Source organism: Tetrao urogallus, assembly GCF_951394365.1.
Source record: "Tetrao urogallus genome assembly, chromosome: 2".
Classification (NCBI taxonomy): Eukaryota; Metazoa; Chordata; class Aves; order Galliformes; family Phasianidae; genus Tetrao; species Tetrao urogallus.
The window spans coordinates 21,415,301-21,487,389 of NC_136814.1; the positions used below are offsets into that span (position 1 = coordinate 21,415,301).

The 72,089-nt window shown below is 41.4% G+C and overlaps 2 protein-coding genes across 3 annotated transcripts in view; one reads left to right on the plus strand and one right to left on the minus strand.

Annotated features, from left to right (window-relative positions):
- PACC1 (proton activated chloride channel 1) overlaps positions 1 to 3,313 on the plus strand; it is a gene marked incomplete at both ends in the record, with an annotated part of 18,657 nt that extends 15,344 nt beyond the window's left edge. For both annotated transcript variants that reach the window (XM_079532721.1, XM_079532722.1), the window contains 2 exons: positions 1,928 to 2,032; positions 3,152 to 3,313. In XM_079532721.1, the coding sequence (XP_079388847.1) occupies positions 1,928 to 2,032; positions 3,152 to 3,313 (267 nt within the window). The remainder of the gene's footprint in view (positions 1 to 1,927; positions 2,033 to 3,151) is intronic.
- Positions 3,314 to 5,619: 2,306 nt separating this feature from the next.
- PPP2R5A (protein phosphatase 2 regulatory subunit B'alpha) lies at positions 5,620 to 44,088 on the minus strand (the record flags this gene model as incomplete). Its single annotated transcript, XM_079550441.1, has 13 exons — positions 5,620 to 5,752; positions 6,369 to 6,470; positions 8,183 to 8,310; positions 8,403 to 8,522; positions 9,411 to 9,461; positions 12,138 to 12,191; positions 13,980 to 14,088; positions 15,213 to 15,272; positions 15,462 to 15,592; positions 17,431 to 17,523; positions 21,578 to 21,679; positions 26,491 to 26,687; positions 43,938 to 44,088. The coding sequence occupies 13 exons, from the start codon at positions 44,086 to 44,088 to the stop codon at positions 5,620 to 5,622; spliced, it is 1,431 nt and encodes a 476-aa protein (XP_079406567.1).
- Positions 44,089 to 72,089: the final 28,001 nt, after the last annotated feature.

Consider the following 72,089-nt stretch of genomic DNA (forward strand, 5'->3'; position numbering starts at 1 on the left):
TGGCCTGTCAGATGTAAAACTGGGAGGCAGCACACCAGAAAGCTGGATACAAATACTGGGTCAAATAGCATAGCCAGTCAGTCTGCTGAGTAATGCAGTAGTCATTACTCGGTCTTTTCTGCCTTTCCCATTGCTTTTAGTCAGCTTTGTGACCTGGTTTCCCATTGTGCAGTTTTCCTGAATGAGTGTAGCTGAAGTATTGTATGCTGCAATAAGTAAATGAGCTACAGAAGCATTGGGTGAATGTGCAGCAAAGAGGTTTGACTAGAAAACATAAGGCTGTTAAGATTCCAAGTGCTTGGAATGGGTGCATACAGTGCTCTGCTTCCTGCTTCTGTTTGCTCACAGCATAACATCAGGGGTGGCTCCCTGGGAGGAGACTGATAGAAAGCTGAAGGTATTGATAAAGAAACTAAGCCATGGTGGAGAGGTAGGAGGTCGTTCCCCATACACTGCTGAATCCATTCTTATATCTGTAGCTCCCGGAATGAAGTAACTGTACTGATTCATTACCTCAAGTACAGAATTAACTTCTCTAGGAAGATCACAAGTGCTGCTTTGTGGACACACCAAGGTGTAACCTTTCTTCTGAGGTCTGGAGAAGGGCCAAGTCCTCCCATCACTGCAGTGCAGCTGGTGCCTGGCTCCTGTGTGCTTTGTGCTGTCCTCCAGGGACAGGAGGCTTACAGCAAACTTACTGCTGCTGCATGTGGTTCCCCATATTGCTCCTTCTGGGCTCAGGTGTCTGTATTGGACATACAGACAAGATGGATGTTTTTCTGAGGCCTGGTGGTCATGCTTTCCCAGTTGTCACTCTTTAGCAGCCAGTTCCGTGTGGCTGCAACATCTCTCTGGTACGCTGAGCAGTACGTGCGTCACAGCTGCTGGGAAGTGTCACACAGCTCTGCACCAGGCAGTGATCATTTCAAACAGCAGCTCAGCCAAAGGGCAGTACTGGGAGGTAGGGTTTGATCAGCAGTGTGTAGGCTGCTTTCCCCTTTTCATTCTGTAGTTTCTGGTATCCAGCTTGTTCTACACCTGGTTCTTTTAAAAAAAAAAAAAACAACCACCCAGCCTCCCAGCCTATTCCTGCCACCATCGTGTAGTTCTGTGGTAAATAAAAGTAAGTCAGCACTCATGAATGACAGCTTCCCGAATGCTCTACTGGCCCCAATAAATGATTTTGGTAAATGAACTCTCTGCGCTTTGAAGGGGGAAAAACTTTATTTTGACAAAGGTGATGGATAGGGGCATTTCCAAAGCAGGTAGTGAGGCGTGCAGTGGGCTGAAACTGGCCACTGCTGGAGCAGAGTGCTTTCAATAAGCTGCTTGTGCGGCCATGCTCCAGGTGAAGGCTTTCATCTGCTATCTCTCACTCCTCCTTGAATGTTACCACACCTCCTTCTGCCCTCCTGCAGACAGGAATAAATGAATAAAGCAGTCAGGCCCTGCTTCTGTTTTGCCACTTTGATTTTTAAAGAGAATATGGACCTGTAAGCACAAGGGGACAAAAGTGATCACTGACACCACGGGTGAATGGAGTGAGACTTCCCGTGCTGGTATATATGGCTAAGAGCTGTGCTGCTGCAGCGTGTGCTGTGGTTGTAGCTCTGTTGTGCTGTGTCAGCAAGCACTGGGGCATCAAGTAGGAACAGTGAAGCACTGCTATATGTCACAGAAGCCTTGGCTGCCAGTCTGAAATGGTACAGTGTTTAATTAGGTGAGAAATAGGAAGTGAACGTGATCATGAAACAGATGGAGGAAACTGATGTTCTGTATTCTGAAAGCCTGACATTCCAGGTGGAGGAAGGCTGAACAGCCTGCTCTTTTCACCTTATAAGCCTTTTCTGATGCACTGAAGGCTGGATTGTACGACTGAAGAAAGTCATCTGCACCTTCTTCACCTTTTTCTTTTCTCCCTCCCCAGACTAGTGTGGTTAACTACATTGACCGGAGGACTAAGCTGAGAAGTGACCAGCTGTTTTTTGTGGTGTTTGAATGGAAAGACCCTTTTATACAGACTGTTCAAGATGTAAGTAAACAGCCTTGCATCTTATTTTCTTGCCTCACACGCTCGTGGTGTGTATTTGTGTGCGTGTGTGCCTCAGAGCTTCTGTGTGAACTGAGGGAACAGGAAGAGTGAAGTTAGTTTTGAAATCTTGCTCTGCGGGGTTTGGTTGTTATTTTTATACCTTCAGTAACAAATAGCCACTGGGGCTCAAGACCAACTGATGTCTTTCCCTGGCTCAGTGACACAGCATCATCTTTGCAGCTGAGGTGCATGTAGCTCAGAGAAACCACGCTGTGGTCTGTATGATGGGCCACCATCATACATAGGATGCCCCCGCCTCCTTCCAGCCGGGAGCGCCCCGTGCTGCGGTGAAGGGTGGTGCTTATTTCCTCTTGCTGATGCTACGGCAGCCTGTGGTGCTGTGTTTGGGCAGATCTATAATAGGGGCAGACAGGTTGCAAACCTTGTGGCTCAGCATGTGACCCAGAGCCATCGCCTTTGTGCTGTCAGTGTCTGGTACCCCACAGCAAATCTGAAAGCTGTGTTACTTTGTTGCTGCCTAAACCTAAATCTGCTTGCTTCATCTTGAGGTCCTGGAAGTCACCATCATTCCGAGGGGTACAAGAAGAATTGCAAACTGTAAATAAAATTAACTACTCCTAAGCCAAACGTAGTTAAAAACAGAAACTGAGATACTTGCTGTAGTACTAGAGAAGCAGTTGCTGCTGTCAGAATGTAGTTTATCATTACAGTGCGTCTTCTTAAAGCTTTCCAGTAGTTCTGGCTTTGTTTGGTCTTAATGGAAGAGCCTCTTCTGTATGACTGCTTGTTTTTTTACATCTTTAAGCAATGTAGTAAATTGCTAATTTAACAGTATCTAAAAAGTTAAACAACCCTGAAAGTCAGAAGGAATCTAGCAGGCAGTACAGGCAGCTCCTGGCACGTGTGCTTCCTTTCTCACAAAAGGAATGGGACGAAGCCCAGAACAAGGCACAGGTGTGGCACGGGGCCTCAGCCCTTCTTTGCAGTGTGAAGGCATGTGCTGCCGAACTCTTCTGATAGATACATTGAAATGCTTCTTAATGTACAGGTAGAATATATACGGAGTCAGATGAGAATAATATTTTCAATCTCTTTCAGATAATCACAGCAAATCCTTGGAACACGATCGCCCTTCTCTGTGGTATCTTTTTGGCTCTGTTTAAGGCTGCAGACTTTGCTAAGCTAAGCGTTAAGTGGATGATCAAAATCCGAAAGAGACATCTGAAGAGAAGAAGTCAAGTAATGAACCATATAAGCTGAGATTAAAACTGCCCCGTAAGTATCTGCAACGGAAGGGACAGAGCACAACTGGAATAAGCTTCCACTGGCAATACAGCAAACAGGTATGTTTTCTTCAGGAAAAACACTGCTGGAGGAACAGCCTCGTGAACTGACATCTGAACTCCTGAGAAGAGCTTAACTCTAGGAATGCTAGGACAGCTCTGACAAACTCATGCTTTTCTAGTCCAGATTTAACAAGTTTACCTCGGTATGTGGGGGGGGAGATTTCACTAATGTAGCGGTTAGATTCTTTAAAAACAAACAAAAAAAAAATGAACTGTTTTGAATGCTTCTCAGAACAGGGGGGTGTGAAATGCTGCCTGAGCTCTGAACCTGCATCTGCTACCAGAATGCAGTTATTTCTGTGACCATACTTAGTGGAAGGTAGAACCCAAACAACAAAACAGTCCGGCCTCCCCTCTCCAAAGAATGTTAAAACAAAATACACTGGAATTCTACTACATCATTTTTCATTTAAAGTGTATTGACTTGAATATTAAAAAAAAAATAAAAATAAAATATTGGAGTGAGCTGTCATATCCTTCTCTGAAACTGCCTGCTCTCAGATGCAGCTGGAGTTTTACAGGTCATCCAGACAGGAATATTAATGCAAGATGTTGAAGTTTACTAAATAAGTAGATTTTATTTATGTATTTCTGATCAGTCTAAGTCAAGCAACTTGATAGTTTCAGAGATAGACTTAGGCTGCTGCTCCTCCCTGTTTCTTGCAGTCTTTGCTAAGGTATTAAAGAAGCCTTTCATCAGCCTGCTGCTTAAATGTGATTCTCTGTTATAAAGAGAATGTGCACTAACGAGCCATGCTGGGGTGGTGGAGTCCTTTTCTTCCTTATAAGTCCCTTGCTGGTCAGATGCCTAACAACTCGGAGCTGTGCTGTCTACAAGGCAGTTGTGCACCACTCAGTGCTGTGTGTTTGCTCTGAAAGGTTTGTTGCAAGGAAGGAAGCATACCGCATCATATTTTGCTGCTTCCATCCTCTACTAATGGCTTGTTAATGGAGTGGTAAGTGTACTTCCAATTTTTTTTTTCCTTCTAAGGAAGTGTAGTAACTTTCAGATGATTTCCAGAGCAAAATCGAGGCACTTGCTCAGGTTTAGAAGCCACATTTTAAGTGCCTTGATATTGCCAAAAGTGCTACAGGTTAAGGGTTGTTGGTAAGAGCTGCTCTAACCCTCTGGTCTTTATGAGTACAAAGATGTGATTACAGCACTAAATACAAACATAAAGACTTTATTGAATGCTGCTCAATTCCCCAAAGATCTTTCATTACAAAAGTTTTCCACACAACTGCAATTTAGGAGATTGGAATGGTACTCTGATAAAAGATGTGAAAAATACTTGATCAGGTGACAGACAAGACTTCCATAGTCAACTTTCCACTTTTAAGAAGTGGACTGCATTTTCTTTAAATAAAACAAGGAACTAGTTACTGACAGCCTTTCCTCCTTTCTGAAAGGAAAAATATACCCCTTTTGGTACTGCTCTTCCATCCCCAAGGTGCTAGAAGTAATGCAGAAATGGCCACAATGGATGGGCAGTCTCCAGAAGAACTGTGCTATTCTGCAGCCCTCTGTGGGCTGAGCAGGAGCAAATGTTAAGTATGGCCAGGACCACGAGGCAGTGAGAAGAGTGTAGAGGTACTCACTGCATGTAAGCAAGCATGTGGGCCATCCTGCCCTGTTCAAGCTGACCTTCTCTCCCTATATGTCTCACACTAAGTGACCTTATACAAAAATCTAAATGTGAATTCAGTCAGGAATTCAAGACCATCTGAGAGCTCCTTCCAGCACTGTGAGGGACACACACTGCGTGTCTCACGCTACTGGGAACGGACCGTGGTTTTATTTGAGAAAATACAGCACCGCTAGAAGCCTTCTCTATCATCTTCACCAAGGTATGCAGCGATGTGAAAAGCACATATAAAACAAGGAAAAAATGTACATAGCAAACTATACCACCTATGTGCAACACAATCAAAAATTCAAGTCATAATTCTCACCACTCCCATAATTATTTCACTCATTAAGGATGATAATTCAGTTCTATGAAACGCTGGAAGTGACAGGATATCGATAGACAAATTTACAATATGCTGTGGTACTGACATCACTTAAATGCTGTATTTAAATTCAAATCTTTTCATTTACACTTAGCCAGAGAAAAGTTGGCTGTTCCTACTGTACTGATGAGGTTTATTTTGCAAATTTTTACGTATTTCAAAAGGGTACAAAAAAGTATGTTTGTCGAGTGGAGGTTGTCATTTCTTTTATTTGGCACTTGTATCGTGTGCATTGAGCACATTGTGAGTGCTGTTCTGCTTCTCTGCCATAGCCTTCTTCAGCTTTAGCTCCTCTAGCTTTCTCCACAGCTCTTCACGTTCCAATTCTTTCTTTTTCTCTCTGTGGAAAAGAGTGAAGTATCAATTTCAGATCCGTCTTTAAAAGAGCAGGTACCCAAACAACTGTGGTCTACACCTAGCAATCCGCAGCTTAAGTTAAGGTTTTTTCTCCAAAGCTATCTTCAGAGGCATTCCATTTCCTCTATTAAAAGGTAAGCATGCAAGTTAGTGAAGATGAGCAGTAAAACAGTGACTGTGCCCTGACAGGAGTCTGTCAGATGATTGCTGCAGCGCGGTTTTGCAGAGATGACTGCGGTTCGGAAAAAGGAAAGATACTGAGCGCTTTGGGCCAGGGGAAGCACAGCTGATGAAGGAGCCTTAGCGTGCACATCCAGCTAGCACAGCTCCAGCAGCACTGCTGGCTGGTTGGGGGGATAACAGAGGCGTTTGAGCAGTGAGGTATTTTCCAGCCAAGCTTCTTTCTCCAGCCAACAGCCCTTGAAGCAGAGCCAGCACCAGGCGGCCCCTGTAGCACCTGAGCCCACTTCTACCCCCACCAGGTGCCTCCTGCTGCAGTGCCAGCCACAGCAGCAGTATCCACTGTGTGCTTCTACAGATTTCAGCTAGGTACAGACTCAACATCACCATCCATTTGGACAAACAAACAAACCCATTACCTTTGCCTTTCTGCTTTATATGAGCTGGTAAGCTCATCAAAAAGCTTGCCGTTCATTTCCATCAGTGTTTTCAGCACGTTGTATACCAGTGCCACGATGGTTCTAGAACATAAGGAGCACAACCGTTAGAATTAACGCAAACTTCAGTAAGCAACTGTTTGGTTTCCTTTTTGGACCCTAAACTTTGCATTTAAGGTGCTACTGTAAAGTCCAGTTTTTGAAAGAAAATCTTGTACTGTAGTCCCTCCACAAACAAATGAATATTTAAACTCCCAACACCAGTCAACACATACAAGATATAACTCTTGGTACTGTGATGGTACTGTAAAGCCATTCAGTTATGTTAGTATTTAATAAACTGAATTCTAGCAAGGATTTTTAAGTATTTGAGCAATGAAATAGGAGAGTCCTAAAGGATAAAACTTCTGGTGATAGGCACGAATTTGGCAGTTAATTCAAGAAAGGGAATAGCTCAAGCAGTACTGCTGTGTCTAAGGTAAACTGCAAATCTTGACAGCCACAGATTATTTTCCTTTTTGACTCTATTTGTGAAGATACTCTCATGTCATAAAGTTATCTTAATAATGTTTATCTCCTTTCAGCCCACTCTGAATTATTACACGCACACCTGCAGAAATTGCAGTAAACATGAACAAGGTGCCTATCTTTCAGCTTATCACTAATCAAAAAAGGTAAGCTGTAAGGTAAGCTGTCTCCCCCTAGTTCCCCTCGCTACTGGAGACCTTCACACAGCAGTAAGGTGTGTAAGGCCACAGAGCAGGGGTGCCATGCTCTCACCAGCTTGAAAAATGAGGAAAAGAATAATTTAAGGAAGTAACCAAAGGACCACGTTTGCCTTTTCAGTGCACTCCGTTCACCGTGGCACCTTTGAGATCTCTCTCCTGCTGACCAGAGGCCTCACACTGACCCAAAATGCAGAGTGGCCCTGGCTTGTCCACGCACTGAACGCTGGCTGTCTTGTGGTTTGAAGACAAAAGCCTACTTAGGTTATTGGTTTTCTGAGAGGAAAAGCCTCATCCTAAGTGAATAATTAAGACCACACTAGACAGGTAGATGGATATAAATAAGCTTCTTTGTCTTTCAAATCAGATTAAAACCACAGGGCTGTACTTGCTTCCTGAACTTCCTGCTTTTCCAAGTATACAATTAACTTGTGTCTTCTGTGCCCTTCCTAAAGTAAAGAGCACCTTCTGTCTGCAGCTAGAGGAAGAGGGACACCATTTGGATTTGCTGAGGCCCGCAGGCATTACTAAGGCTCCAAGAATCAGGTCTCCTGTGGTTACACTCAGGCTCAGCGGGTAGGTTTGCACCACCTGGAGACATTCAGAGTAACTTCAGTCTTTATGGGCCCTTAACAGGTGTCTGATCTGCTCAGACTGCAGAATGCTCCTGCCTACCTGGGTTTCTGCCTGTAAAAACTTTCTATGTTCACTGACTCAGTTTTGGGTGCTGAGCACAGCCAAATTTGGCATTTTAAAAAATACTTCAGTGTCATTACTTTGTCTTGCCAACGTAGGAAAAAACAACTAAGGAAATTAAATAACCAGCACCTAAGATCAAATGTCATCAGAACATCGCAACTGCCATCCAGTTCCCTCATTTTTTGAGTAAATTCCAGTTTTCCATCATAATGCAGAACAATGAAAGCACGATATTGCTGAAAATGATGTCCATTTCAGCAGATTTCATCTACGTTAAAATGAAGACGTATTTACAAGGTTATGAGCTCAACTGGAAATAGCAGGCTTAATGCAACGCACTCCCGGTACCTCAGGTAGTTAAACGTTACTTACGGGTTCCAGTGTTCTTTGGAGATCTTGTATAAACTACCAAACATAATTGGTAGAATTTTATCAATGTTCTCCTCAATCAGACTAAGAATATATTCATTATTCCAAAAGTACAAAGCTCTTTCTGCAACCTGAAATGCAAAGGTTAGGAGTCAGCAACCAGAAAACAAATTACTGCAGGTGATTTTTGATGGGTTTTTGTTTTGTGATTTTTTTTTTTTACCTGAAAATGTGAACTTGACACACACTTGGAAATTTGCTTAAATAAAGGCTCTTCTATTTTTTTGAATTGTGTCGGCTCTATTACATCTAAGATTTCTTCAATTTCACCTAAAAACATTACCTGTTGTATAAAAGAGATACATCAACAAGTATGAGAACATTTTATATTGACACTGTGAACAGAAACAAAATGTGGCTTAAACATGAGAACATGCACAGAGCAGTGCAGGTCAATACAGAGCCTCAGGGTCTTCCGTGGTGTGACTGCTCTGGCACCTACATGAGCTGCTTCTGCAGAAAGTTTTTCTTTACAGTTAAAAAAAAAAAAAAAAAGCTGCAACATTTTACTTCCACGGTATCTGCAGAGGTTACCTTTGAGATCTGCAGACTAGCTGCTCCATGGCCAGCAGTTAATAGTTTTAACCAAGAGCCAGCAGAACAGCAGGCGGGTGGCGTGGAAAAATTCAATGCCAAACAACTGAACGGACAGCAGCTCTGAAGGGCTGCAGTGTCAGGCAGCCACAGAGGTGAGCTGGGGGGGTATAAGTCCAACTCCTGACTGTGCTCATTTGGATTACAGAGAAGAAAAGCCAGCCAGAAAAAAACAATTTCCCCAGACCAGTAAGAGTTGTTTTCATCTTGTAGAAAAGTTCTATTCAGCATCTCAGTGGCTGTGTCTGGGCTGTGGTACAGATGACTGCCTCCAACATTGTGTGACCACAGCACAGTGCTTCTCACCTCCAAAACTTTTTCTCTACACAGTATCTTAATTAGAATGAGCCTCTAGCACAGTTTTAACATCGCAAGTGACAACCACAGTGACAACTGGCGTGCCAAAAAACTGCAGTGAGTAGCACGACAAAGATGAGCACTCTTTATAAAGTTTCAAGAGCTGCAAGTTCGTTGCAAGATCTCTTGAGAAGCGCAGCAGAGATGCAGAGCACAACCCTGCCCTGCTGCAATTTGCAGCACAGCAGACAAGAAGCAGAAGAGAGAAGACAAAACCAACCTCTTTCTGACTGCAAGTTTTGGGCCAAAATTTGAGCAGTCCTCTGATTACCTGTATGAGAAACACAAGTTAAACCAGAGCACGTTTCTGTTACATATTTGATAAGATGGAGGAGAAGAAAAATAAGGCAGTTTCTCCCTCTCCAGCACATCAATAAAAGCTGAATAAGGCTAAAAGCAATTGCATGAAAATAAATACTTTGCTTATTTAAATATTTATCTTGCTTTGGTTATCCACTTCCACCGCACTATATACACTAACTGGTAGCACGTTGATATCATCAAAGCATCCCAAAACGAAGCTCATTTACCCGTGGGCAATTTGCAGTACTTCTCCTTGTTCTCTCGTGACCCATACACCACACAGCACTGCACCCGGGGGGGTTTGCAAGCCAAGAGAAAGCAGTGCACAGACGGCACAAATGGCAAACAGGAGGCCTGGCCTCCACCACACCCTTTTTTCTTCTGTGATTTGAAGTGTCAAAGGCTGGAAACTAGAAATGATGAGAACTTACAAACAGAATGGTTTCCAGTGTAGATACTGAAATACATCTCATGTAAGACTGGAAAAACCCCTTGGGAAATGTAATTGGAAAGCACAGCCCCTAAGAGGGGCAGGAGAGGAGGGAAACCACCACCACCAAAAAGAGCAGCAGCCATTCCCCAGAACAGACACCGGGACCAGTGCCAACCTGCAGAACTGACACTGCCTGTAGAAAGCCCAAACTGCGCCTTTCACACACAGAACCTTCAAGCACTGTGAAATTTCATTCTGAGGAAAGACCTCAGCTTTTATGGTATAGCAGCACCTAACAGATCGTACCCAACTGTAGAAGTTAGCCTACCATGTGAATGCCTTCCATATTGCAATTTTCCCATGTTTTTTTGCTCCAATCTTCCCTGTTTGGTTCACAGCTGTGTGCACTGTCACAGTGCTGACACTAAGTTAACGTGTTAGGTGCTCACCAAATTTTATCCCGGGATACGCAAACTAGAAGACTGGCTGTCACTTCAGGTGAAACTCAGCAAATGAGGACTTCATACTTAATATTTTTAAAGAACAAGTTGGAACATGGACAGTCTGCCAGCACCTTCCCTTCCCCCAGACAACACCAGAAAGCCAAAAGAATTTCAGATAGGTTCTAGTAGCTTATCTGTGGAAGATGTACCTAACATACATCTCTGTAACCTGGAGCAAGAATGTACTGATATTGGAGGCACAGAGCTGGTCAGCTCAACAGTCCTGTTTCCAGCAGTGGGCAATGAGTGCTGAATAGACTTCACTACATGGACTCACGTTCTCAACTTGACAAAGCAGCAATGTTCCTACTAGAAAGTGCAAGCCTCTACAAAATGCAATGTTCCTACTAGAAAGTGCAAGCCTCCTGCTTGCTCTCTAGAGTTTGAGTTTCCAGCTTGACCACGCTCTTACTCTGAGAAGCTGATACATGCACATGTAAGTTCAAAGCCTTTTTTTCAAGAACTGCACAAATGTAGATCTGAAGTCATACTGTTCTCACAGCACAAAATACACACGGTTAATATTCCTCCCAGGGCTACAAGGTTCCTATAAAGCTGACTTACACCAGCAGGCACCTGCTAGACAACTTCTGTACAAGGGCTGCACATTCAGCCTGATTCTCATGAAAGGAAATTCCATCCATGTAAAGGCTGTGGCACTCAGCAGGGTTAGGTAATGAGCTCCTGTCAGCTCTGCAAACATCAAGACCGACCTAAGGCAGACTACCATAGCTACATGAGCTCGGAACACACGTCCTCTGCATTGACCCCGAGAGACAATTCCTGCCAGAAAAATAACAGGGAGGTACTCATGAAGCCTTCTGATGGACTTCTTAAAATACTACTTCACCTACAGCTAAACAGAAATCCGTATGCTATTTCTGTTATCAGTTGCTCTATTGAGTTTTGACATTTACATTTTGAGCACTTCACGTTTCTTACATCTTCACTTACTACCATATATTAACTTTTACTCTTCCTTTATAAAGGCAATTTTACTGTAAGTTTACATTAATAGCCAAAGTATTTAAATTTCCAACATCTCCTTAATGGGAGGATTTCCAATTGCTGACCAAACTGTTGCAGAGCCGCTCTGTTTCCCCAGGAGCTGCAGCAGTGCCTGCACTCTGTACGGGCACAGCCAGACTGCCTGCAGGAAGCACTGCCATTCCCTTTGGGGCTGGGCAGGCTGTGTGTGCCGCAGGAGATGCAGTCTGGCAGAAGCCACTGATGCCCAAAGCACCTCTGCTGCAGCTGCCAAGAGCTGTCCCAGGAACAAAAAAGACAAACGTCACATTTGGAATGTCAGCGTCCTTTCTGTCTAAATAAAGTGTAGTTACTCTTTCTCACTTCCATTTTGGGACAGTGTATTCCCTTGAAATATTTCTGATTTATGCTAGGCACGAGCCATCACACCACTATTACTGAAATTCCAGCTCTTAGCAGGAAGGAACTCGTGTTTTCATATGAGGTGATTTATGTGATCTCAGCGGCTCAAACTGTTATTTCAATTTCATCTTGGATGCACGCTAAGAGATAACTGCACTTTCAAACTCAGGACTTTCTCCTACTCTTTTTTCCCTCCTAAATAACACCTGTGGATCATAATCAAGATACCAGATAGCACTACTCTGCAATTCCAGTGAACTGCACTGAAATACCAAGTTGAAATTAAAGCCAGAAAAACATGTAACTGAAAAACACTTACAGGCTCTGTTAAAGTTGTATCTTTCTCCAGGAACTGTACAACACAATAGGCGAGCTAGAATATAAGTCACAGAATTATTTAAACAGACACTGGTTAGACACTGCAGCATAACTAAGTAGCACAGCTTATAATGGGAGCACTTCTGAGCATGAAGAAAGAAAATGAGAAAGGATAAAACTCCCAACACTGTGTTCTCCCCCACCTCACTGATCGCTGCCCAAGGGCCTGAGGAGTGATCCTGTACGCTCTATATTCACTTATTTACATACTGTTTAGTTACTCAGCACACAGTTGAGTGACAAAACAGCCATGGCTCCGCCATGTTCAGAAGCCACGCGATGACAGTTACAGTTCTAAATTCCATGCAGACTGATTTTGAGGAATCATAGCATGCTTCATTTCACAATATGACTCAGACACAACATTATTCCTGTGCATTACATGTGCATTGCCAAACCTGAACTCAAGAATTACCTTTTTTTTTTAATCTGTTATCCTAAAACAGGTCATTACCACAAGCCTAACTTACGGCTGCTACACCTAAGGATAAAGATGTGCGTGTGTGTTGTGTTTGTGTGTGTGTATTCAAAAAGCAGTCTGGCACACAGACTTCACAAATTCCCATTAAGGCATTACTGTGCCATTTATCCACTGTTCAAAGACACAGAGGCTCAAACTTAAGCCAGCTTTAAGTCTTCATCTTTTAAGGTCAGGCTCCTTGTGCTGCAGAAGCAGAGCGATGGGACTGCTCCCTCATTTCCAAGTGCTGTTTTGGAACATAGCTCTAGAGCTTTGTGACAGAATAGGCAAGTAGCCTGCTCAACAAACCAAACGCTGCTTCTCAGTATCTATCCAGTACAGCTGAGTTTAGAGCATGCTTTCAGGTACCAATGGATGTGATTAAACATATCACAGAAGAAAGGCAGCTTGCTGCACTGATCTATCTAGAATACTCTTGGCATGTGATAGGTTCCTTTATTTCACGTGGCAGCCTATCGCACAGTAATAAACCACAAAGACAAGTGATCTAATTAATTCCTAATTCTCAAATACAGTTTTAACTGAGCTCTCAATCCTGTGTGTAGTCTATATAGTCATAATGATTTTGCTTTAATTAGAAACTCATTTCCTTGTTTTGTCTATAAAGGAACTCTATTAGCTGGCGGACTAAGTTAACAAAGCTATTTTTTAATTAGCCAAGCTGAATTACTTGTAAGTTCACATCAAATGTATTCAATGCTCAAGTGCCATATGTCTGGCTATAATGCACATTATTCCTCCAATAAGACGATGAACGGCCGCGCTAAGCATAAGAATGGAAGTCAAATGAATAACTGCTGCATTCTGACAGCATGTCATAGATCTACATAATTTCTAGCTGAGCCAGAGAGCTATTATGCGTTTCTGCCATTTCTACCCAGTGCCCTTCCCCCTCTCACAATCACTGGAAGGTTTTAGAAATAAAGAAGCACATCTGAAATAAGCACCCAGCCATACTCGGGGTTCCTTGATACACAGCACGTAGGTTACATTAAGAAAGCGATAAGAGAACACAGCAAGGCCTGGGATTAAATAAAGCTTGGAGTGTGACAGACGGCCAAACCAAAAAGCTTCCCACTTCAGCTGATGCGAGTTCAAATCACTGTTACATCCCTTCACTTTTAATACGCATTAAGCATTATCTCAAAATTAACATTTACGAACAAGATCTGCAGGGTCTTAAAAAGTATGTTTACAAATACCTCAAAACGTTGACATTATAACAAACAGCTTCAAACTTTCATTAGCTTCAAATGCAAATACAAAGAAAAGCACTACTCTTAAAAATAGGTGAGAGCTTACCTGTGCGTGAAACAAAGCTAATCCCTTTGCAGTATGCATGGGAATCAGAACTTTCATAAGGAACTGTTTGTGCTCCGCTTTCAGTGGCAGTGCAAAACCATTGATAATACTGAAAACGTGAACAAGCAGGATTTATTTTTATTAAAAAATCAAAACAAAAGATTTTCCTAGCAAGAAGTAAAGAACTCCTGTACATTCAGCAGACATTCAATTTCTGATTCCCTTTCTAACCCTGGTAATTACGAAGCCATAAAATAACTTCATATATGCACAGCCTCTATAGGTTTGGCATCTAGGCAGGCATATGAGAGAAGCAGAGTGGAAGCCCACTAACGCTCACGAGAGGACTTTCACTCCTCTAGGTAAAATAATCTAAAGTTGCTGGGTAATGACAAAGCTCACACACATCCGGAAGCTGATCCATTTCATGCAGAATCACTTAAACACAGCTTGCAGAGGAACAAAAGAGATGGCATATAATTTTTTAATTATTACAGCAGCGCAGTTTGAAACTGTTTTGAGTTTTCCCCCTAAAAGTAAAGCTTCCAAGTGGTCACTGATTCAATAACCTTGTCCTAAGAGCCAGCCATAGAACAAATGACAGCCTCTCAGGAAGACCTTAGGTTTTGTTTCCTACATTTCAGATAAATCTGAGCAAATGGAATCCCGTTCACTTAGTTTTCATCATGACTGATTCCATGATACTTCACAATCTGTGAAGCCACTTGTGTTTATAGTTTTCTACCATGAATTGTATCTGTGTCAGTTTTGGAAAATTATTAAAAGATACCACAAACGGCTTTCAAAGTGAAAATTAAATTACTGAATTAGTGACAAAAATGGTAATGAAGATATTTTTGAGGCTTTTCTGAACACACTTTAAACAAAATCAGCCTGCTGAAGGTTAAAGCATTGTATTCAACTTGAGAGCTGAAGTTAACACTCATTTTCCAAAGCAGAGAATCAGCACTCTATTGGATACATTCCTCAACAAGCGAGGACTCCTGAGAAATATTTTGCCTGTCATCCTTAAAACACACATTGAAAAAGAAGGATTTAGACTCCATATCCTAATTAGATATTCACATGGTAACCCAGACTGTATTCAATTATATCAGTGGCTGCACTTCATCACTCGTTACTGTCATACTCTCCCCATTCCCAAAGCAGCGAAACTGAAGCAAGCACTGCCCACAATAACATTTTGCATCTTTTCTGTCCCCTCAAACTTACCTTCCTAATATCTCAAGAAGTTCAGCAACACCGTTGAAGTGCTCTGTTTCATATATAAACCTATTAAGAAAAAAGACAAAAATGGAAGCAGGTTCCAAATAAATAACCTTTAGTTAGTTTTAGGTATTTGAAAGGCAATCACAGATCAAACCCAGCTCTTTCAGTGCAAGAACAAATCTCTGCAGTCTCAGACTATGAAGGGGAAACAGCATAGTGCTCAACCCGGACAGACAATCAGACAGAGCATACCTGAGGAAAATGTTATTGATCTGTTTCCTGATGAATGCTCTTAAACCAAGGAATTTGCCATAAATTCGATGAAGAACTGTCTTTAGGAAATCACGTTCTCGTGGGTCCTCACTGTCAAAGAGCTCCAGTAACTTCAAAAATTAAATTGAAATTTATTACTTTCGGAAGACTTACATTTTGGCAGGTTCCTAATGGATTTGAGCTTGATCTTTAACTTACAAAGTCTGCATTAGAAAGAACAGAATCGGTTTGACTTAATGTTTTATTTGGATATCCAATGTTATTTTCAAAACTAGATTTCAAATAAAGCTGATTTAAGTATACCCAACAGTTTCATTTCCTTCTGTATCAAAAAGTCTGCATACAGCAGACATCAACAAAGCCATTGCAACCACTACCCTATCAAAATAACAATGACATTTTAAGAATGATATTATCAAATTCGGGGTAAGTGGTTTTTACTCGGTCTTCAAGAAATTAGAATGAAGCAAATTTATGTCGTACATTTATGATTTCTTAATTAAGATCTTGTTCTACCGATTTCAATACACTACTCATGCCTTCAAGGTTAAACACAAGCATAATCCTCTGCAGAATCATTTTGTAAGACAAGTCTATGATAAGAATCATGCATATTTCCTCAGGGGACAGAGAGGGAGACAGATGTTTAACAGAATGCAAATGCATTAAAAATGAGCTGGGGAAGGGAGGGAAATCAGCAAGTACAAGTTTCTTCATTTCTGTCTGACTCTAATGGTAGCATTTCCCCCACCCGGTTTGGTTTTGTTAATACCTTCTTCCTCCCCACAGTAACTTAGCTCCAGCAATCACTACAGCCTCCTGCTTGGTCCAGATCTGCAAGCTCACAAACATCTACACCAAGCAGCAGCAGGGCCTGGGAACTGCTGTATGAGAGCTTTGCTCATTTCATGTCTATATTCAGAAGGAGTTTCTCAGAGTCACTACTGCATTTTCTCCCCACAAACAGCGTGGTGTGCTTTGCACCATCTTTATTATACTCCAGAGAAAGACCTTGTGAAACATCAGGAGCTGAAATACTGCAACATAGCTCTTAAAAACTGTTGGCCAGTCAGTGAATTGGACAGGCATGGCCAATAGTTCCACAGCAGCTTCAGGTTTGAATTCTGTATGAAAGTCAAACACAATAGAGAAGGCAAGGCAAGAAGGGTAAGCCCAGAGAAGCAGGCACGAAAACAGTCACTGAAGGCAGCAAGTGGAAGCATTCATCTACGTTTTCACTTCTCACTGCTGTACTGTGGCAGCCTATTCACGCTCAAGCTTTGAAAAATGAGCATATGGGCATGGTAAAAATCCAGTGAGGTAACGTTGGACAAGAACTGTTACCATATCATACAGCCTAATGCCTTGACAAGTGAGGTGTGATGTCCTACTTCACTTTTCTTCATAGAAACTTTGTATGATGAAACAACTTTGCACTATTTTCTCATGAGCTTTCTCATTTAATTTTCCTTCTGCATATAAGACACCACAATATGAGAATGACACCATCCAGTAATAACTCAGCACATGCTGGAACACATTTCATGTACATTAAGTTACTTATTCATAGGAAAAACAATTTTGCTGTAAGATTTCCCATCGTCAATCTCTATGAAGAAAACAAACTTCAAAGCAGTGTAACAGTGTCATTGGCACGCTGTTGAATTGACTGGAGGTAAGTTACATTGAAAACACAACTTGTATTAACAAAAAATAAAACTCTTGCATTGCAAAGCAAAGAGGCTAATATCTCAAAACAAAGTGTTTCTGAAGCTGCTAATTACTAATTATTCCCCGTGCAGCAGGCATTGCTTGGCAGAGATCACTGTTGAAACGACTAGAACTGAACCCTCTGTCAAAGCAAAAGCTTTAGTATCTCCTCAGAACAACCACCAGTTAAGCCTGAGAGGCAATCTTTAACCCTGAGGTAGGAAACCTGTCTACTTACCTGCTGTACAAATTTCTGGTCAATGAATCTCTTTGCAATGCTAGGCTGAAAATCCGGGCTTTCCAAAAATCTTAGGAAAAATTCATACACCAACTACAAACATCAAAGTGAAAATTTTGAACAAGTTAATAAGTACATCATCCTATGGATCTTATCCCCTACCTGAGTCAGTGGGACTATTCACATAACTAACATTTACAAATGAAAACCATCATGGCCTCTAGTGCAATTTACTGTAAGCACCAAGAGCATTTTAATTCCCAGAAGATTCTAAGCTTAACAAATAAATAACTGAAAATACCACTCTACAACAAAAATAACATAGAAGTATTACACAAATTCACATGTCCTGCCGCATTAAGAACGCGTTATGTAGAAATAAGTTACCAAACACTTATCAGCACTGAGTAAAATTAAGTGCTCTATCAGTATTTAATTCCCTAAAAACAAATTCAGAAATATTTGCTAAGTGCTCCTGAAGTCAGGTTTCAGATTTAAGCTCCAAAAATGGAGCTTACAGCTCCAAAAATGGTCATACTGGAAAAGCTGAAGGAATACATACAAACTTTAATGCGTGGCACAGCATTACATTTCTCTACTCTGGGCATTCCATTCAAACAGTAAGACCTTCTGCAGATTTACCTTCAATATCCTGTATATTTTGTTGTATGTTCTTTCTATTGACTTCAAGTCCCCATTCACTATGATGCCGTAAAGCCCACAGACAGAGAAGAGATGGAGGCAGCAAGGGCCTGAGGCAGCAGAGCAAGGCACAAAAATGGCAGAGCACAAGTCCCATACTACTGGATTCATCACAAGTCCAAGACAAACAACCGCGTGTATCCCTAACAGTGGCAGGTGGGGGAGGACACAAGCAACCTTCTGATTTATAAAATACACCTCAGGAATCTCTTAAGCAAGGCAGAACTGAGAGGAAAGATGTCTTTAGATTAGCTGCATTCAGGGCTTCTCATGTTTCTCAGCTCGGGAATCATTGAATAGTAAGCAATAATATTAACGTGCACTTCAGATAAATACAAATGTACTTCCTGGACTGAGGAATAAAACCTACAGAGCTAACATATACACGCATGTATTTCAACAGTTGCCACTAGGAAGAGTTACTAAACCACGGCTACTCATCTCTTTCAAGCTAGAGATTAGATAAATGTTTCAGTGTTTGTAATGAAATGGGAAACATGACTGGAGGGAGGTTAACAGAGTATCATGGGAATTCATGCTGGAATTACATTTCATTAAGTACTGAATTTGTATATTATATATTTCTATCAGCAAACACAACAAGAATAGTTATATGAAAGCTGCTGGAATTAAGCCACAATATTGGAAGCCATTGCCTGATTTAAAAAAATAATAAAGAACATCAGGTTATCGGTAAGAAAGGGCCAAGACTGACACAGAATGAAACTAAATGACTGCGAAGTCAGTTACAGAGAAAAGAAAAAGCCCTACCAAGAAACAGCAAGCTTTGAAGGTGAGAAAAGGAGGATTGGATACTGGTTCTGAATGCTAGGATGACTATGTTCCCCAGCTACACAGCAAAGCCAAAGCAATGACAAACAAAATCCTGGGATTCTCCAGTAAGATAGTAATAGAACAGAGAGAGATGTGCAGTACCCTACATGCTGGAGAAAACATATTCAGATCTGAAAGGATACAGATGAGCCAGCAGAACAGCCAAGGGCCAGAGTACCAATTGTTATGAGCCAAGACTAAATAGGTCTGTTTTGTTTACCCTAAAGGAAGGCAGGGAAGGAGGACAATTATGGCTTCTTTCCATAAATAGATATGGGAACTGGGATAAACATCCAGCAGAAGAATGAGGCTGAAGCATAATGCCCTAGCAGCGTCACAGACTAAACCAATATTGATGCCAGATTCTCAATATCTGATGACGTGGCATATCTCATTTCCAGTACAGAGAAGATCAATCAGTTACCATGTGGATGCTCTGTATAATCCAGGCAACTCCAGAACCACCATTGTTGCTACTGTTCTTAAAGAGAGAAGCTTCTAGAAAAACAAACATTTCATGCTAAAAAATCCACATACAGCTACAGAAGCCACACTTTAAAATGCACAGATAGTAAAAGGTAGCAAGAAACTTTGGGATTCCTTGGGAAATTTAGGAAACTTTATCCATGGTGTCCCAAGCTGTAATGGCCATTTCTGAATCACTCAGCCTCTTACTTCTCCCCTACACTGTGTTTGAAAACAGAAGCACAATCGTAAGTAACAGCAAGGGGAACAAGGATGGGTTCTAAACACAACAGCCATTAGCTATTTTAACCTTGGGGAAAAAAACACCAAACCAACCAAATAAACAGTCAGGTATGTTTAACCTTCCTGAGCACAACTGAAGTGTTACCATTAGGAATACTAAATCATGGGGAGAATTGTTGGCTTTGGTAGCTTCAATTCTCAAAATCAGTCTGTTTGGGTAAAAGAGTTACGGCAAGTAACTCCTACTATGTTTTGGTGATTCACAGTTCATTATTGCAGAGACCACTAGGATACTACTGCTTTGAGCTAACAATTCCACCATCTACCCACAGCTCATTACGCCCAGAAACACAGGGTGGTTCTAATGCCAGTTGCTCAATCTAGTCTGGTTGCTACAAACCACCTTGAGTGTAACTTTAAAGCTATGTCTTTCAAGTGACTCTAGTTACAAAAGGTCTACAGTCTTTTGTAGTGGCTACACATGTTGCTGGTAACTTACTGAGCTATTACCTGTAACGTTATGTTACAGTGAAGTAACAGATTCATCAGAACAGACAACAGTAGTCAGATTTTTTTCTCTTTTCCCTCCCAGAAGACTGGTTACCTGACAGACGATTTTGAGTTCTACCATCTAGGTAAAGGGTGCAGAACTTAAGGAGAGCTCAAGGAGAGAAAAACACAAATTATTTCCATTGTGCTGCACTGAGCAAATCTATTCTAAGGACCAGGATGATCAACTGCAGGAGCAGGAAGTTTACTATCAGTAATCAGATAGCCAAAGCCTAGCCAAAACTCATTTAGAAAAAGGCAAAAGAAGAAGCCGAAAGTAAAATTTCAAACGATAACACAACACAGAGCTCTTCCACTTTCCCACAGATGAGCCTAAAGCACAAAGTGAAATGGTCACAGAAACCACAAGTTTTTTTCCCTGTAAGAACCACAGCTCAGTCATGTCCTAAAGTGAACCAAGCAAACATTTACAAATTTTATTCCTGGGAGAAAGGAGCATTTGGAAGTCAAATGATGCCTCTACAGACTTTAGGAGATATTTGCATAGCCTTTGTGCAACCCCCCACTGCACGGGGATACGCATTGCCTCTTGTAAGGACACAAAATATTATATCCTCATGCAGTATTTTAAGGACAGAGGGGGACAGATGGCATACAGATACTTAGCAACTATTATACTCTTCTACTCTCTATTAGGAGTTGCTACACAACTGAGTACCTTGGATGTCTACCTGAGAACTTGGATGATGACAAGTCATTTAGGACTGTTCAGCCTTTAACTGGTAATTGAAAAAATCAGCAGTAGCACAAGTAAATCATGTCATTGATACAGCGATGCTATAAAATCACAAGATTGGTAGAGGAGAGCAACAATAGAATAACTAACCTACTGTTAGCAAACAACAATGCCTATATTGTAAAGTTCTTGAACAGAGGGAGGGAAGAATGAGGAGATATCTATTTCTTGCTCAAAAGACAGATAAAAGCTATTGCTGTTTTTGTTATTGTGACAAGAAACTGAATTGTTAACATTCACTTACATTTTATTGAAACCATACAAAAATTCATCAAGTGCAGAAAACAAACCTCCTAAATAAAGAACATAATTACCCAGAACATCGATACATTTTGAAGACATATAGATACACACACCACACTTAACACTACGAATCACTGAAAACAAGAGAATTTAGACCATTTGGAACGCTTATGTTTTTCCGTATTCATACAAGTAAGAAAAACCTCACTTTTTTTCCCCTCTTCCAAGCACAGAAATTCAGTTATATTCTTATAAAACTAATTCTGACTTTCATGCCAAAGGTACAAAATTACACAGATATCTCAGATCAGCTCATGCCTTGCAAAAAGGCTTGACAATAAAGGAATGCCATACCTGTATGTGGGGCCACGAGGCCTCAAGAGTTGGCTCATCTTCTTCTGGATCAAAATCTGGGTTATCGCTAGGTGGAAGTGTTCTGAAAATATTAGAACTAATCTGTAACAGAAAAAAATACATGTTAGTGGAATCATTTCTTTGCTTCCGTAGACCACGCAAAGGAAGGTACTGCCTTTATCTTAAAATGACACAAAGTAACACCAGCTTAAAAAAGCAAACAAACAACAACAACCTCACTTTTGCTTTACATTTTCCAAAGGCCAATGAAAATATTAAGAAAGTAACTGATGGCTTCATTACTGTATACATTTGCAGCTACATATGGGCATACCTACATTTTTTCTTCAAAACTACTCAAAGAAAATTTCTGCTTCCTCCCTCTGAAGCCTGGTTTTTAACTACACGATGCCATGAGCTGAAGCTTTGTATCAGGCATGAAATACAGCACAACTGGTTATGAGTCAGACACGGTTCTTCTCACATGGAAGGTAAACAAACCCAAAAATGTATCTGGCTTTAGACTTAAGTATATTTCGAGATGCTCTTCACTCTTAAGAAAAAAAACAAAACAACCGCTTACAGTTTTTTACCTTCCATAACCTCAAGGTATTTCAAGGTTTTGGGAAGTCAAGCATATCTAACAATTGTAACCTTTTGATCTAGCACAGGGGAACTTTGAAAAGCTAGCAAAAATGGCTACCAAGTTACTTTAAGTATGACCTAGTCATGTCAAATCAATTTCAAGAGAGCAGATTCAAAAGGAGGTTTTTCAACTATATACAAGTCTGGATAGAAGACCCATCTTTCAGATGTCAAAAGAAAAATAAATGTCATGTCACCTGCCAAATGCAACACATCAGATTTAAAATCATTATAACATGAACAATAGAGAACATGAAGTTAATTTCATTTCTGCATTTTCCGCTGTTCTCTCAGGAACACATTCAGCCCAATTTTTCCAATTAAATTTCAAACTCGTTAGCCTTTTCAATCAAATCTGTTTCAAATAGCTGCTATCCACCCAACCCTGCTAAACACAAAAGAAAGAATGTTTGACAGTTTGCAGCAAATGCTACTGCACAGCTTCCATGGAGTCTCCAAGGTGTTTGAAGGATCTTGCAAAAGGACGTAAAAAGATCCAGAAGCCACCAGTTGGCTCTGCACAGAAGAATCAGCTGCTTCATTAAACAAAATACAAAGCTATTGCATACACTGACTTCTCAATTCCTCCCATGCCCTTCATTCCACTCCCTGTCACTGTCTCCTGTTGGCACACATTAAAGCTGCAGACACTGCTGCTCTAGACTAGAAGGTCAGTGATGTTCTGTATGGATAGGCATCAGAGCACCATCTCCTAGCTCACACTGCAGTTTGTTGTGTGGTGTTGTAAACATAAGGGACATGAATAAAATTGGCTGGAGGGAGAAAATTAGGGAGGGAGAAAATGGGAGCCTGAGAGAACGGGGATTTTAATCAAACCCAAAAACCAAGACTTGGTTCTGTTACTTGACAATGACTGCTCTTACCAGGTATGCAAGAAGGTAACCATGAAAAACATCTAAATAAAATCAATCCCCTACCAAGGCTCATCCACATCTGCCTGCAAGACTTCTGGTAATGTCTCTTGAAAATGCACCCTTTTATTTCTAGATGCCTCTTGCTGGACTGAATCAGTTAATCCTTTAGCACAGAGCCTCAGTTTCCATACAGAATACAACAATTTTGAGGCTAGAACAGAGTACCAATTACCAAACATATCTCTGTAGTAGAAGAATAACAATCTCTCTTGTTATTTAAAACAGCTCTTTTCATTCCTAAGCAGGGGGCATTATCCCAAAAGAGTGATTTTAAACACACACGGTAACAAAGTTCTACAGGCTTTGGCAGCTCCATCAGCTTTTACAGAAACCCAGTATTAGCTTTCTAAACCTCAGAAACTTTTGTAAAGCGGCTGCTGAAAATGTACTGCTTAAAGTGTTAAGATAAAGCATTGTTTATTATTTGCACTGAAACCAAAAAGAATCCCCTACCTCCCATTACTTCCCGAGGAGGCTTAAACATCTGGAGGGACACCAGATTCAGTTCTCATTTCTCAGCATGCAGATAGAGATATGTGATACCGTTTGAAATTCTGAATACCCCGCTGCTAGGATCCATAATCAATTTACATTGCATTACCATGTGCTGGTGCAGAATGAGGGGAAGTTGGTAGAGAAACGAGGATGAAGCAGAAATGGGGACTGGAGGGACATTCCCGCTGTTCTCCCAAACTCACCGTGTTTTAGAGCTTTCAAAGCTCCTACTGATTTTAAGCTTTTAGAAAGATTCGTTATGCCGAACTCTAATTTGCTGTTTATCTTCAGAGTACTACCAAGAAATTTCCAAACTGAGAAGCTGCTAGTTTTAGACAATCTAGCAGGGAGCTGTGCTGCCCCTTCAAAACTATTTGCATGCAAAATTCTTCCTCAGTTCTTAAACCGAAGACTTTGGCAACAGAATGACGTGAAAGTCAGGCTGCCTGGGACACCAAATAATATTTGACAGTATATGTCCTGCACATCTGCCGAAACAGAAAGACATCTTTCAGACCTTGTTCCATCCTTGGCAGCCTGAAAAGATAGCACTATCATTTCAACCAGTGCTCCGTACCTCAGAGCAGAGTAGCCTCAGTTACACTGGGCACAACTGCGGGGCGCTGGCTCAGCAGCTGCCACAGTACCAGAGTTCATGCAGAGAGAAGGAAACCTCCTAGGAGACCTCCTCGCCTGCACAGATCTCAGCTCTGGATATCTGTAAGGGATTGCTGACTTTGCTTCACCAAAACACAGGCAATTCCAATGAAATCTGTGCAAACTGGAAGAAAGTGATCCCAGGCCTAGGGAGACAAGGGGCCTTGGAAAGAAATGAGCTCTGTTTCTGCCACTGACACCACTCCAGCTTCTCTAAGGGAATTTCTGGGGTCTGTTCATCCTTTACTACAAGTCACGTGGTCGTGGAATTTCACCAAGGGTGATTTCTACTTTTTGCCTCGAAGACACTATCCTTCAAACTCTGCAAAGAACTCAAATGGCTTTTCTTTTAATGTATTAACATGGAAAACAAAAGCTTGACAAGTAAAAATAAAGATACATATTTTTTTCAAAATCTCATGGAAGCTACAAAGAAAGGCCTCAAACCCAACACACATGTTGTTTGTAGGGACAGGGACTGACCCACCCAGGGCTCTTTCAGAAAGCTGGTACTTAGTCCTAATTCATAGCAAAGACCTTTTCTACTGCCAGTTGCCAGGGAGACTAGAAATGCTGTTCAGGCTTGGAGAGATCTTTTGTCTCAAGCTCTGAAAAAACTCTCACTGAGCATTTAAGGCCTTCTTCATTTGCTGTTATTTTAAGAAAAAAAAAAGGAGATGGAAATTTGTTGGAAGGAAAAATCAGCATCCACAGAGCCCAATCGTTTGCACAACAACAATAACCTCAAAAGAACAGCCTAACACAGTATCTCCAAGAAAGGGAAACAACTCTAATATAAAAGAAAGTCTCTTCACCCTTCAGCAAGTATGACAGGCCAGTTAGTGTACTCTTTCTTCTAACAAGAGGCTGCAGAGGACACACAGATAGAAAAAGGTTCAGGCTTGGTGCCTCCAGCAGTGGGGAAAGAAAAAAAAAAGCCAAGATATAGGTGGACATTCTCTGTGCCCTATGACCTTGGGTGAAAACCATTTAGTATGGAAACACAGTACCTCTAAAAAACGAATGCTACACACACACACAAAGTGTCCTAGATTTTTGTAAAGCTTAACAAGTATCCTGTGAAACAGCCAAAACAATTAGCAGAGTTTCGATAACCTGTTTCAACGATCTTAGCCCTTGATTACACTGGTATAATTCCTATGTTTACTTACAGTAAAGACCTTTCACGTGAGCTTCTCACAGAAAGAAAGAAAAAAACATTGAGGGGAAAAAAACAACAGACTTCAGCATATAGAAAATTATAAAAGTTGCAGGCCATGTGCTTGAAACTGCTCTGCTTATCAACTCAACAGTTACTTCTGAGGTCAGCACTGGGCATATGTAAGCTTAACCAAAGTTTAGACAACTGTTAGCCTAAGTGCAAGAGGGATTCAACACATTTCTTTTTTTTGAGTTCAAATCTCTACACAAATTAATTTGGGTAATATTCTGAAACATTTTTCAAGTCCTTCAGTTGTGTTCCCTGCACACATAGTACAGATATATGTGGTAGCATTTTAAAATGTGTACAAAAAATCTTGCAGTGTCAGCAGATAACGGCCACATATTTTGTTGCTTATTCAACGAGCCATTTGCAGAAACTGCACAGTACGAGTCATTCTGTGGTTTACAACTCAAGCAGACCACTTAGGCTAATCCAGCACAGCTCTCTGAGGCCCAAACAGTACTAACAAACAGCCACACTGTGTATTTACTACATGCAGACAGTTTGTCACATTGATAAACCGTTCTGTTGACACTAGCACCCACAAGAATCCTTACCAGAAGACTTCATGCTATCGTTTCACTGACATTCTTAAATAAACAAGGACAGGTAGCACTGAAATATTTCCATTTTCTGAATGAGAATGACTTCAAAGCATATACAAAATGCAAACACCTGCAGTACGTCAATTCCTTCATTTTAATTACCTAGAAGCACGTACTTAAGCTAATAAATAAAACATTCAAGTTGTGTTGCTGGTTTTTTTTTTTTGTTGTTACTTTTTACAAGCCTTTCTAAATATTCCTGTAAGCCAAGCTACCATTAACAAATGATGCTGTGTTTTATAAGCAGAAAAAACCAACAGCAATTCTGAGTTAGATGCCATCACAACTGTAAACTGATTCACTGAGGATACTTTATTCAGTTTAGAGCATTCAGTTCCAGATTCTACTTACCATTTTCACTATGTCAGCATAAGCTGATTCAACAATCACTCCACGATTCGTTGAAACATATTCAACCAGTTCATTCAGTGTTGCTCTCTTAATTTCTTTGCCTTTCAGGTCTGAAACGGAGTCCATGAAGTCAAAGAGCACGCAACACTGCTGCAACTTCTGACAGAAAAGATCTTGCTGTTCATTGGAGGTGGCATCTATAGAAAACAAAAAAAACAACAAACACCAAAGTCTGTTAAAGCAAATTCAGTCGACAAAAATTTGCATAATCTGTCAGATCTTTAACCCAGGAATGGTATGTTGGACAACTAGCAAGTTAATAAGCTAAGTAATACTGTGAAAAGAGAAAGACACTGAGAGTATCTGTTTAAGGATGTTACAATGGCTCATTGTTCAAAACTTGTATTTCATGGAATCCCAAATGAAAGCAGGGCAGAAAATATATATATAGAAAACAAGTGAATTAACTTTATTAGAAACACACAGCCTTCAGTAAGCAGCAGCTCTCCTTCACCAAAAGTCACACACACAAGCAGTGCATCATACTAACCTCTCATTCATCCGATTTATCTCATTCTGTTCCCTAATCCTTTATTATATAACCCGCTTAAAAGCTGTAAAATCAGCTTTGAAGGAACTTTGTCTTCTTTCTTTTTTTTAAACCCTGATGCAACATACCTCACATACTTTTGATATCATGTGATGAATGTTTCCCTTGAGAATCAACTCCAATATTTCAAAAGGATTAACCCCAAAATTTAAGATTTTGGTCTAAGTAATTTATTACAGTCTTAGTCATGTAAGGTTTTACAGCTTTTTTGGCCTATTAGAGCAATGTGTTTGTCTACAACTTGGCATTTCCATTTGATAGTGCGGTTTCTCTGATAGCTGATAAGCAAAATTCCTCTATTAGTATTTCACGCTAGCTGCACGTCAGCTAGATCACTGAGTAATGTATACTTCACAAACAGAATACACCCTCACAACTGTTCGAAGGCAACCATGGTTTTAACTGAGAAATCAGATCATTGTCACAGTGCCCAGGCCAATGCTGAGAACCCAGGCGCCCTTTGTCTGTGTTTTTTTTAGTTGCTTGAGTTGTCAGGATTCTTCTCAGCCACTCCAGCAACACAGTACCACCTCATCTATCAGTCACTTGGGATCTCACTTGTTTCCCTATCTATTCCCTATTTTATCTGGGAGTAAGGAATGCTTTTCCCCTGTACAGCTTCCAAGACCTATCTACAGGCAGACAACCTAATCCCTTAGTTTCATTCATCCCCTGTAGTATCTGTTTTAGCACTGCCACTTCATCAGAAGGATATTAAGAAGACGAGGAAAAGACAACAGCCTTGTAACACTGCTGAAAATCTTAAGCTCATTATAAAGGTTGAACAAAACACAGAAAGATCTCATGCTTCTCTTTATCGTTTTAGGATTACTCTAACTTAGCAAGCTTTAAATTTGTAAGTTTAGTGACTCAAACGCATTCTGATGATGCCAGCTCCTCAAGTTTCTCAGCAAAACACCTTCCAACAGTCAGCAATGGTTTTAACATTCACTAATAGTCTGATAAAATCCTTTCATTTCCATGCAAACAAAGAAGTTGCTGCTAAAATGGACTAAATGCAAAATCCCAAGTGCATGCTGCGTCCCAAAAGTTCCAACATCAGAACACTGTACCATCTTCCCCTTTGCCATCTGACAGTGGCGGTCCTATTAACTGAGCACAACAGCTTCAGAGATCTTGTAAGAAAGCTGGTGGTTATTATTCCCTCGTAAAGAACAATCCATACTATTGTATGGCAATTCTGATATTTGAACCACTTCTTCTGAAGAAAAAATTGCAGAAGATGCTCGTTGCTCTCAGATATCAAGAAATCACACCATAGCAAAGACGTGAATCGTTCCTCTGTGCAAAATAATGAGCATCAGCTGTAAAAACATTTGTAAGTTACATAACATTTCAGCTCAGAGCTTCTAATATTCTGCAGCAGATTGCATGAGTAAGTGCTGTATCATAGCAACAAAGCAATAACAGTGACATGCTGAGGAGACAATCCAAAAAGCTGAGCTAAAGGAACCAACAACACAGGAGGCGTTTATTTCTGATAGTAACCCCAAGCACACAGCCAGCCTGAGACAGGACTCGCATCTCCTTTCTGCCTCACTACAAACCAAGCTGCACTCCACACTACAAAAGCCCAGCAGCGAGAGGCAGCACGTGTTGTGTTCCGTTGATGGTCAATAAAATGAAGCTTCATTAACCAAAATTTGGAGTTTCAAAAACCAGCAGATGTCACCTGAACATTTGCAATAGTGGTCAAAACAAATTCAAGATCTAATGCTGAAATCAAGTAACAGGAATTATTTCCAGAAGAAATAATTAAATCAGTTGTTAATTTCTCTAGAATATTAAAGAAATCTCTATATTAGCCACTTTTATTTAGACATTAGACTGACCACACATCAGTCCATTCCCTTAGCAATCCAATCTACCTTAGTTAGACATTTCTCCAGATGAAAAACCAGTTCATCAATCATTTTTGTTCCTTGTACCACTCAGAACCAGACTGAAGGAAGTATTTTCTTCTACACATCTATTTTCCACAACAACACAGGGAAATCATATAACCACGACATCTGCAAGAGATAAAAATGATGTGCAACCACCATAATAAACAAGGTAAGAGGACAGGCAGCTCTGCTGGATCAGTACTACCTGCCTCCACCAGTGCAGGACCTGCTTGACACACAGCACATGTATCCCAGGAATGTCAGGAGAGGTGCCCTGGTAAGCCTCTGGGGATGTGGGAAAGCTCCTCTGTCAGATAGCCTCTGACCCTACAGCCTTGTCTTGAACTCCTTTAACTACGTCAGCACAACAGAAGCTAGGCACTGCTCTACCACAACAAAGTCATGTTGCAATAGTGTATTCCAGTTCTGTGAATGAAAACCTGTGCCACCATAATTGCAACACCACCAGAGCTTGTAGTTTTAGTACTTTAACAACCGGCAGGATGATTTTTAAACTAGCTTCAATTTAAATTCTGTGAAGATTTATACCATCCATCTGAAGTTAAAGACAGCTGCTTACCCTAAATAGCGTGAGGGCCACACACTACAACACAGGTTCAAAGTAGGCAGTGGATGCTTCAAGAAAATAACCTTGTTGGCAGGCTGTACTTTGAAGTGACAAAATAAACAAACCCTGAATTCTATTACCAGCGCATTCCAAAATTGCTGTATGTTGCTGGAAAATTATTTAAAAGAAGGGCAGGAAGGAGAGAAGGAAGAAAGCAAAACACAAGGGAGTCTAAAGCAGAAAAACGGAGCTAAGACATTTAATCCTGTTTGGAGGTGTGTCATGACACATTAATAATAAAAAACTGAAAATGGCCTACACAGCATCTGATCCAGGTGATCCAAATCCAATTGCCTCAGCTTTGTTTTCTAAAGGCTGCATGGCAGAAGTGCGAGTCAGGAAATTCTTTAAATCCATTCTTATAACCTTTGAAAGGCTGTCAGTAGATCTGGGGTCCTTGGGAAGGCAGTAATGAAATTTTAGGCAGCTGCAGAAAGTCAATTGTTAATCAGATATGATGGCAGAAAATCCTGAAGACAAAACCTTCTACCCAATACCAAAAAAAGCCACTGTAAATTATGATTCCCTTTAACTGTGACTTTTTAAGGACAGTCACTGCCTGTGATCACTTGCACAACAGATGTTAACGTGCACTTGTAACTGATGAAAATAGTTCACTGGATCCTCACACTCCATAGCACTGAAATTCTCAGCCTCTCTACTATTTACAGAAGTCTAATGATTACAGACAATACCTCAAAACCAAATGCTTTCATACTTGCGATGCTAGCAATCTAAATCTGAGCATGGAGTACTAAGTTAAAAGGTAATATAGTTATTTATATTTAAGGAGGACCCAACAAAATATAGATAGGAAACTTGACAATCCCTGACCTACATCACCAGCACTTAACAGGAGAGACAACCATCACTGTATCACTAGCCAGCAAACTACAGTGACATCTTCCCACAGTATGTTTATTTCCTATGTTTACAGGCACTCCTCCTAGAAGGAAAAGAAAGATACTTCTCCTTTCTAAATGTAATTGTTTATCCAAGACCTCCTGTGCAAAGCCAGGGAACTTAACACAATCCTTGCTTCAGCAGAAAGCAGGATCCAAACCCACAAAAGCTCCCTTCCCAGCTACACAAATTGGAAATTCCAAAAACTTACTTTCCCAGGCAGTGCGAAATTAACTCACTATGTGCAGCTGTACTCAATAGCGGAGGGATCTGCAAACAAAGAATGAAGCCTTAATGACATGACACAGCAGGAGAAGCACACGCACTAGGGAACATCATGCTTGGTTGTGTTTTTTTTTATTTCCTCACCTCATTAGAATAACAACATTGCTGTACAGTCTGCTCTTTCCAGAGCAGAAAGAGGCTGTTCTGGTAAACTCTGGTCTAACCCATCTAAATCAAGCATAGGGAGTTCTGCCTAACATCACTTTAACATTTATTTTTGTCCTGTGAAGTTCTTGCTATTGTTGCAATCTCCTGAAGCACCTGAAAGGCTGGAGTGCCAGTGTTTATGTTGCAGGCATGGTAAGACATCGTTAACAGAGTTTTGATGCAACTGATGTTACAAGAGAGGACAGAATACACTTCCCAGCTCTCAGAACCTTGTGCCTGCAGCTTGACAGGCAGCGACACAGCTGGCTGACAATGACAAGGACAGGTCTCTCTCCCCGCTACTCCCTTGTCATGTACTCATCCCTTCCCTCCTTTGCTCCCAGTCACATCTACCCTCAACACTGGCTCTGGAATTTGTCAGACCCTTCTGTGAGCTGCTTTAACTCAATAACATAGCCATATTAGAGAAGTTAAATGGCTTCTGGAGGGGTCTGACGATCACCAGGTCTGGCACGAAGTTAGAGATGGGAGCAGAAACTCCTCCTTCAGCTGCATCGAGCTGTTACTACACCGTCTCATTTGTAACCATATCCTCCAACTTCACGGGTATGAGATAACTGAAAAATCTTAACTATATTTTACTTCCCTTTCTCCTCTCCCTCAGAAAACAAACTTTAAACTCCATTCTAATGAAAGATGCAGCCCCTGTACAAAATCTCACAGCCTACTTCACTATACTGCTAGTCCAAAATATTCTTTCACTATGTCCTTACATCTGTAAAAGATGTTCCCACAATTCCAGCTTTTGGTAGCTCAGCAGCCCAGCTAGGGCTACCGGAATTATGCACCACGTTGGGTATCCAAGGAATCCTGTCATCCGTATTTTTTTTCCCCATCTAGAAATATGTTGCCATCTAAGGGATAAGTGCAATTTCCTAACAGAATAGGGGTTTTTTTTGTTGTTTCTGTGTGTGTTTGTTTGTTTGTTTTTAATGCAGTTTGGCAGCATACATTTTCCAATTAGCCATAGCCCTACAGTAGTCTACAGGTCTTGCTGGAATCCTAGAAGGAGTTGCTCTGGGTGTTTTCACTAAACAGAGCTCAGATTTGCAAGTCAGATAAGGGAGTCAGATAAAACAACATTATGTATCTTCAGAGTTAACAAGCTTTCTTCCTGAGGAGGTAGTTTGGAAGATAACGAAGCAGAACACCATTCTCAAACATATGATACTAGGAAGTCCGTAGCACATACAGAAGACAGCCAAAATAAAGATCTGGCACAGGACTAAAGGTACGGGATGCACACTGATTGATCCTGTCTGGGACGTGTATGTTCATAAAAACACTTCACCTCTCCATTTCAGAAATCCAAAGGACTGCAAAGGAGCAACCAAGGCAATGTGCTGAACTGCAGCTTCTACCACTTACAGATAAACTATTCTGCACATGATCATCAGGCAGGACTTGCAAACAGATACACGTGAACATTACTTTAAATACAACAGCACCCTCCTATTTGCTCAACCATCCCCAGAACATGTATTTTATCCAATTTTTATGAATGCACCTCATTCTCCAAAGACTTGTGCAAAAAAAGCAATTAAAATGCTTAAAAATAAACTAAAATTTAACCTTAATTTCTTTCAACTAGTTAAGAAATCACAAGTTTTGCTTATGAGAAATTGTGTATTTAAGATTAACTCCTCGATACGTCCTATGGCAAAAAGTGATTTAAAAAAATCTCACACTAAACAGGAGCAACAGCCTACACTGACTTTTATCATACACTTTATTCTGGCTTTAGAAGTTAGCTAGGAATTCTAGTCTGTAAAAAAACGTTGAAGTTGTTTACTAAAAGCACTACTCGAAAGCCATCTTCTGCCCCATAGCAGCACTGCTTTGCAGTAAGTCTCATCTGCCACTCCATGTGGCCAACAGTTGACCTTAACAAATCAGTCCAGAAAATCTGAAAAGCCTACGCTGATCCAACGACATCTGTCACAAATTTTCTCTGACATGACTCCTTGGAGTGATGGTGAACTAAAAGTGTCCCCGATCTAAATTGTTTCTATCATCTTCCAAGCATTCTTATAATCTCATATGGCTAAGACCTCTTACCACGATAAATCCCTTGACTTTAATGAGAATTTGACTCAACCAAAACACTTCAGACAATAAGAAAGTACCCAGATGAAGTGTTTCCCTATTTAATAGCCCTATTTCCCGCCACTTAATTACAGAAGACAATATGCAAACAGATGCAGAAAGTAATAAATTACTCACATGGTCCCCAAAAAGTTAAGGATAGCAAGACTCTAGTGACCAGACCTGCCACAATTCATCTCATCTCTTCCATAATGTTCTCAAAAAGGAGGATTAAAACCATACCAACTCCTTAAACAATATATATATATAAAGATATAGATATACATATGTTTAAATAAAATAAAATAAAATCTACCAAACCAAATACCATATCAACCACTGGAATGGGAAAATGGATCATTCTATCACACTAAAATCATCTTTGACAAAATGTACAACATGAACCTTACAAACATTTCCTCAAGAGCACCACTCATTCAGAGCTTAACTGAAAGTCAGTTGCATGCAACGAATAACCCCACAAAACCAAAACCCAGCAAAAGCTAAATAACATACATGCATGTACACACTGATATACATACATGCACATACATACAGCTGATGACAGGACACAGTTGAACCAATGTTGCATACAACAGAAATTACCAAGAAGATGATGAATTTGCATGTGGTTAATTAAATGCAAGCTTCAATTGGAGCGATACTATGAATTTATTATAAAAGGCAAAGGCATTTCACTTTGTGCAGCTGACGTATGCATTTTCACAGACCAGTTATGTTACTCTTCTTGAATTTGAAGCAAGCTTTCTTGCACTGGTAAGACAACTACCACATTCCCCAGTGTGTTCACTTGTTTTTGGCATACACTGCTACTACATTCGCTGTGCTCATTTAAAAACCAGACTGATCACGTGCCAGGATGGGCCTTATAATGGTTTCACTGGCTTGGTGAAGGTGGAACAGTTCATGATTATGATGCAGTATTAGTCTTAAAATAATTTAGAATAGGAAGCCTACTTCTTTAAGGAAGACAGTGATAAATGTAAGGGTGATAACCCTCATCGTGGGATTAATGTGCACAGCCAGACCATTAAACTGGGGAATAAGAGTAAATAAATGACTTTTAGAATGGGAAATTTTTATTTGGAAGGCAGGAAGATGGGACAGGCTTGATAATGTGAACTGCTTTCCTGCAACAGACATAGAAATGTAACACGCATCCCTCAGCAACAACCACGCATCGGTATGCAAGGGGCAATGCTGGCCTGAACCCAGGGCACAAGGAGGGCATGGTGAACTAACTCAAGTTGTGGTAAATAACTGTACGTGTTTTCGTATACTGGCTAAAAACTGTCCTATGAACAGAGAAAAATAGGTAGCCATGCTTTCTATTTCAATGAAAGAATTATGAGAATAGGTTTCAAGGCTCCCATAAAAGTCAGTGTACATCTGTGATTCCATTTTCAGTCAACACAGATACACTACCTGAGGATTTTCAAATGGAATGTATAGTTGCAGATATTTAACTCAGATTTGACCATATCTCTTTACCAGAATTCTCTAAGACCTCTCTTACCAGAGGAAAAATATCTCTCACTTCACAATCCCATCTTATTCACATCACTGCTACTTGGCAGTATGCACATTTGTGAACAATTATTGGCAAGAATGAAGTGCAGGAAGAATAAATTTTCCCCAAAAATCTGTGACTGGCACCTTGAGAGCTCACTGAGATTTGCAGCCACTGCCATCAGACCAGCCTGGTGCACTACTGTCACAAACACAGGACAGCATGGCGCACCAGTCTTATGATTTTATTGCTCTCTTTTTTATCTGCTTTAATAGAAATATTAAAAACTAAAGGAAGTTTGATTAATTACATACATTAATTTATATACATGACAAAAGTAATGCCTCCTATCTATTATGTTGGCCCATGATGTCAGAGGCAGATAGATGATGGTGGTACAGCTGTAGAGGTTGAACCTTCCCAACAGTATTCCAGGACATGCTGCTGCTGTGTGACAGCAGCAGAGGGGCACTCTGACACGACGGCATCTGTCATGAAAGCGTGTATCAAGCAAAGGTGTGTCATTGAATTTCTCCATGCAGAAAAAGCAGCGCTCATTGACAGTTATTGATCCTTTCTGAACATTTACGGAGAGTAAACAGTGGATTGAGCACCATGAGGAGACGGGTGGCGCATCTCAGCAGTGCCAACAGTGGGTCAGTTCTGCTGCTGCAAAGTGTTACAAGCACGGCATGCAGGCTTTTGTTCATCGCTGGCAAAAATGCATAGTTAACGGTGGTGACTATGTTGAATTAGAGTTTTTTTGTAGCTGAGGATTTGCATGGTCAAACAGTTACTGTGTAGTTGTATCTGGTGTAGTCTCCATGAAAATAAATATGAGGCACTAATTTTGGGGTGACCTACATATAGGAGGCCTAAGGCAATTCCTCTTCCCTGAGTACGACCCTCACAGGCCAAAAGGTTGGGCATTCATGCCCTACAGAAAAGGAAAACAAATACAAACCAAGTCTCTAAGACAGCCACATCCAAAAGATGAGAATGGAACGATCATGTGGTTCTGCTGGTTCCTTTAATACATACTGCACCGAAGTACAGAAAGCTGTTGTCAACTTCACAACAGACTTTCATAATTATACTTTCTCCCAAACAGAGTTGCTTTTAATGAAATGTTGTCTATTTAAATCTGTGTGTTTGATACAATGTAGGATTTCCATATGTCATTTTGAAGATGCAAAATAACCCTGAGGGTGGTGAAGACCAGGAACTGTTTCACATCTCCCCTGCTTAGAATTAAAGTGATGGGAATGCCCTGCTCACTGCTCCCCCCTCTTTGAACAGCTGTACTACTCCATATGTCCAGGAACCACAGTATAGAGCCATCTGGAAAGCAGGTGACAAAATGGTGTGCCACACCAACTAAGCATAAATTTTAGCTCAATAACCGCTATACAGTACAGCATTAACAACACCCTCAAATTCACAAAAACAAAGCTTTGCTTGACCAGAAGCTCCAAGTGAATTAATTTGCACCTTCTAAGGCTAAAAGGATAGAAAGTACATTTACTATTTGAAGAAGGCCCCCTTTTGTTAATTTAAACGTATACTTAAATGTCTATTTTCTTAACTTCTTCCTCAGCCATTTGTCTGTCTGACCGCACAAATTAATTTTTGAATAAAATGCTGAAGTTACTCAACCAGGTTATGTCAACTTTACCAATCAAATTTCCAAAAACTGAAGAAACGCTCTTATTATCACATGGTAAAACTAGCACTGAGTGCAACACAAAACTGTTTTTCTTTGCAAACCAAAAGGGTAACTGTTACACATTACTGCACAGAACTACAGAATCTCATTTTACAGTTAATTTAGCATTTACACTATTTTCGGCATGTGAAGAGGATGTATAGGGGAGTAATGTAATAGGGATACCAAGGAAAAAAACTCTTCTTTCTTTGATTGTCTCTGTAAACCAGGGTGGAAGTTACGGGTATTGGAGTAATTCCTTGCATAAATACACACTTGAAGAATTGGCTAAACTTGTGTTTCTTAATTTCTCAAACAAATAAGATAAACTTAATAATGATATAAGTGTTAAAGTAGGAAGAAATGAAATTAAACTATACTGGAAACAAAGGTGAAATCCTGGTTTTGCTGTTATTAGTGACTTAACTCCCACTGACCTCAAAAGGAATAGATGATCATCTTGAGCAGACAATCATTCAAATACTTGCACCCACTTCATTTAAGCTAAGCATTCAGCTGCATACATAAAAGATCAGAATACTTCTTTTTCACCCATTTTATTGATATTGGTAGATAAGTATTGGTTCTTTCTACCAAAAATTGTAAACGCTGAGTGTTCAATAATAAAGGATTTATTTTACACATCAATCTACTTCCATTTGGCAAAATCTCTTTGCTGCTTTTAAACTCTACTTAAATCATTATGAGTACTGAATTTATTTTGCTCCTGCTTCCTCCTAAGGGAAAATCCTCAGAAATACAAATCTTTAAACCTTCTCTTTCCTGACTGCATTGTGGGACCGGCCTATGCCTCTCTAGGGGGCTCTGACATTTACATCTTAATCTTGCATCTCAGAAGACTAACAAGTGTTTGTTTGCCTACAGAAGCCACCAATGCTGAAAGTACAATTTCACTTCACATACGCAATTCAAAACCTAAGAGCAGCTCTCCTCACTTCTTCCTGTTACATGCAGACGGACCAAAATTTATGCTGCTCAACAGGAATTCAGTCTTACTGTGTAAATGTTACATCTACCCCGTATTTTAAGTAAGCACGGAACTTATTAGAAACATCGCAGAGTTTTCAAAGACCTTATCCCACCATTCCAAAACGAAACAAAATAGAAGCTTTCCTTTTAATTGTTTTTTCTTCCAAAGTTTGACTTGCTTACGCAACGATGCACCCTGCTAACTCCCAGCTACAGCATCAGCAGACATAAAGCTGGATCCCCTTCACAGTCAGACAAAATGCTCTGACTTCTTATTACTGCTTTTCTTCAGATCAGCTTTCCTGGCCCACGCTACACAATCCTTCTCCAAATTTGCTCACCCCTCCTTTCTCATTTCTTCTAAGAAAATGTCTTGAGCTATTTCCACCCCTTTACCCACAGCTTGTCAATACTTTAAGTATGCTATGGCCCCCTATACATCAGTTTCTTTTAATCAGTAATTTGAAAAGGTAAATTTAAACATACTTAACGTTTTCCTAGTTATGCAAGAGTCTCACTTGATGAACCAACTCATCTGCAATCAGTTCCTGATTTATCAAGGCAAAACCCTATGCTAGTGAAACTTCAAGACGGATTCTTCAGAGTCACAGGCGGTTTTCAAAACTCCTTGGTTACAGTGCAAGACTATGAAGAAACTAGCAATGGAGATGGCATTTGCAGGAAGCTTCACAGCCAGCCTCTGGCAGAACAGGAGTGCTAAGACACTAAATTCCAGACTCGCTGCACCTGCCAGACAGGGAGCTTCAGCTGTAGACCCTTCTGCCCTCTCTTCTCACTTGGCATCTCCAGCCAGCCTGCTGCTTCCGATTCCATACCACCACCTGCAATACACTTGCAGGTTTATAGCTCAAGACCATTGAGTTTTTTTGTTTGGTTGGTTTTGTTTTGTTTGGTTGGTTTTCTCTTGGCAACATATAATGTATTTTTACTCTAGCCTTAGAAACAGTTTGAATTGTTTTTGCTGAAACTAAGAAAATCAGCTTGAGGAACAGTTCCAAATCAAACTGTCCATACTTGGCATGGAAAACTTCAGTTCAAAGAGTTCAGCAACACTGCAAGCAGCTGAGAATAAGGTCTCGTGAAGGAAAATTGCTGGCAACTTAGCTAAGAAGAGCTCGGCCTTTAAGTCAAAAGTATACCACTGAGAGTGACCACCAGCTCAGCAAAACTGAACAGAACCTGGTTCAGTGACACTGTGGCAAAAACCAATGATTCAAACATTAAAAGAAGCTGTCAGCGCAGTTTTTGGAAGAGCATTTTGTTCAAACAGTCTTATAGAAGAGAAGTTATTTACCATTTATTTGTCTGGATAGCCTGTGGTTCCAACCTTCAAAGTTCACACACTGCTAGGAGACTATAGATGTAATTTTTGCCTGCTAAATTAAAACGGGAGTAGGCACTGCAATGGCACAAGTTGAATTTTATACTCTTCCCAAGGGAAATATCTTGTCTCATAACAACACAACACTTAACCCTTTTACACAGAAAGAATATTAATCTGTCCAGAGCAGTTGGTACAGCGCCTCTTCAAAAACACCAAACAATTCTAAGGAAGATAGACAGATATTAGAAAGAGTTGCTGATCGATGTAGTCTCCTTTTGATCGGACAGCCAGAGCAGTAATTCTATTTGTATCTCCTACAGCAACTACCATTAAATGCAGCACCTGCAAAACTAATATCTGACTAAACTAGAAAGCCACGAATATGGAAAAAGAAACGTGATACTAAGCTGGCACGCAGAAGATGAGAAAGATTTAAATAGAAAAGTTCATGTGAAGACTGTCAATAGGCTCTATATTTAGGAGTTGCTCACGATGGAAGTATATTCTAAGACCAAAAATTCAAGTCTGAGGATAAAAAAGGTCAATTTGTTCAGAATTACAGACTGAATGTTCCACTCCATAAACTAGAAACAGTTCCTTAATATAGGAAAAAAAATTAAACAGTGCATTTTCAGTGGAACTACATTAGACTATTAAAAAAAACAAAAACAAAAATCCACCTTCAATCTCCTCTAGCTGCTACAGGTTGTCTATTTTTCAAGACTGAAACTTCACTGAACAGAAGTTCTAACTGCCTCACTGTGTGTCCTCTGTGGAGCCTGTATCTAAGATTTATTTGAAAATCATCAAACCAAACATCTTTATCTGAAATTACTTCTTAGGGAAAAATGTAGCTGAGAAGATCATAGCTGCAAGCGGTGTGGAACACAAAAGGTAAAGATGAGGCACTGTAGAGGAGGAACTAACATTGAATTATCAGGGATTTAAAAAACACCACCACAAAACAGTGCAAGCTCGAGGGACACGCATCTGCCTTTCACTTACAAATATTTGTTAGGGCTGTAGTAAAAGCAAACCGTTCTAAACTTTCTAAAAGGTATTTTCCTTTTGGGAACAAAGGCAACTTAACATTAATATGAATCAAATTCCTTTCAGCTGTTTTTAACTCCACTTATTTTTGTCACTCTGAAATACGCACAGGATGACTCAGATCATCAGAAGTTTAAGGTCCAAACTGCCCCTGCTGGATCTAATAAGATGAAAATTGTACTCATAAGCAAGCTTACTTAATAGGCCTTCCTATAATGTTTCCACAAAAGCTTAACTTGAACACAGCACCAGGTTTTCAGTCAAATCCAAGCTCTTGCTAGATGGTTTAAATAAGGAAAATACTACTGTTAGCACCTACTCTGAGCCCCATATTTGGAGGCTAAAACTACCTACTGGAAGGACTTTTTACAAAGGTCTTATCCCAGGCTACTTCACCACCATAACATGCAGTCCCACAGAGATTCTTAAAACCAGCCCAGGCCTACAGCTGACAGATTTTTGGACCAGATTCCAGCTGTTCTGCTGCAAGGGCCAGAGTTTTCTCTGTGGGGAGATGGTTTAATTTGGAAGTGAATACCAAGAATTTCTTTTAACAGTTTTGTTCTTTACGCATGATATAGGAAATAAGCCTGCAGAGACATTCACTTTCCCAAATGGTTCTTCAGTACTGAGAAAGACAGGAGGAGACATTTAATTGTCCCAGCTGTACTCGACATTTTTGGTAGCAGGAAAAAGGTATGCTTGCTTTAAAGCCTGACAGACCATATTAATTGTGCTGAACAAAAGCAACAAGCTGTATGTTTTTAGTAAGACCTTCTTCTTTCATTACTTCCAGTTCCCATTTTCCACCTGTATTTCTACATACCTCAAAGATCATAGAATATGTGTAGTTACATTGCAATTAATCAGACCGAGTCCCAAGGTCAGGCTATTTTCTTTTCTCCAACAGCAAACTAAGTGCACGTGCCCTCACAGCCTTCCAAAACAAGTCACTAACGAGACAACACTTCCACTCCTCGCAATGGTAAAACAACACTTCCTCCACCGGATTTCTTGAAGCCCAGCACTCTTGGGATTGCCCACTAAGTGACAAAATCCCGCTGCTAACAAGCACGTTATTCTGGCTGCAGGTTTGCAAAGGATTTCTAGTAAGTAACCTAGCAAGTAAAAAATGAAAAGGAGCAATTTCAATATGTCACAGGTCTAATTCTTCTTTTTTTAAAATTCTGAATCTTCAGTCTTACTTATTCAGCTGAAGCATTACACTAAAGTGCAGCCCTCCTGAGTAACAAAAACAGAGGAAGCTTAACTGAACAACACATTCCTCACTCATTTTAGGTGTTCTGACATCAGCTAGGTTTTGTCGAGCTTTTATCCAACAACGATACATAATATCACGTGAATAACCGGAATGCTAATGACCAATAGGAAGCTGCTGCCTTCCCCTCACCCCCACAAGCTCCCTGAAGTTACAAGTCCCCACCATACGGGACCTCTGCCAGTCTCAGATAGATAGCACCTCTCCTAGCAGTGCCATCACAAGCAGCCAGATTAAGGAATTCTGGTAATACACAGAAGCAGTACGATGAACTCCAGAATTATGTAAATTGGAACATCTTTCTACAGGCTTCCCAACAGTACTATTTAGACCCCTACAAAAGGGTGTCACACCATCTGGTCTGTCCATATCAGTGGTAAACAAGAAACAGCCCCTAGATGAAAGTAGGGAAATAATCCACCCAAGAAGATGTGTGGTAAAGTGAACGGTTAATTTTTATTTGCTTCTGGAACATCCTTCCTCCTAGTGAAAAGAAATATGCAGGTATTTTAGCCCAGTATGACAAAGCTACCTGGGAGTTTTAGAGTTCTTTTCACTGTCTTGACAATTATCAGACAGGACAGTCACTACGAGTCAGAGTACTTCACAGTAGTTCAGTACCAAACTACTTTTTCATCTACAAAGTGCTACTTTTCTTCCAATACAGGCTTCAAACACCCTACATTTAACATTTACTTGAAGATATCTGGAAAAGCAAAAAGTCTCAATCTAATTACTTAAGCGTGTGCTGAGCACTCTTGGGTGCTAGGATAATGACTGTACTTTCCTTTTTTGGCCCCTCCTTGGGAACACTGGCTACTCGGCTGGTAGATGACATTACAGCATCACAACTATTACTGAATCTCAAGCTGGCTTTAAAGAATAAAGCAGATCTTCCACCTTTCTGAGACATATGTGATTACAACAAGAAGTTTCACAAAACTGTACGTTTATGGAGAACAGACACTTTTCTTCTGTCAGTTCCGGTGGTTTGAGGCCAATGGAGGTTCGAGAGGGGAAGGGAGAAAGGGAGTCAGAAGCAAAGAGGAGAAAGCACCCTGCATCCTTAGCTACCACATCCACTCCAAATCTAAATTCCCATTATATGCAAGCATTACAGTCCCAGGACAAAGCATGCAGCAGAGTGCTGCCTAACTTTCTGATACAGGGCTAAGTGGGATACTGTAACTCCTAAGACAATATTTACCCTTTGTTTTCTGAAGCAGATTTGGAGGGCAAGACTCTGAATGTAAACCATAAAGACAGCTGTGATTTTCCTTTAAGGATTTAAGGCAATTCAAACAACTATAGAACTCTGCTTAACTGAACACATTCCTGTGATAGTTTATGGGCTCGAATTTCTAAACATTCAAGCCGCTGATGCCGTGCAAACTTTCTCCACACAGTAAGCAAAAAGCTGTAAAACTGCACTCACAAAACTTGAAGACTTAATCATACAAAGTTTAGGTTTTTTATGTTGAAGTCCAGCAAAAATGTAAATGTGGGTATTTTGCTGATTGAAGCTGGAAGTGCTCCCTGCCTGAAGTATGAACGCTCAGCTGTTTACAGCATCAGGATCCAAACTTTCCAAAGTCTGCCACCTATGTGCGATAATTATCGAGTGCTTTCACACTCCCTGGAGTGGCTTTATTAAAACGATCTTTGAGGGAAATTGGCTGTCTGAACAGCACGTGAATTTGTCTTTCTTTGTTATTAACAACAGACTTAGTCATAATAGCAGAAACTCAATCATGATTTCAAAGAAATTATTTTGGTTATAAGTCCCATAGAGATCAGGCTAGAGCACCGAGATAGGAAAGAACTTCACAAACAAATAAGCACCACGAAGAACAGCTCCCCTGTTAAAGCAATAATGTGCACAGCCACTGCAACAAAGATAAAAAATAATTCCGGTGCTACCTTCCTGCCCAAGCCTATTTGTACTTAATAATATTTCTGCTAATGGCCAGATTCACGATTCATGAGTAGCCACCATTTAGGAGAAGCAAGAAAACGTCTTGAGATCTTACAGCCATGACTGTAAAATCCATAGAAATGAAACAGAAAAAGAATTAGTTATCAGCTAAGGCTAAATTTAAGTTAGCCATACAGCACTCAGCTTTCAGACACTTGCTGCAAATCATTACTTTCTTTTTTCCCCTATCATACCATATGGCTTCAGAAACCAGGAGATTTGATTTGTTGGGTAAAGCTAAGGGCAAGGTAACCTCACTCTCATTTTCCAGGTCCTCATCAAAGACTTGAATGAGTTTATATTCTCTGCCTAATCACTATTTTTCTAACTTTGAAGAGAAATACACAGAACTTTCATGAGGCATTCAAAGGTGTGGAAGGCTGCCATTAACTTCCGTTTCATTTTTGCTGTTGCGAACTGTGCACATTCTGATTTCAGTTTCACAACAAAGGATAAGCTCTTCGCTACCGATTTTAACGCCAAAGTCTAAAATACTCATTCACTGCGCACAGCCCGGAGATGAGCCGCCGCAGTTCCACCGAGGCAGGCAGCGGGTCAGCCGCACCGCGTCCAAAAGAGACGGCAAAGAGACGGCCAAAAGCAAACTCTCCGCTAACTCAGGGCGTTATGTCACAAGCACAGAGTTCCTTTGGCAAACCCCCCGTGGGAGGAGCCACCGCTCGCTCCCGGGCTATAGCGTTCAATCCCCTCGCTCCTAAACTCAGCATTTTGTGCAACAAGACCTCTCCGGGAGCACCTGCCCAGCCAACGCTCGCTCCTAGGTGACCCGGAGGAGTGGAGCGAGGTAGCGGGGGCAACCCTCAGGACAGCGGGCGACGGCAGTCCCGCAGGACGCTCGTTTAGCGGAGCTCGAGCACGGACCGCCAAAGCGAGCCCGTGAGCGAGGAGGAGGACCCGGGGGAAGGCATGGGGAAACGGCCCGGGGGCACCTGTACGGGAGCGGGGCCGCGGGGGGACGGCGGTACCTTTGAGCTGGGGCAGCGGCGAGAGCTCCACCTGGCTGCTCTGGCTGCGGAACTGCGAGGAGCCCTGCGAGCGCTTCTGCCTCTGAGCCTTGCGCACCGATTTCCGTGTGAAGCCATCCACTTTCTCCGCGGCAGAGATGGCCGCCGACATGGCTGGGCGGTGAGGCGGCGCGGGGGGACGTCGCTCTCCAGAAGCATATATTAAAGCGAAGGGAGAAGCGGGCGGGCAAAAAAAAAGGGGCTCGGAAGGAAGGAAAAAAAAAAATAAAAAATAAAGGAAAAAAAAAAAAAAAGAAATTCAAAAAGCTCGCCGCCGCCGCGCACAGCCCAGCACCGGGGCGGCCGCCCGAGGGGACGCGCTCCGTACTCCCGAGCCTCCTGGATCCGGGCTGCGCCTGGCTCCCGAGTTCCTGCTTCCCTCGCAATTTCCTCTCCGCGCCGAGCCGGCTCCAGGGGAGGCGGGGGGGCCGGGGGGAGTGGAAGGGGGGAGGAAAAGGAAAAACAAACAAACAAACCCGACGGCAACTTCGCCCGGCGGGGCGGGCGCTCGCCAAACTTTCCGGCGAGCGAGCGGGCGGGCGGCCACTCTCCTCCTCAGGGCCGGATCCGCCGCCCGCCCGGCTCGGCCCGCTGCTGCCTGCCTCGCTCGCTCCTCGGCCCCCTCAGTCCGGCTCGCCGTGCCGAGCCCGCTGTCATCGGCCGGACTGCCCCGCGCCGCGCCGCCCGGGGAGGCTGTTCCCACCCCCCCGCTCCCCGGCCGTTCTCTTCCACACGCCCCTTCTCCGCCTTCAACCGCTGCCGGGGGCCCCCCGTGCCTCCGCCGTCATGCTGCCTCCAGCCGCTCTACCACGGCCCGCGAGCGGCTCCGCGACTCCGGGCAAACGGAGCGAAGCCGAAGGGAAAGAAGGAAAAGCGCCGACGGGGCGAGAGGGAGCGCGAAGAGCGGCCGTTGCTGCGGGGTGATTGACGGCGCCGAGAGGCCAATGAAGAGAAAGATTCGTGGAAGCCCCGCCCTCCAAGCCGGAGGGTGGGGAAGCCGGGACGAGGAGCGCGTGATTGACGGCAGAATCCTCCAACCGACAGCGGGTCGCCGGGAGGGCGGGGTTTCCCTAGGCGACATAAATAGGAGGGAAGGGGAAGGGGCGGGGAGCCATGGGGCGGCTCCGACCAATCCGCGCGGGGGGCGGCAGCTGCTCTGGGCCATTGGCCGCGGGGAGCTCCGGCCGGGCCGGGGCTCTGTGCCTGGTTTCTTTGAGCGTGGGCTTCTTGCTGCTGCTCGGGGGTGATGAGAGGAGCCCGTGCTGCCTCCCAGCTTCTTGAGAGCGCGTCAGCTGCGCTTCATCCTTTCCTGGAGGCCCTCGGCAGCCGCGTGCGGATGTGCTCCTCGCGGAGGAAACTGCTGCGAGGAGGTTTGTTTCACCGCCTGCGGCGCGCCCGGAATTCCGGCAGCATGCAGCGTGCTGTGCTGAGCTGTGCTGTGCTGCGCTGTGCTGCGCTGTTATCGCGGCGCTCCGAACTTTGTTCTCCCACCCTTCTCGCACCGCGGCGGCTGTGCGCTGCATTACGCCTCCGGGTCAGCTTGGCTGCCGCGCATCTACGCTGCCGTGGATGTCGCAGTCTGGATGTGAAGGCTGCGAAACACGAGTTATCCAGGACGCGTGAATAGTCAGGGAGTTAGCAAGTGCCGTGTTCCGTTGGCTCGGGGAGAACGCTGAGAGGTTTGTGGGCTGCAGGAGATGGAGCCTGGCACAGAGGGAGCCGGTGAGGATGGGGCAGAGGAATCGGAGACTTCGGTCTTCCTGCATGACAAAATGCAAGGCTGAACTGAGGGTGAAACTTGGATCTGTTGTCTCTGTTACCATGTGTTTCAAAAAGTAAAAACGTAGTACCGCTTATGTGGTTGAAGGTGAAGTTAAGTGATAAGCAACAAGCATAGGAAATTGTGTGTGCAGCATGGTGAAACGGGCCCAGGCCCATTTCCAGCTGTGAACAGCCCAGCTTTTGAATTGCAAACATGTGGGATGCCTTAACTTGTAGTCATTTGGGTGCAGAGGAGCTTCACACACATCAGCATGTTTCTTAAGACGTACTTCTAGGTACCAGTTTGACAAGTGAGCTTTTTTAGCATCTAAAGTCACAGAATTGCAGATGCTACGGTCTCCATAATTTCAGTAGGATGTAAATACTGTCAGGTATGTTTAAGTGCTTTCGTGAGGTGGAGCTTAAATGGTGTATGGAATCCATAAATCAAAAGCCATATGTAAATAGCAGCTTTACTGAACACAAAAGAAGGTGGATTTGCAGCTTCTTCAATAGAAACCATTGCCTGTATTTCCTTTGGTCGTTTTTTCCCTTCTTGGTTCCTTCGTCAGCTCCAACTCTACTAATGTTAACTTTCTTCTAAGTGTATAGACATTCCATTTTATTTTTTTTTTCCTCTCAAAATCCGTTTTGAAGAATAAATGGCAATCTTTGGGCACTTGTCCTTTAAACTGCCAACTCACTCTTTGTAGTAAAGGAAATCCTTGCATTCCTTACTTGGTGAATTCACATTGCATTCTGTGGCCCTTAGGTCTTATGCAGGCAGCACTAAGGGGCAAACCCTGTGTGTGTTCCCCTGTTCCTGCCTGCCCTCCAACAGCTGTCATTTTCTGCTGCACCCATTTTTAGAAAGTGACATGGTCCTGTGTGTCCTGTATACTGTTTATTGGCAACTCAACCCTTGCTGCCTGTTCCCAACATACAAGTGCCTACATTCAGGCTTTATTGATTAAATATTTTCAAAATGGTTAATGAGGTTTTATACAGGTTCTGAGCAACATCAATGTTTTCTGAGATTTAAAGCGTTTTCTTCAAGGCTTTGGAACAGTTGCCATGTTGTTTGAAACAATGCTGTAAGATATTGGCAGTTTAAATTTCTGATGCAAAGCCCTAAGTAAATAGTAGGTATAGCCTTGCAATGATGAAATTTTCATGTCAGTTGCACTAGAAAATATTTTCAGGTTGTTTCTTCGTTTCTTGCTATTATCGTGTAAGAAATATCCATGAAATCTGAGTCAGCCAAACAAGAAAATAAACTGCTTTATTGTCTCAAATAAACGAGAAGTGCTTTTAGCTATTGAGTTTCCTGTTGTCTCTTTAATGAAATTTTTCTATTTGGGGAAAAAGAATATGCAAGCATCAGCTCTGTGGACCAGCAACAGTTTCCCAAATTGAAAGGTAATATTTGAATTGATGAATGCTTCAAAAAAGTGGAAGTCCGTGGTTGTGTGAGGCCAGTTGAACAAAAAGGCCTATGAATTGTATGTTTGGGGAAAAGGAAAAAATGGAAGAGGGCTGTGGCTGGCAGTCTGAAATAGCTGCATTTGAGAAGGCTGCGGATTACATTTCCCTGCTTTCTGCACTTACTGCTTCCTACACAGCTGTCTGAACTGCTTCTGAGTCAGCTTTTGAACCCCACGATTTCTAGACTGTATTTAAGGCATACAGCAATGTGCCAGGTTATAAGCTGCTGGCTCCAAATCTGCTTCATAAAAGTCTGTGGTGTCCACAGCGAATGTTGTGAATAGTAATTTTATGCCAAGCCATTTCTGCTCTTCAATCAGAGCCTTCAATATGCACAGAATCACTGATTCTGCAAAACCTTATGTGTGTATCTAACTACTTAGAAGAAGCCTCATCATCATTCGTGATCCTTATTCAAAACAGAGATGCAGCATTTTAGAACAGATTTAATTAAAAGTCACATTAGCAGTTCTTTTCGTTCAGTCACGGAGATTTATTCCCTGTATCTTCTTACCATCTTTTTCTTCAGGAGTGAGACCTTTGGAAAGGTGAATGGGAACATGATTTCAGAACGCTGTCCAACTTGGATTGGAAGCATGGGGCTCTTAGTACCAGGTTGTTGCTGAGTTTTTGCTACAGGGAGTCATCTAGTTGCCAGCAGGCAAGAAGTTATCTGTACTTTTTCTTTCTCATTCTTCTGTACAGGTGCTGAGAGGCCAAGTTTCAAGAAATCCAGTTCTTCTCAGAGATAGTGGGGAGGATAATTTAGCAAAGAGGATGCCATGAGTATGTGAGCTCTCAGTCAGGAAGGTTTATGGAGAAAGGCTGTGAAGACTTATTTTGATTTCCTTCTCAGAATTTTCAAGGAAAATCCATGTTGATTGCAGCAATGCTTGTATTCACTATTGTGCAATCCTATTTGTTTTTCAAGATGTTTCAATTATCTTGAAATACTTTCTGGGTTAAGGCTGTGTTCTTTCAAGTACACAGGAATTAAATTTAAGCACTTGAACTGTCATAGTAAAACCAAATGAGCTATTCACATACATCAGGTTAAGCTATGTTCTGTGATCTGCACTATCCAGTCACTGTACAGCAGAAGTCTTCCTAAGTCTTCTGCCTGAAAAATCCTTAAATAATACAGAATCAATTATCTCAGGGACCATCTGTCATCTTCCTCCCAGAGCAGGATTCTGGGATTGGAAACCAGAGATTAGTTGGCAAGACCTTCTTTTTAAGGGTGCTGAGTTAGATTTCCTTCCACATACCTATGAATACGTCACTACAGTCTTTCCAGTCAAAACTATGCGCGAGGGTATGTGCAGGCAATGGACTGTTAAAAGTAGCTCTGATTCATGTTGTTATTTTAAAAACCTTTTAATTACATCTTCTGTCAGACAATCCAGCATGATTGGGCTGCAGATAAAAGATAGTTTTGAGAGGTTTGTACACAAGCACATCCGTACACTCGTACACCGATTGTCATAACTGGTAGGCCAGTAAAAATATATCCCGATGTAAATCCTTAATTCTGTTTGTCTTGAATTATTATTTTGAGTGGGAACAGTGCTGTCTGACAGCGCTACAGCAGCCTGGCTCAGTAAGATGCAAAGCACCCCTAAGAGACGTAGGTTTACAACTAAGCTTTCAAAGTCAGTTAGCATCTTTTCCATAATGGCATTCCCTTAGCAAAAATTTACAGCACATAAACATATATATATGTTAATCTGTTACCTGAGCTGGAGATCAGTATATATTTGTTTATACTAACATATTTGAGTGTAGAATGGGGAGTGATCTTTAGCGAGAAGAATGGATTCATAATATTTTGAAACATAACAAATGGCACCTCTGTTCACTAAAATAAATAACAAAACAAACCTGAAACCACCATCATAGAAAGAAGGAAAAAGCCACCATACCAGATGTAACCTTCCACTACCACTTTCTAAATGCTTCTCTCTGTTGAAAACTGGACTTCTGTAAATGCCAACTAGCATGATTCTACAAAGCTTGTTCAAAACAGCATTTAGAAAATAAAAAAGAAGCATTTCTGTTATGAAATGTTTGCATTTAATAGCAAGCACCTGGGAGCCAGTGTTCTTTCAGAAATAATTCCTAATGCTCAGTGAAGGGAATTAAACAAACAAACAACAAGGTTTATTCTGTCAAGTTCTCAGCAGGCTAACAAGAATTACTGCATGCTAAGAATCAGCTGCTCTTGGAAACTTAATGACTGTGGCAGCCAGAAAAGTACAAAACATGGCTAGGAGATGTGAACCAGATATATAGGCAGTAACAAAGAGAAATGAAGAGAATTGGTAAATCTCTCAGTAAATCTAAAGTGGAAAGACTTCGCCATACCAGGGTTTCCAAACACTTTCACAATGTAGAATACTATGTGATGAATCAGTTTTCCATCTCAAACTGCAATTCTATTCCCATGTTGGAAGTGGTAATTACTTGGAAAAATAATAGAACCTAGTATTTATATTTTCACATGTCTCTGCTGGGATTTAACAGCTGGAAACAAAGAGCCAAGCCATAACGGCCAGGTCTCTGCGGTCCACTAGCCAGTGGCCTGACAGCCACTGCTGGCAAGTTTGCCCTCTTTCCACCCGCAGTTTCAAGCAGTACCTTCTGAGGGACGCGTTTTTGTAGCTTTTTAGTGAAAAAGCAGAATGAGTGCCAGTATTAAGGAGGATAACTATAATCAACGCCTTCACACCCTGGTCAATGGAAGAAATCAAATCACACGCAGGTTACAAAGTTTTTGTGTGCATTTGCTGTGTGTTTTCAAGCTGTACTCAGCTGTTTTGATAGCTGGAAAAAACTTTAAAGAGGCAGCTATGGTTCTCATGTACTAACACGACTCCCAGAGCTGGATGTTTGGGAAAAAAAATTGACATAAAGTCATAGTTGTGGGTAAACCCACAGAAGAGATTGAATTGAGCTTTTGACAAATCCAGGTGATGTTATAATAACTCAGTCATTTGTCTTTTTGTCTGTAGTGTCCATAAAGATTTATTTTTGCCAGCAGTTGAAACAAACACCTTACTGCCATTTCAGGAGTACACACCTCCATGTTAGGACTTGCCTCCTTGGGGTAATTTACTGCCTTTGCTATAGCAGAAGAGCCATAGCGATCAAATTAAAGCAGCCCAGTAATGCTGGAGAGTTTTGCTTATGTAGATGTGTTCTTAGTGATGATGATAAAGGAAGCGGACACTCATTTCTGCCACAGTGAAATCTGGCTCTATAGCAAAAGCTGCCTCTCACAGGTCACTGTGTACATCAGAGTCCCAGCCTTTCCCTGCTTTTGCAGGAGGATGGAGCCCCTTAGGTGACCTGACTTGCTCTCCTTCCAGCAGATCTGACACCACAGGCACTAAGCACAGACCATGCAGCAAGCTCACTTAATCCTACCCAGTGAACACATGAGCCACAGTTTGTGTTTCAGTCTGTAAATTGTTCTTTTGTTTTGCAGGCTTTACTGAACACAGTTTTATTTCATGTGACTGTGCTATTTATGGAGGAGTAAATATTGCCGGGGGTCTATTTAAAAAGGCCAATGACCTGGATTTTTTTCCATTTGAATTATTTCCAAGAGTCAGACGTGTTTAACAACGGATTTTTTTTCCCCTCGTTGCTGCAGACTGCAATCCTTTCTAATGTCTTGGGTCAACACCAGCTAAAAAGGTGAAGATTTTGAGATAAATAAAACTTTGTGTAGTATGAGAAAGATCAGACAATACGCAGCATTTCCACATTTGGAAAAGACTAATTTCATCTGGCAATTCAACCAGTTATCGGCACATCATGTCTTTAGATCTGGATGTTAACCTTGTCATACTGATATGGTAATTTCAGTTCATAACTCTAGTTTGTTGCTTTTATTTTTTTTTTACTATTAAAATTATCAAGTTTATTTCCGCATATTATCAAGTCTGTTTCCACATATTCTAAATAAATAAAGAAACCACGTTTTTGGAAAGAGAAGCTTTAAATAGAGTAAATATTCTTCCTGCTGCCCTTGCAATCTAAATAGCAGTATTGCTTTACTATTTAAGAATCAGAAAGTTAAACAGCACTGGTAAAATACTGCTGTATTTTCACTTTCAGGAAGGAGCTTTGTGAAAGCCAAATGTCAGGAATATCAAACATGTTTGAGTTTTCTTAAAAGATAATCCAACCACATTTTTTGTAATATGTAACACTTTTAAAACAGTATAAAATGAGTTTATCACAATCACGGTAAATACAATGAGCTCCAACATGAAATTTAGCTATAGACATACCTATATTTATCCAGCCACAAAAAAGATAAAAATTATTTTTTATACTGAATGACACTCAATATGTGTCCTAAAGCTTGTGGATTTCACCACGCAGTGAGAAGATGCCCTCACATCATTGCAAAGCAGGCTTCAGAAGTTATGACTCAGAAGAAGGGTAGGCTCTTTAGACCAGTCTTACTGCCAAAGCCATCACCTCACCTGCCTTTGTTAAGAGCCCCATCTTCATTGGAAAATGAGCATAGTGGACAGCACTTCCATAGTTCAACACTATTACAAAATAAATGAAGAGTACATGATTAATATTCTTCTGCCTTGAACCCCACTATGCCATGGAGCAGCCCCACAGAAATTTGCTCTGATTATTCTTCAAATGAAGCAAAACTGCATCCTTACCCTTTCTTCAGAAGATATAATTCACAAGGAAATCTTTTGGAAGGCTTTCCATTCACTCCCACCACTTATTATTCCTCTTTTTTTTTTTTTTTTTTTTTTTGTGTGCGTCCTTTCTCATACACTGGAGTTTAGGATATTGCATTCTTTAGAGGACCATAGTTTGCCTGGAGTCAGAACTGTTACTGTAAAATTAATTGCTGTCAGTGACACCTACAGCCTCCTTCAAGATTAATTGCACTAGTGCTGTTTCCTTCACTGCTGCAAGTAACACATGTTTTCATTTCTCATTTGTGTTATTAAACAAAGAGTTTCAGATTCTAACTCAAACCATCTTTCAAAACTGAATTAACTACAGCCTTAATTAGCCAGTTCTGATCAGAACAGATTGCAATGTCTGTATGTGTTACTCCAGTCTATCTCTGTTAAAAAGCTGCTAGCTTTTAAGGGAGTACAAATTTCAAGACTGTTTTCTCTCTTAGTAGTCCTCAGAGTTGTCTGAGGGGAAGCAAAGTGATCATAGCAAGCACCTCAGTAATCCCTTCTTGGATTCTTTCTCACTGATCAGTCGATTTAAATGTAACTAAACCCTAATGGAAAAATGAAGTAACTCATTTGGTAGTGTATGTCCCAACCAGGGGTATTGCAGAATCCCCTTACATTTTTTCGCCTGTTTGATGACTGGTAGACTGATTCTTCTCCATTCTAGGCTTTGGAGGCAATGAAAAAGTCATCAAAGTTACACTGACATAGAACTTGCTAACATGACATTAAAGACCAATTTCTCAAATGAGCCCAAAGGCCAGGTTTTGCAATATGAAATGTAAATATGCAAGGATGCAGTCTTCTGAATTTAATAATAATAATAATAATTAAAATATTATAAACACTAATTTTTCTTTAAAAAGATAATTATTAAAATGGGCATCTGAAACGTAGTCATCTACTGTCTTCCAGAACAGGTATGCAGCAGAAGTACAAATGGATCTGTAAGCACGCAAGGACTGCTTTTAAAAGCAACTCATGGACCTCATCTGGCACAGTTTACAACATTAAATGTATATGGAGAAAGGACTGAACTAAGACTATGTATATATATACAGTGTTAAATATATAGAGAGAGTATAGAGATTTAGATATTCTGAACCATTTATACTTCAGACTAGAACAATTCAATCCTTTAAGTATGTTGGCCTGTGTTAGATATCTTGCTATTGGTGCCACCTCTATAGCCATCACCCACCAGATTGTTTCTAGTGTTCTAGCCCTGCATTATATTACATGACAATTTTGTGATTAAATTTATGCTGTATGTTCTCTTCTGGTTATTCTGTTAAGATTAAATTCAGTGCCTTGACTGAATAGAATGAAAGGATCTGGAATGTTCCTTTGCACCTGGCCAAGTCAGCTTTTCTTTGTTGGGATATCTGCCTAAAAATTGCAGAGTATGGTGTCAGCTCTTCCACGTCCTTGCAAATCCTCAGCACTAAAATTCCCTGCCAAAGACAGATAAAATTAATGCATTCTTCTGCAAGGTACTGAAATGGTCCCTACAGACAACCCTAGTGATCCAGGTACCAAATAAAGCATTGGTTCCCAGCCTTTCTGTAGCTGGCACCACAATGGCACTCTGTGCACTGCCTGCTTCCTACCCTGCTGCTTGTGGAAGCTTCTTGTCTTCTGGGCAGCCACCATGGAGTGCAGCTCCAAACCTTAACTACTGTACAAGAAAACAAAGAGGTAGCATAGAAATTCCTGAAGCGAGAGAGTGTTTCATGGCTGATAAATTAAGGTAATTTAAAATGAAATTTAAAAAAAATTGGGCTAGTTCACGCATTACTTCATAGCTTTTTACATGCGTTTCTAAGAGTATCAATTCATCAGAGCGGATGCTTAGTAAAGTATGTGGAAGAAACAGAAAATACTAGGTGTTCTTTAAACATAAGCCCCAATAGAGAAGGATCTTCACTGATCCCAAGATACTCAATGCTGTTACTGATTTCAACAATGTGACTTCCAAAAATAGGCTTTGTTGCAGAGACTGTGTCGCTCATCTCTAGCCTAAGAATGATTACTCTGAGTTTTGGGGTTTTTTTTTTGGCTGTTAAGAAATTTATTAAGTGAGAATTTTTGCAACTGCAGTTGCCATGCCCTAAATTTCTTATGTAATATTTTTTTATACTGTCCATGTCAACAACTGTACTGGGCCATGTGTCGGATGTCACACTGTGACTTCTATGCCTGTTTTTCCATTGAGCAAATTGAGTTTCTGAAAACAGGGGAGGCATTGTTAAAAGTTGTCTTCCTGTTTTATTCAATACTGGTGCACTTAACTGCTTTTCTAGATCACTCTCAAGGAGAGAAGATGGGATTTCTTCCTGTGATTACTGCTGCTAATATTCGCTACACTTCCAAAATAATATTGTTGAATTGCTATGATAACCTTATGTATTTCAATTATTATGTTTGGAAATGATCCATTCCTATCTCCAAATATGTGTTCTAGATCGTGAGTTATGTTCCATATTCAGCAATTTTTACAACAATGGTTTCAGAGGATTTATCAGTTCTTTACTCCTTAGCACATTTTCAACGTTAAATGCACTGCTGTCTACACAGGTAATTGCTACACACTACGAAACTCTATTGTCATTTAAATGTCCTTAGAGGTCGTTTGTTCACTAGGGCAGTGAGAATTTCAAATTCTTGGTATGTGTATCTGCAGCTTTGTTGTTACCACTGGCTGCCTTTTCTGTCAGAGGAAAAAAAAAGAGTGAAACTTCAAAGTCACTGTTCCCAAAGTGTTATTTAAATAGCTGTGCTGATTGACTGGGCTGATCAGCTGCTGTTTATGAGACTAAAGTAGGTGCAAAAATGAGTCCTGGAATTTTTCTTAGAAAAAAAAATGAAAATACTCCTTTTAAACAACATTTAAGCTCTATTTGATCTCTGGCATACAGGGGGGCCAGGACGTCCTACACACATCTTACAAATTCTTGACAAAGTTATTCTGAACGTGTTGTATATTTAATGTGGAATGGACAATTTGCTGTCTGGGTCTATGCCTTGTACTTGTCAGAGCAATGAAGAGTAATTAACTTTAATGACTGTACCAGATAATGCGGACAGTTCTCCAACAGGAAGAAGGAACAGAGACTAAAAAAGAATAGCGGGTTGAAAAATACTCACAGAGGGAACGGTGAGGGAGATTTATGAAGTGTTTCAAAAGTTTTGGATAGGAAAGGTGATTTTTTTGAAGCAGGAGAAGAAGGGTGTGATTTAACTACCAGACCCTACGATAGTAAGGGAAGCTGCCTTGACTGCAATGGGAAACAGTGAGGCAGGTAGACTATAGATAGAGCCATAGAGGATGATCGATGTACTGCCAAGTAGTACTGCAAAGCTAGAGCTGTGAAGAGGGATTCTTGATCACTGCTAGCACCTGACACGATAGCTACAAAAGTGAATTAAACAGTATGAGAACTGTTTCCAGAAGCAGGAACTCTACCCTTTCTGTTATTACCCAGCTGGAATAGCACTTTGCCCAGGCTGTCCTTACCAAACAGTGTGCAAATATTGCTCTGGGTTTGAGGCTCGGGGGGTTTTCTAGCCCAAACACATGTTCTTACAAGAAAGTTAGCCTCAATGCTAAGAAATGGTTTTAAAAGAGTTTAATTAACCAATACGGAAATGTACTTTATCTATGAATATTTTGAAATCAGCTCAGGCTTGTTTGCACTATGGGTTTGCACAGCCTATGGTTACTCCCTGGCCTAGTCACTCTGCTAGTCCCAAAGGGCAAAAACCCATATGTATTCTCTTCAATTTGTCTGACTGTTCTTTTTCTAGGAATAAAGCCTTCCCATGCACTGGCTCTTTGCTTGTCAGCCTTAGATATGGGGTAGCATGACCCAGCCACTTTCTGCTTTTGACAAGTAGCACCTTGGGTCTGAAGATACTTGGAAGTCTGCGTAGATCATGAGAGGAGTCTGTCAGTAGCACTTGGAGGGGTGAGGTGACATAGTTCACTCTAATATTAGAATGTACTCTTCACCTGAGCACCAATAAGCACGTTATTTAAAGTATTTTGCTGTATAATTCAAAGTGGAACAAGATCAAATAAATGTATTTATTTTCACTGTTGTTCTTTCATTACCGATCTATTTTCTAATAATGGTTTTGGACCAATTTCTAAGCTCCACTGCATAAAAGCTTGTTGCCTCCACTGATGTTATACTGATTTACATTTGTTGAAAATATGTAAATTTCTTCAGTACACAGCAGTTATCTCACAAAGTAAGGAAATAGAAATTTTTATGATGTTTTCAAAGATAGAAGATGGCAATGCAAATGTGGTAGTAGATCAGCCATTTCTCTTAATTCTCCCATCAGGAAGACCAGTTTTCTAAGAAGTTTGTTCATCTTCACGAAAAGAAAACAGCATAAAACTAGTATGCTGTCCACAGCAGAGGGCAGATGTTGGAACTAGATGATCTTCAAGGTCCCTTCCAACTCAAACCATTCTATGATTCTGTATTTTTGTGTTCCTCAGTTTTCATTTATTTCTGAATGTGAGCTGGAGGCATTTTTTGAATGGAAATTTCAACATAAAATTCCAAATCATAATAAATCAGTAGGATTTGTTTTTTTAATGAGATCTTCAGAATGTTATTCTGCAAATTATGTGAGCATCAAATTATTTTAAAATAGTATAATATTGTCATGATATAATGTCAGAGAACGATGCATTTGAAAACTATCAGACTTAAAAATACTGCTGAGCATCAGTACTCATGCAGCCTGCTTTACTATGGCAGGTGTCCAATGTCCTACAGCACCTTATAAACCAGAATTGTCCTTGTGAGTCCCTACAACCTTACCAGTAATTCTCTTTCAAATGGGATGCAGACAGTTCTTTGGCTGACTCTGAGATCTGTTGCATGTCAACTGTCCAACAGAGATGCATGTACAGACTGGCCAAAAACCCCATGGCTGTTGAGCTCTCCCAGCAATCTATTATCATGCTGAGATAACTGCTGTGGTCTCCTGACTGCAAACCATGTGATAGTTTTCATGACATTCAGAAGAGCTTTTATTTTTAAGACCCCTGTCCTTCTTCCAATATGGTTAAAATTGGCCAACAAACTAAGGATTTGTTGTGCTTAGTATATATCCAACAGATTATGTGATTGCAAAAGTCCCATTTCCTTAAGAAAGCAGGCAAATATATAGCCAACATCAGGTTTTGGGAGGAGTAATAAAATGACCTCCATTTCACATGCTAGCACATGGGTCAGTGTGAGGCTGGAGCTAAGGAGATCTTGAGAAATGCAGTATTGGTCACAGCCATCCATCACTACCACAATCAAACCTAGAAGACTCCAGAGTCTAGACCTTCAACCCTATCCCCAGGACACTCAGCCTAGCCTGAACTACACCTCATCCACTCTCAGCCCTAGGCACCACGATTACCCTGGAGCTCCATGGGACCTCTTTTTTGGGTTTGTAAAACTTGGCTACCGCAGCTGTCCCTGAGGAGCTCCATGGACACTGTTCCTTCAGATGGGTGGGAGCAGCCATCAAGACTCCCTTGCAGCTCCAGGGTAACAAAGGAGGCACGTCCCAGCCTTGCTGACTTCTTTAACATTCCTTGTCCTCTCCACCTCAAATCCTTTAATATGTGCTCTTAAGTTGAACTGGTCAATTATTCTAAACAAAGCCAGCTGTTTTAGGAAAATACATACGCTGGATACCCCAAATTGCTTTATTTTCATTATACAGAATTTCCAAATGTGTAGTAGGACTAGCAGTGTTTGGTGAAGTTTCTAAATTAAGTAGCTGCATGACTAGGTAAGAATCATTATCACTTCCCAGACTTGCCTTGTGGATCTTGATTGTTTGAATTCGGCTTTATGCACGACAGGAAATCTCAATTCCATAGCATATGGAACTGCATGACCCATGAACACATTTTCATATCTAATCAGCCTTGTTCTGCATAGTATTACACAGCTACCTACTCAATGTTACATGCAGCCAATTATTCATAATTATCAGTTTATCTTGGAGCAATGTTTTCATTAACTCAGAATAGATTTCCAGTGTGGAGTTCCAGTATCTTTTAGAGAATCTGTAATATACGTGGTAGTTTTGATGGTAAAATCCAGTTTCTCTTTTTCCTGGCTTATCTTTGTGGCCAGAATGAACATACAGCTTTCACTGTTTGCTACAATCAGTGTCATTCAGAACCAAACACAGCCAGTAGTAGTATTGCCACATTTGTACTGAGAACAAGAAGTCAGAATATTTTTAAGGAAGGAAAATTGCAAGATATTAACTTTGAGATTCCTGCTACCATGTCTGGACAGTACAGAAGAAAGAACCAATAGCTCAGAGAAAATACCTGCTTGCATATATATCTGTGCCAATCAGCAGGAGACTGCATTTCATCACTTTTGAAAAGAGAAGGCAGTGGTATCTTCACAGTGAGCCATCAACAGCTGTGAAGGGCTGGGATAGGCAGAAATGGGATTTTAGAAGTGGAAACTAGATTCTATTTTCAGCTCTTAGGTTTGTTTGATTTAAGTCCTGAAAATTTGAATACAGATAGAAACATTAATTCCTCATGTTCTGACAGGGAATTGCTGTGTTCAACATTCGATCCATATTTACAGGAGAAGAACAAAGCATCTGGACAGCAATGCCATTGTGGAGTTACCACTGAATACTGCTGCTCTCCTTTGAATATTTCATGGACTGAAAGAGCACTTGTACATTTTTTGCCTGTTTTTTCTGATTGTTGATGTTATTACCTTGCACTATTTTCCTTCTGCTTTTACAGTGGCCCATTTTTCTTTGTCATTTTTTTTTAATATATTTTTTCCTTCTTGAAAGCAGTTAGCCTTGCTTTTGTGACATGTCATCCTGGAGTGTTGCTTCAGCATTTGAAAAGAAGCGTGAATTTGAAAACCTCATGGCTGCAAGCAGGTTTTAAACAAACAAAATAAAATCCTTGGACTGTGCTCACTGGCACATTGTACAAAAACCATATGGGAAAGAAACAGATGTGTGTCCAGGGCCCAAATAAAATGTAGATGAATGTAGTACCTCCTACCTATTCTGATGAAAACACTCCATGATTTTGAGTATTGATGCTTCTCACAACTGATAACGGTCTGCGGAGAGCATTCCTAATTGAGTGCTCATTTCTATGTTGGCTCAGACAGGAGAATTTAGGATCCAGATTGGCCACTTTTGAAGACCCAGCATATTTGCTTTTCATGAAGCCTGTATCTGGCTGTGGGGTTCTGAGATGATAATTCACCTGAGTCTGTGGGAGATCATTTCTCTGGGACAATTTCTCCACAAAGGCTTGTGTGGCTGCACTTCTACATCACACATACGACTTCTGCATGTGGTTATTTTTATGTATATTCTAGGATAGCTCCAACCCTGGGTATTGGAAAAGTCCACAGAAATACAGTAACTGCACCAAAAGATTAGACCCCAATGCCCACATGAATTAACTGCCTGAATGCATGCATAGTTATCTTACACACAGCACTGAGGTGTGCCTGAACTGGGGATCTATGCTTCCTCTATAATCATCAGAGAGAGGCAGTTCATTGATGGGCTGAAGGTAAGCTCTTGCAGCTCCTGGTTCTTAGTGAGCAGGGGAGGATAAGGCACTGGTGTTCAAGAGAAGCAATTAAACAAATGGAGTCAGAAGGAGTTAAAATTTCCACCAGTGAGAGATACAGTAGAACAGAATGGAGAAAGGTAGGCTGTGTCACCTTGGATGAAAGGCTATTGCACTTGCACTGAGCAGGCTGTGTATGCACAGTCATGCTAATGGCAGCCAGGAATTTCACAGGAATTTCGCAGGAAATCTATGTGAGAAGAAAAATAGGCAGGACAAGTGGGATCAGGGTTATACAAGAGGCAGGGGTCAGATTGCTGGAAAAGCCTCCTGTTTTGAATATATGTCATGCCTGTTTTGAATTACTGAAGTATCCAGAATTTTTGCAAATCCCTTGCTAATGTCTTTTAACTCAAAATATCACGTGCAATAATTGTAGGTAGACTCTGAACAGATCACCAGCCTCAACCATTTTGACTGTTCTTACCGGATCCTTCCCAGGTTCCTAGAGTCATATAATCAGAATTTTAAAAAATATTCAAATGATTCCAATTGTGCCATTTTCGTTCACAGGTAAAAACAATTGGTTTTTGTTTATGTTCTTCAGCATGTCTTATGTTTTCAAGATATCAGTGTTAAAATGTTTACCCAATCAGGATTGCATGGACCACAGATATTTTGGGCTCTTTCCCATAATTAACAAGAGTTCTGTGTTTTAGTGGCTCATTCTTGATTACAAGACATGCAACTTCTTATCTTAACAGATACCTCCATAAATATATACCAAGAAAAACTGATTTCGTAGAATCATAGAATGGCCTGGGTTGAAAAGGACCACAATGATCATCTAGTTTCAACTTGCCTGCTATGTGCAGGGTCACCAGCCACCAGACCAGGCTGCCCAGAGCCACATCCAGCCTGGCCTTGAATGCCTTCAGGGATGGGACTTCCACAACCTTCTTGGGCAGTATGTTCCATTGTGTTCATGGTTGTCTTGGAAGACTGCTTAATAACTCATACCCGTATCATCTATGAAATGGCCAGTTCAAGTTCTGGCAACATCCATAGATCAACTTAATAAAGACCCTGATATGTAATACTGTGTTACTAAAATATTCAATGAATTGAGTAAGTTTGCTCAAGAACAAAACCACAATTCTCTCATTTTGTGGTTTCTTTTAATTCACACCCTATTTACTTATTAAAGATCTACCTTCCTTGCAGCATGGAAATGTTGTTTTAAAATCAATCCTGATTCATCTGACCATTATGATAAAGAAACATCAAACCACAGATTGGAGGGCCATGCAGTGCCAACAGTTCAGGAAGGTGCATTACAGACCAATCTCCTACATCTGCACTGTTCTTTAGGATGTGATATGCCTGTAGGTAACACAAAGTGCAGTTTTCTCTGGAAATAGCCTAACAAGACATTGTCACAAGGCCCGTTTACTGCAGAATTTTCTCTCTTTATGCACAATAAAGAGAAAAGGTGGAAATGCTGAGAGAGAATATTTTGCTCTGTGACTTGAAAACATGGGTTTTCAGACATCTCTGAGTTAGGAAATGAGTCAGATGGTTATTATTTACTCATCTAACTCCACGGTTTCTGCTGTAATAATCATTTTTATTGTAACTGGAAGCGTTGCATTCTTCAGAATTAAGACTTGAGAGATAAAAACTAATGGCAGTTTCTACTTCTCTGGTTACAAAATGCCAGTACATACCAGGCTGGCAGCCATATTCACACCTCAGATGATGGACTTCCCTGTAGGAGTTACAGGGGATCCGCCAGGTATTTATTCTGTGAGCAGCATTGGCAAAGATGTGGGGATATCTGGCAGCAAGGCCCAAAGCAATCCAGGTGCTCCTGCCCTTGGTGGACTTTGGTTCCACAAGTCTATAGAACTCAGGGGGAGTCAGAGCTGTTATCCTGCCTCCCAAGGGTTAGACAGCCCTGCTGTAATACATCACACCCCATGATTTCTCCCTTCCTGAACAAAATGGAAAAATTTCCTTTATGGTCCTTGAGCATTTCTTTTATGATCCTTGACAAGCAGGCTCACCCAGTGCATGAGATCTGGCTGACACAAAATGGACAGAGAGTGTCACTGAGACAGACAACCCTGAAATGCCTTCTGCATTAGAGGCAGTCATCATTTTGCTCTCTAATGATACAGCTGTTGCCACAAGCACTGTGCTTCTGCCTGCAGAAACGGAGGCTTAGAGATAGTGGTACATTTCTGAGCTATCTGAATTCCAAAGTGACTCTCTTGTACCATATTCCTTCTTTAAGCAGCAGCCTAACAACTCAGTGTCTCTTTTGCTTTTGTTATCAAAGCAGTGTAGCAGAGGTACAGGCTTTTCTACAGATCCCACATTCACCACAATGGTGCTATATTTTTTCATTTGACAAGTACTGTTGGTGCCTTGTTTTCCATCTCTACCAGTGTCATATAATTGTACTAGATGTCACTTCTCCTTGAACTAATGCCCTTCCTATTTTTACTTTTTATCCAGGTAATCATTGCACTTTCTCACTGCACATCCCTTTATGATTTATTTGCTTTTTTTTTTTTTTTTTTTTAATAGCAGCAGGTAGCGTTTCCAGTGGAATACAGGAGCTGTGGTTTGCATCCAACATACAGATGAATGAAAAGAAGTTGTTCCTGCCCTCTTTAAACAGCCTACAGTGGAAGGAAGGAAGGAAGGAAGGAAGGAAGGAAGGAAGGAAGGAAGGAAGGAAGGAAGGAAGGAAGGAAGGAAGGAAGGAAGGAAGGAAGGAAGGAAGGAAGGAAGGAAGGAAGGAAGGAAGGAAGGAAGGAAGGAAGGAAGGAAGGAAGGAAGGAAGGAAGGAAGGAAGGAAGGAAGGAAGGAAGGAAGGAAGGAAGGAAGGAAGGAAGGAAGGAAAAGAGAAAGAAAAAGAAAGAAAGAAAGAAAGAGAGAGAGAAAGAAAGAAAGAAAGAAAGAAAGAAAGAAAGAAAGAAAGAAAGAAAGAAAGAAAGAAAGAAAGAAAGAAAGAGAGAAAGAAAGAGAGAAAGAAAGAAAGAAAGAGAGAAAGAAAGAAAGAGAGAAAGAAAGAAAGAGAGAAAGAAAGAAAGAAAGAAAGGAAGAGAGAAAGAAAGAAAAAAAGAAAGAAAAAAAGAAAGAAAGAGAGAAAGAAAGAGAGAAAGAGAGAGAAAGAAAGAAAGAAAGAAAGAAAGAAAGAAAGAAAGAAAGAAAGAAAGAAAGAAAGAAAGAAAGAAAGAAAGAAAGAAAGAGAGAAAGAAAAAAAAAAGAAAGAAAAAAAGAAAGAAAGAGAGAAAGAAAGAGAGAAAGAGAGAAAGAAAGAAAGAAAGAGAGAGAAAAAGAGAAAAACAGCTGATGATAAAAAATGGAGTCATTTCTGTACTGTTGCATTTCTCTGTGAGGATCAAGACTCTACATAGGTATAAATGCCAATTCCAGCCAGACTGGAAAGGAGGAAAAGTAAGTTCATCAGACAGAGGAAGAGTTTCTTTTTGATGCAAACTGTACACAGATTGTAACCTAAGTATCACACCATTATTAAGCCCTATCCACTTACCTACTTCGTTAGTTCAAGGATTGTGGCACTTTTAATCTTTGCAATCTGGGTCACTGCAGGATTCAGGCTAATGGTTGAATCAATGCAGTGTTCCAGTTCCCACTTCCACTCATGTTCTTTGCAGCTTGTCTGTCCTCACTCAAGCTGAGTAAACACGAAGGAAGGCAGATTTCTAAGCTTTTCTCTTTACTTTTAACACTTGCATCAGCTACGGTTTTCCTTGTGTAAATGGCCAAAACCCAGTAATCAGGAATCGAAATCCCACTACAGCCACCCCTTTGCTTCCCCAGCTTGCAGACATGCAAGCTTGGAGGTGTTTGGGGTGAAAAGGAGTTTTCTGAGCTGGGATTGTTCCGTGAGCAATGCTTTGAAGCAATTTGATACCTACTCTGTCTGCAGAGACAACATCACTGAGTATAGGTGCCTCTCCTATGGGGTTGCTGCAAAGTCACATTCAAATACCTGGTAAATAGCAATGTGCCAGAGCCTGAGAGAAAATGTCTGTGGGGAAAAATAAGGTCAATTCGTAGGGAAACCTCTTTGCAATGGAAAACAGGCTGGTGAGGCAGTTCTGATGGCAAGACAAAAATTATACCTCTCATGAATTGTATTAATTCCCTGTATTCATTTCCTTTATGAAAATGTGGGAATAGGCAAGAACCTCTGTTGCCTAACACCCACCTGTCCTGCTGGAATAACTGGGCTTGCTTTGGCTGCCTACTGCAGCTGGTTAGGTCACCTCTGATAGGAAAGAAGAGGATGCGTGCATGGGGAGGAAACCTGGAATTTAAATGACCAAACCAGTCAGTGTGATCCTTGGGCACTGTGAGAGGACTGGAGGAGCCCAGGCTGGATCCAGGCCTGGGTACAGGTTCGGGAGCTATGGAGATACCTGGAGGTACAGCAGGGAAGGCAAAGGGGGGTGGTGGTAAATAGATCTCCAAGGGAAAGAAATAAGCATGTTCGCACAGATGTAACTTTGGTCAGCATTTATATCTAGATGGCACTGAAGTTTTATCATGTAGAATATGGTTTTGCTGTTCATATATGCATTGCCAACAAAACCTGTACTCTGCATACAGAGTGAAAAAATGTTCATGCCAATACACTCTGTTTTGCTTTGTATACCTGGACTGAAACATACCAATATAACTGCTGCCATGCCAGGAAGGCTTACTGCACTGTGCTTGCTTAACTAAAGTAGAACTTATGAGCACAGATGAATCTTTGAAGACCAGGGGATCTTGTTTGGAGTCAACAGATCTTCTGCTGGTGTTTTTTTGTTTTTTTTTTTTTGTTTTTTTTTTTGAGATTTTTTTTCTCTTCTAGTTTTTGCACTGAAATTCTTCTGTATTGTCAAATAATCCTTCTCAGAGTACTGTGGGCACTTAACAGTGTGTGCTGATTTGTTTCCCAAAGGTTTCTTTTCAGTGTGCAGGGCTGCTGAAGCTTTGAAGAGAAATCTTGGATTACTTTTTTAATGAGGTGTGGAAAGCAAACTGTGGGAATAAGTGGACTTGGCTGGGCTCTAACTTCCCCAGGTCCCTCGGGAGCTTTGAGTATCCAAGGGATGCAAGAGCTTGATGTTAAGAATATCTCAGAAACATGAAGTTCCTGAAGGAAATAATAACCATCTTTTCATGCGTCCTAATCCCTTGCAGCTCCTGAGATTTTAGCATTTATACTAACTATATATATAACTATATATAATATATATTATTATATATATATATAATATACTATATAGTATAATATAACTATAACTAACTATATATATGAGCATTATAGCATTTATACTAACTATACTCCTGAGATACAGCATTTATACTGTATTCCTTGCTTCAGAGGAAATATGCCTGAAAGGAGCACTTAGATGATTTGCAATAAAGTCTGTAAACATTATAAGGCAATAAGATTCAGTTCTAAAGCAATTAGTATCATTATAATTCATAATACGTCTGAAATACTGGAACTTCAGCAAAGCGTCAGGGAAGATTGTGACCTCCCTCACCTCCTGAGCAAAGCAGAGGCACGGTCCTGAGTGCCAGGGAAAAGAATAACCCGGGATCGTCATACCTCAGCCCTTGGGAAAGATAAGCGAGGTCCAGAAAGTATGAGAAGCATTTCTGCACACGTCAGTGCAGAGAGGGGACATACTTTTCTCCAAAGTGCTTGAAATACTTCATCTGTTTAGGAGGAGATACAGCAGCAGTAATCAATGAGATGTTGGCTAAGAACTTGTGAAGTAGTGGGGAGGATTTTATATTGAGAAAAAATGTGGGGGCTTGTACACGTTTGCAACCATCTCTCTTTAACAGGAATGAGATCGAACGGTCCAAACACTGCTAAAAGCAAAAAGGTTTCCTCCCTGCTCGAGTGGGAAGGATCTTGCCTTCCCTACCAGCAGCACCCAGGAGCTGCCCAGGAAGCATGCATGGCTCTGCACACGCGGTGCTGAGTGTGCAGCCACCGCCTGCCCAGCGCTGCTGACCACAGCCTCTCTCAGTGCCTGCTCCAGCATTCCTCCGGGAGGAGAGGCTCCCAGCAGCTCTGTTAGTAGTGGGAGGGTGAGTGCGCAAGCTTTATTACCTGCCACCGCCAGCTCACCAGGAAAGTATGCCATTCCTGAGTCGACAGATATGTAGCTGCTGCTGTTTAATTATCATGGGCTGCCCTGCCAGAAGCACTGGCCCACAATGTCCTTCAGCTTTTCATTGCTGTATGCAAAGCAGGAGCCTCACGCTGCTTTGTACAGGGTGTTATTACAGCCGCTGCATGGACTGAAGTGCAGAGTAGCAATGGCTTTGGCTCTTTGCTGATGAGGAGGAACTGATTTTGGTATGTCTGTGACTCACAAAGTCTGTGCCTGAAATTTCTATGACATTTGAGATCTCACCATTCTTAAAAATAATGATTGAAAGTCCTATCTGCAAATGTGGTGCATTTGTGGGTTTAAATGGAGAATGTGGTGCATTTGTGGTTTAAATGGAGAATGTGGGAGAATGGCACAAATATGGGTTTAAATGAGGAGGTTCTCTCTGTCCATTCCCATGCCCATGGATGAGTGCTGCCTGCTCAGAGGCCGACTGATGTTGCTTCCATTTCAGTGCTGTGCTAAAGTCTGGTTATACAAACACTGCTACAGGCAAAGAAAAAATACAGCAAAAGAAAGCTGAAGGATTAAGAAGAGAAAAAGAGCACAAAACCCAGCCAAGCCAAAGCCACAGGAAATGGAGTCTGAATCCAACCTCAGGAGCTAGACTGAAAGGGATTTAGCTGGAAAGAAACTGTAGCGAGGACTTCAAGGAGAACGACAAGGCTTAGTCCTATAAAAGTCTTGCACGTGATGAGTCCTTATCCCACAAATAAACTCATCTGCAAGGCACTGCAGGAGCTTGTTAGGTCTGGGATTGGGGGAGGCTGACAAAAGGGTTAGTAGTGCTGAGAGCGGAATTACAAGGTAGGAACAGAGTAATGTGGGGAGTGAGGATGGCTGCTGTCAGCCTCTGGGTTGCAGCAGCCTCACCTCACAAAGACGGGCTGTACGCGCTCCTGCAAGTGAGGAGGAAGTTGTTTGCAAAACAGCAGCTCTGGTTGTGACAAAAAGGGGTACACTTCACATATGCTTATTTGCCATTTCTTCTGTTTCAGGCAGGATACTCCTTGTTACACTGGACTGCTTCCCAGCCTCCTGTAGGTTTTGGAAAGTGTCCCGTTCAGCTGCCATGTGGAAGGCTTTGAACTTTAAATGGGAACAGGCGCAGCGCAGCCGAGGGGGAGTGGGGGGGAATGGTGCTGGCAGTCCTCCCTCCCCTCCTTCCCTCCCCATGCCACCTCAGGAAGCTATCCTGCAGCCCTGGAGCTTTGGGGGAGGCTGCAAGGAAATGTTCTACACAAGGGGAATGTGTCCTGAATCAACAGGTGACACTGGGATTGCTCTGTACAAGATCTGCTGTTTTCTTCCCCCTCAAGGAGGGGGCACACAGGTGGAGAAAGTGCCACCTGTATCAGCTCCCCTCTGACTTTGGGCACCTACCCAAGCAAAGCCCATTGCTGCTTTGTACCCAGTGGAAGCATAGTCATACAATCATAGAATCATTTGAGTTGAAAGGGATCCTAAAAGGTCATCCAGACCATCTCCCCTGCAATGAACAGGGACATCTACAGCTCAATCAGGTTTCTCAGAGCACTGACCAGCCTGACCTTGAGTATCTCCAGGGCATCTACCACCTCTCTGGGCAACCAGTTTCGTAGCCTTACCACTTACATATCACATATTTATTTGTTGATAGGTGTGATGCTTGCATATGGCGCCTGACCTAAAGAGATGAAGAAGTACCCTGTGGTATGGTCAGTGTTGCCATTGATGCACCCTGTGCTGTCCTTACCTGCCACAGTGTGTTTCAGAAGATCTCCTCATGGGCCTAAGGAGCTGCAGGAAGTTGTTGGTGAGCTGCAGCATGGCAAGCTGCTTTCTTCACTTCCTTCCTTGCACTATTGTGTAAAGTTGTAGTCAACAGCATAGAAGAAAAACAGAATGCGTATTTTTTCATCTTTGTTTCAAAAGGCCTCACTGGGCTTGTTCTTTGATGCGGCAGGACTGTGCTTTGGTTATACTGCCTCAGTACTGCTCCTGGTACTCAGCACCCCAGCTGGGGAGGTACAGCCATCCTGTCCACCCTCCAGCATTCCCTGGGATGGATATCAGAAAGGCAGATTTCAGAAGGGATAGAGAAAGCATGCCATCAGCTCACGTGGGGATTTCTCATTCAGATGTGCCTTCAACAGAGAAGCTCAGACATCATGGGGCTCAGGTCCACGATGCTAGTGGGCTTGTAGGTTTTGGAACATTCAGGATAAGAACTTTTTCCTTTATGGAATGCATCAGGAAGAGAGAATCACCTCACTTGGGTGGGGTACAAATGGAGCAATTTAAGAACAGCTACTTTTACAATACTTATACTTTTGAGAAATAAATTATTTCCATTATGTTTAAACACCAGCTTGGTTCTCTTGGGCAGCAAAATGCCTTCTGGCTGAAATGCTGGACTGTACACAGAAGTGGGCTAATTTACTGACGGGAGACACTAATATTTAAAAACTGATCTTGAGGAATGTAATCAAGTTAACTGACACAAGAATAGCACAAGAAATATGGCTTATCTTGTCTTTTCCTTCAGTAATGTGGAAAAAAGAAGTAAATACAAGACACCTTTTGACATGTTTTTGTCTTCTGTCATAACACCCAGTGAACTTTGTTGAATATCTGAGTGAGGGAACAGCGCTGTGTAACGTGGCCGGTTATGATGTTTTGTTCTTGCTGTAATTCCCATCAGTTCATGTGTGTGCCTGCCTGTGTCACACTACTGAGCTGACAAACCCACAGCAACCCAGAAGCTCTATGGAATTGCCCCTTATTAGGCACCCTGGGGTGGCACTTCGCCTCCTTCTCTCCTGCCTCACTCCAAGGTGCTCTGTCGCGAAAACAAACCTTAGTTACTTAGTTGCAACAAGACAGAGCTGAATGGTTGCACTAGAAAGGTTACCTAACTGGGGACCTCATATCCATTTCAAACAGCAAGGCAACTGAAAGATCAGTGGTCAGGGATTTGTGAAATGATTTACTGTGTTGGTGACCATGGAGATACTTCATGCTGATGGAGTGTTCTTTTCTGTCACAAGAGAACAGCTGTTTTCATCTAGGGCCAAAACCTGAAGCCATTATTTATTTTATTACCTAGGCAAAATTCTCATTAAAGCCTTGAGGGACTGGCTTAAGGCTCAGTATTTCAAAGGAGTAATTCTGTGTTTAGAACAGACAATAGAAGATAAATCTCTGCAAACATCCAAGCATCTCTTTAGGCTCTTACAGACACAGAAGGTCCACCGCAACGGAAAGGGGGAAATTGGATTCAGCCACAATTCCCACACTTACTGCTTGCCAAGGGATGAGTGCATGGGCTCCTCCTGAAGATCATATTGTCAGAGCTCTACCAAGATATTCCACAGCCTTGAGGCTGTGTATGGATTTCACGCTGGCCTGAGGGTCCTGCAGAGAGAGACTGAAGGAGCAGAGAACTAACTGATCAGCAGATATTGCTGGTGTGCACCGGGTGTGCATGGTTTTATCTCTACCTCATTTGGAGATGTGGTGTCTGTGTGCACACAAGTTTCCAGTTGATTCTGCATGTATATCCCAAAGATTAATTGGGTACATTTAATATGTGTAAGTGGCTTACCCACAATACGTTATACTTCCATCAACCTTGCCTAGATTTGGCAGTTCCTTAGGGCAGGAACTATCTTTCGTTGTGGTGCATATATGGATGATAATTAAAAATGTAGTAATGTATGTAAGGAGAACAGGAAATGACTGTAATTGGCTTGATGTTTCCCGAGAGTCTTAAAAGTTGCTTCTGCAGCAGACTACAGCAGAACAACATCTGCACAGTGAGATCTGTCCGATTTCAAAGGCCAGTTCTCAGTGTTTGATTTTCCTCCTGTGAATTTTACCATCTTTCATCCCAAAAACAAGTTTTCCCTCTTCATCCACATGTTGCCTGCCTCTTCACCCATATAGTGAAACATAAGAGTGACATTATTCTCTGATTTCTGAAAATTGAATCGATGAATAGAAACAGTAGCAGCCTAGGTTTCTTGATAATAAAGACAGGCTGCCGAGAGAAGAAGTGGAGTCACTATCCCTGGAGCTGTTCAAGAACCATGGAAATGAGTCATTGAGTGACATGGGTTAGTGGGCATAGTGGGGATGGGTTGATAGTTAGACCACATTATCCTAGTGGTATTTTCCAACCTAAATGTTTCTACAGTTCCGTGATTCTATGAAAAGAGATTTTTTGAGTATCCAAATTAGCATGAGATTGTAGCAACATAATTCACCTTTGCACCGTGAATGGATGAATTACTATTTGCAGGCTGTTTTGCAGTGATCCTTCCCTGGGCCCCTATCATCCTCAATGAGGTGCCAGAAAGAGTGAGAGGTGACTGTTGAGCATATTCTGGCATTCCCAGCTCCAAGGCAGGAAGCCTGTGGTTACATTAACACTCTGAATTTGTGAGCAGTGTACATTCTCCTCTCTTCACCAGCTGGAGCAAAGTCGTCTCCAGAGATGTCCCTCTCCCTCCAGAATTGTTATGCATTTGGCAAGGGGCAGTCTCCTCTAGCATTAGGTGAAATGGAGAGGAACAACCTCCCCTGTAAGGGAGGAGAAACAGGCACAGATGTGTAAGATGGCCTGCAGAGAGCCCTGCGGAGAGGAGGGCTTGCCTCAAGACTCTTGCCCTGTGGACACTTGCAGGTATCCTTGGAGTGTGCCTGGCACAGAGCTTTATCTCGTGTAGCAAGTGACTCACTCACAGGCTTGCTATGCAAAATTCATTATCTGTGATAAGGCTAAACACAGACCATAACTTCCTGCTGTATGCAGCACATCGAGAAATGCAAGAGCCTACCAAAAAATCAGAAAAGTGGCAGAAGAAAGTATTGGTGTTAGCTACAACCCAGTGAGCATACCTTTTCTTTTTCTGTGGGCTTTTCTGTCTTTCTTTTTTGAGGCGGGGCTGTCTGGGACTGCAAGCTGTGCTTCCAATCTGCCTGCACGCATCACAGCTGTGTGAAAGCTGCCGGGGGACAGCAGAACTGTGGTTGGTGAGGTCAGGCTGCTTGCTTGGGTTGCACTGCGTATTCTTTCCCCTGCCAACACACTTCTCTGCACCCCTCCAGCACACTTTGGAACAAGCAGGCCCTGTGCAGTGGTTCTCCTCACATTGCAGAGAAACCTCCTTGGGCGGTCGTCAAAAAGCCAGGCTCAATTTAAATGAGGTGTACTGGCAAGGAACAGCAAAGGTGAAGCTGTTCCTTTGAAAAAGTGTGAAGCTGGCTGCTGCAGTCTGCTGCAAAGAAGATTTTATTTAGAAACACACAAATGTGGTCATGTAAAATACCATTCAAAATGTAAGGCAGCAGAGCGCTTTCTTGCTGTGGTACAAATGGTTTGAGGTTTAAGTTAGACAAGAAAAAGACAAGAACATTTATCTACTGTGTTTCTGCTTTTCTGTTGGGTTCACATGATGCTGTCTGATCCCATTTTTTTTGCATCAGTTCCCCTCTCCATAACATGAGTTTTCTGCTTTCTCCATGCTTTGAAATGCTTTCACAGGAAGGGTGGTAGGTCTCTCTTATTTAAAGATGGGTATTGATCGTAGAAATATAAAAAAAACACATCAGTACTTACAGCTAAATAGGAAAAAGTGCTTGTAAGGTATCTTTTTGCCATGATTGGATGCTGCAAAGACTAACATATTAATGTTTGTTTTACGCAGCAGGACTTCGGTGATGGAAGAAAATCAGTGTGTAAGTGTTGCAGCACAGGGCATGGAGAGCAGCAAATGTTTTCACAGACTGATCTGTCTGATGATTTGAACAACCAGTGAGTTCTGCCTTTCAAGCATTACAGAAGAGCATCCAGGGCTTCTGCTTGAAGACACTAGTCTTTCCTTTCCTAGAGCTGAACAGAACTAAGATTTTTATTCTCATTAACTCCACCTCTGTAGTTCCCTCTAATGAAAAAAGGTTTCTAGTGTGTTGATGATGATATGATGATGATGCCCAAGTGGGGCATCTAGCAAGGAGGATAAAAGGTAGGCATGGAAACTCAACTACATCTACCCTTGGATCCGCCATCAGGCAGCACTTGGGCTTGCAGAGACCCATTGAGAATGTGGTGGCTCCATGGCCTGAACCTGTTTAGAGACACCTGTATGGAAAACCTACCCAGTGGCCTCGTGTTCTGACACCAGGTAGAGGCTCTTCACCTGCACAGGATAGGTTCCAGAGCCAAGCTACCCACAATTATTCCTCTCCATTTATTGACCTAGGTCTTAATGTTGAAATGTTCCTTGATGCTGGAGGTCCTCAAAGGTCCTCTTGCCTCCTATATTCACACATCACTGCA